Raw genomic sequence first — 72,089 nt, 5'->3', positions numbered from 1 at the left:
ATAGACATTGAAAAAACATTTGACCAAATCCAACATTCATTTCTGAGAAAGACTCTCAGCAAACTAGGAATAGAAAGTAACTTTCTCAACTTTTCAAAGGACATCTACCAAAAACTTACAGACAACAGTATACTTACTGGTAAAATACTGAATGCTTTCCCACTAACATTAGGCCCAGCACAAGGATGCTTGCTTTACCACCTCTACTCAACACTATAGAATAGAGTATTTTTCTATTTTATTCAAGGCAATAGGCAAGAAAAGGAATTAAATCATCCTTGTTGGGAAGGAAGAAGTAAAACTATCTTATTCATAGAGACATGATTGTCTAGGGACCTACAGAAAAATGTTATTAGAACTGATAAGTGAATTTAACAAGGTTGAAGGAAACAAGATCAATATACAATATACAGTCAATATACAAAAATCAATTGTGTATCTATATACTAGAAATGAACAATCTGAAGTTGAACTTAAAAACACCACCAACCATTAAAAAGAAAGAAAATCAAATAATACTTAAATAAACACCACCAAAAGAAAATTAAATAATACTTAAGGATAAATCTGACAAAAGATGGAAAATACCTGTACGCTGAAAACTACAAAATGATGTTTAGAGCAATTAAGGAATACCCTGAAGTAGAAGAATAAAACAAATGAATAACAATTACAGTATGCTCCAATTGTTATGAAATTATTTCTGTTTTATCAGTTAACCAATTGTGTGTTACATGCAAGAGAGATGGTAGGAAGGGCACAAAATGTTAGCTCTTTCTGGGTGGTTGGATTTGAGGTCTTTTGTTAATTTTTTTTTATTGTACTTTTCAGTGTTGTTTGCTTTTTAAAAACAAGCATGCATAATCTTTTAAAAGAAGGGTAATTTTGACTCCGTTGGTTAAGCATCTGCTTTCGGCTCAGGTCATGATCCCCGAGTCCTGGGATGAGCTCCACATAGAGCCCCACATCAGGCTTCCTGCTTGGCGGGGAGTCTGCTTCTGCCTCTGCCCCCCAACCTGCTCATGCTCTCTCTCTCTCTCTCAAATAAATGAATAAAATCTATAAAAAAAAAGAATGGTAATTTTTAATTAAAAAATTCTAAAAAAATTAAAGTTAGTGGAATAAATTAAAATAATTATAAACAATGACTCTATATATTTACTTTATATATGGTATATTTGAATTTAAATTATGCAAATACCTTTTTTATTTCTAAGAGATTTATGATGAGATATTATGGGGGTTATTTGCATTGCCTATGGTTAAAACGTAGCCCAATTTCACCTAAAGCTTTATCATTTTCTTTCTGTTACTCTATATTGTCTCTGCTGATTGTGAATCCAGTTGATTTTGAATACATAATTGTGTCTGCAAAGAGACTGAGTCAACTCAATCATTTCAACAAAGAAGGGAAAAATTAGCATTGATCATCAAATATGACAGAAATATAGCCCAATTATAAGATGGCACACTGGGAACTGGGAAGGGGAGTTGGGTTACAGATCTTCAAGTGCTTGCTAGGGTATGTGCATAATCCAGACTGAGAGCACATTGTGACGGTGAACATTGTGAAGTTAAAAAACAAAAGTTAGACAAGCTGATCAAAGATCAATGATTTTCTCTCCAACTGGGATAGGACCCAAGCCCCAGAAAAGTGAAGATTAACTAAATACATGGCAGAAGACCCATAGCTATCTACGATTATCAGGTGGCAATTGGGCAATTGCACACTGATCCAGCTTCTCCCCTTAGTTGAGCTCTTCTCTTTGGTCCTTTGTAAACATTTGGGATCTTAGTTAAATATTTCAGGCCCACTGAAAGTAAATGAATAGGCTAAGAACATCTGGCTTTGAAGTTTTTAAGTGTCAATTGGTATAGATATTTAGTATGACTGTTTCAAAATTAATGGGAATAAGTAGAATAGAAGATGACTCAGTCACTTGGACTTCCTTCAAGAGCTTATATTAGACAAAAGCAGAATGGAAAGCCTGGGTGGTAGTTACCAGTATCACACCTTTGGTGTCAGTAATGTATCACTGCAGTGCTAAAGCCAGCTAATTCATTCATTTCTGTACGTCTCTAGCTATCCATATGTAATGTACATCTACATCTGTATCTATACATCTCTGTATCTATCATCTATCTATCTATCTATCTATCTATCTATCTATCTATCTATCTATCATCTATCTATCCATATAACATTAAAGTCAATTTAGTAGAAAAGATTTGTCTCAGTAGTTGCTTGGTACCATGTGGATAAAACAACTGATTAATTGACTATTTCACTGTTCAGCCAGCATTTGAAGATACAGGAGAGAATTAGGAAAAGAGAAGGACCGACAGTTGGATAGACAGATAGTTAAAATTGTCTACTTACCTCTCTCAAGCAGCCCAAGATGTCTGGATAAATCTAGCAGCTCCATTTGGCTTTGGATAAAATAGCTGGAGCAAAGAAAGTGTTGTGCTGACCCAATCCTGCAAAGATTGTGTGTATAAAACTGGAGGAGAGAAAAAAATATTTAATTACTATGTTTTGTGTAGGTGGGGGTTCTTAGTTGCAAACAACTGAATTCACTGAAATCACTTTAATTCACTGAAGCTACATTAAGAAAACAAGGAATTTATTGAAGGGTTTTGAGTAACTCACAGAAGGTTCATTTGGTCGAAAAAGCCAGATTTTGAGGCTGTCCAGCCATGAGTAATGCCAACCACACTGAAGTAGCTCTTGTGAAATATGCCTACTCACTGTTAAGCAAACATGACTCAGCACTGAGCACTGTTACTCCAAAATAAAAAATATTCCTTGCCCCTGAATCAATATCCTTGCCCAACCACCACTTCATGATCGTTAGTTCTGAACCCAAGTCTGTCATGGCTGTTCTAATTGGCTGAAAGGCAGGTTAATCATTTATATACTAACTACAAGACATTCTGAGAATGTGAATTCTACATAGCTTCCACCTATGTAGAAAATTAACAAAATATGAGAAGGGTGCTCAAAAATGTTGGCAGCCAAAAATGACAAATGTTTACACCACTAATCACATTTTTCCAGGTGACTTCTGTTTCAAGAAGCTATTCAAAGTCATCTCCAGTCATCTATTCTTCTATGGAAGATATCAAATTATTTGGTAATGTCTATGAAGTGGTGGGAAAGTGTTGCTTATCTCATCTACTCTGCTGTTGGATTGGGAAAACACATATGAAGATCTTTCATCAGATCTCTCAAGAGTTTCTAAACAAGGTTGAACACATTTTCAGCAAATATGACAGATGAGTACATAACCAGGTGGTTCAGACCATGGAGAGAATCCAACTCACCTCCCTAGGGTATATACTCTACAGCTCCAGGTTAGAATTACTGTGTTTACTTTGACTTACACCTGAAATACTAAAGTGAGCTGGCTTTGTAAAGATAGGTAAAAGATGCTAATTTGCAAAGCCATTTTCAGTCATGCATACAATCCCCAGATTGAAGGTTTTATTCAGAAACACTTGAAGTTTTCAGTAACTCAGTAAGGTGAATGATAAATTTTCTTTGCCAGTGAGCATCAGTATGAGACCATGTTTTTACAGATCCTGCTCATCTCTTCACCCAGCTGAGGAAAAAATTCAAGAGGCCAGTAAGTTGTCCTTAATTGATTAACGATTGTAACAGCTTTGTTAAGTGTTCCTTTTAAATCTTCATTCATGTCTTGGGTGACAAAGGACTTCCTTGTACATTCAAAAAAGAACAGATTTTGCTTCTGGGACACATTTTTTAATACCTGGAACAAGTAATTTCTCATCTATATTATTTTCCTTATCTATGTTATTATATTGTCCATATGATTTTTCACTAAGTTATCAATATCATCTATTTTCAACTTCTCCTGTTATCATTTTATATAATCATAGTTTGTCAAAACAAAGTTGTTATATTGCTATTAACTGATATCCCAGCTTTATCTGGATTTCATGAGTTTTTCCACTAACACCCTTTTTCTGTTTCAGGATCCCATCTGGGATGTCACATCATATTTATACATCATGTTTCCTCTGATCTGTGACAATCTGTTAGTCTGTCCTTATTTTCATGATCTCGACGGTTACATGTTGTAGAATGTGCTTCATTTTGGGTTTGTTTGATATTTTCCTCATGATTAGACCAGAGTTGTGAGTTTTAGAAAGAATGCCACAGGGTGAGATGCCCTTGTCATCACATTATATCAGGAAGCATATGATATCAACATGACTCATCAGTGGTGGGGTTAAAATTGGTTAATTAGTTAAGGTAGTGTTTGTCAGTTTTCTCCATTGTACAGTGACTATTTTCTCCTTTCTTTTTTTTTTTTTTTAAAGATTTTATTTATTTATTTGACAGAGAGAGAGACAGCGAGAGAGGGAACACAAGCAGGGGGAGTGCGAGAGGGAGAAGCAGGCTTCCCACCAAGCAGGGAGCCTGATGTGGGGCTCGATCCCAGGATCCTGGGATCATGACCTGAGCCGAAGGCAAATGCTTAACCTACTGAGCCACCCAGGCACCCCTCTATTTTCTCCTTTCCAAATTCTACCCTTTGAAAGCAAGTACTAAGTCCAGCCTACTGCCATCTAGAGAGGATGTATGTATATATGTTATTTGGTAATTATAATTCGGAAATTTCTCTAGGGAAGATTTATCACCTCTCCCCCATTTATTTCTTTATTTATTAGGTTATCCATTTGTATCAATATGTTGTTGCTCAAATTATTCCTGCTTTGGCCTTGGGAGCTTTTTCAGGTTGGCTCCTATCTTCCTTTGACATGGTTCCACCATTTTGTTTTGTTTTGATTTGTTTTTTGGGGCACTCCCTCATTTTTTGGCACTAGACCCTGCTCCAAGCCCACCTTGTATTTTCCTTGACCCAGTCCTAGAATCAGCCATTTAGCTAAGGAGACCTGGTTCCTTTCACTGGAGACTGGTATTTAGAAATTAAGATATGGGGCACCTGGGTGGCTCAGTTGGTTAAGCGACTGCCTTCGGCTCAGGTCATGATCCTGGAGTCCTGGGATCGAGTCCCACGTCGGGCTCCCTGCTCAGCAGGGAGTCTGCTTCTCCCCCTGACCCTCCCCACTCTCATGCTCTCTCTATCTCATTCTCTCTCTCAAATAAATAAATAAATAAAATCTTTTAGAAACTAAGATATGGGTGCTGGGTGTATCAACCAATACATTTTTAAAACACACAGGACAAAGTTACACAAAATAAAATGTTTTCTTAGATTTTTTAAATTACACAAACATCAAGATAGCCAAGTTCAAAGTAATTTTGATTTCATCAGTTTGCATTGAATAACATCTTTTTGGTTGTACTTGGATAATAATCATTATTTATGTTTTCTGTGATGAATTGTTTTATTACCTAGAGAGCATAGGTTAATAGGACAGAAGGGGAAGAGTATGAGAATCCTGGGCCTCAGTGGGAGAGGAAGTGGAGTAACCAAGGCCCGTGGAGAAAAGGTATTTTCCATGGGGACAGCAGGGTTGACACTTAGAGCCTTCATGCATATTTCCTTTTTTAGATAGGGCTGGCCCTCATCACTGCTGTGGGAATATTTACAGGCAATTCTAGGCTTGCCCAGGGAAACTAATCAATTAAGGTTTTAGTTTTTAGTCTATATTAAATTATCAGTTATTTTTCATCAGGATCAGGTGTGTAAGACAAAGAATCAGTTTAATAGTAAAGAGCAAGTTATCCTCATTTTAGCTCTACTGTGAGTGTGTTCTTTGTCTTGAGCAAGTCTCTGAATCATCCAGCATGTCACAGTAGCATAATGTATCTGTTGGCCTATGACTTGGGAGACCACATTGCTTAGTGTCTAAGGGGACAAAGCAGGCTCTGCAACTTGCTAGGTGTGTGAACTTGGGCAAATTACTTCCCTTAAATCCCCAGATTCCCTACCTGTAAAAAAAGATCATGACAATATTTAACTTATAGAATTGTTTTGGGGATTAACTTAAAGAATGTTTATAAGTGCTTAGTAAAATATCAGGCACATAGTAAATACTCAATAAAACCAACTTTTATAGCTGTAATTATTGTAATTATTAAGGTTAAATGTATTTTTCTTTCTATTTTAGGGGTCTGCATGATATTATAAGGTATATCAGTTTGGTCTCCCGGGTTCCTGCCCTTTGTGCTTCCTAAGCAGATGTTAGAGAGTAGTGCTCACTCCCTCATGGGCAGATGAGGTGGAGACTCTGGACCTTTGGGTGGATTTTCTGATATCCTCTGCCCCTTTTTGTTGAGAGGAGCCACGAGTCCTCTAATAAGTCAAATATCAAACCTGAATTTTAGGCAGAAAATGTCTACTGACCCTTCATGATGAGTTACTTTGTATCCTTCAAAATATCATGTGGCTATACTTAAAAATTCAGTCCATTCTTCCACAGCAATAATGTCCAAAGATGGAGATGGGTGGGAGTTTTCTAGATGATTATTTTGAGCTGCTACAGTTCTAACGTTTATGATAGGTAAGGCTCTAAGGGTTTTCCTCTGTTATAGGATTGTAACTCACTATGGTAATAAACAAAAAGAAGTATCTATTGCTTTTTTTCCCATTGCGTCTAGAATGTTGGTGAGTTATTTTTGTCTCTTTATATGCTGTGGTGTATACAAGTGTAAGCATGGGTGTGTGTGTTTCTGTGTTTCAACATTTTATAGTCCACTCTTAAAACCTTTCCACTTTTTTTTTTTTTGCCTTAGGAAGATTGGCTGATATGGTAGGGGTGACAGGTCTGAGAGATATGCAATGTCCTCAGGTAGGTCTGCTCGGGCTGGCTCTTATCCACACTAAACATGCTTTAAATCCTGAGAGCAAATGAATTCATTGAGCGGCTATCCAATCCACATTCCATCTGAAAGTGTTTTACTTTAAAATGTTAGATTCAAAGAGACAACTGCACTCTGGCCTAGACAATGTCAAATAAATTACATGCTTGAACTTGCCGCTTGTCAACAGCTCATTTTGGTGTTGTACAAGCTCGGCTATGTAGTCTCGAGAGGAAACAAGCACTTCGAATCCATTCTTCACTTCTAGGAGGGCACTGTGGGTGTCCTTTGAGAAAACAAAGAAACACTGTTCCATTCGTTATCTTTCAGATTTTCTCTTTAATCTAGATGTAGGACGCCAGATTCTAGGAGGAAAATGGCTAGTTGCCTTCTAGGTTACTGACTGAAAGAAACATGTCCAAAGTCTACACCAAACTGGCTTAAATAGCCAAAACTAATATATGGTCTTAGAGGTCAGGAGAGTGGTGAGCCTTTGGGGGGCATAGACCAGAGCAGGACAGCAGTGGCCTTCTGTGCTGACACGGTTTGTTTCTGGACGTGTGTGTTCATTGTGTGTACGTGTTCATGTGAAAATTCATCAAGCTGTGGGCTAATTATTAGTGTGCTCTACTGTAGGTAAGTTCCACTTGATGAAAGAATTTACTTTTGTGGCACATCCAGCCAATGGAATATTGTTCAGCACTAAAAAGAAATGACCTGGGGCGCCTGGGTGGCTCAGTTGGTTAAGCGACTGCCTTCGGCTCAGGTCATGATCCTGGAGTCCCAGGATCGAGTCCCGCATCGGGCTCCCTGCTCGGCGGGGAGTCTGCTTCTCCCTCTGACCCTCCTCCCTCTCATGCTCTCTGTATCTCATTCTCTCTCTCGCAATAAATAAAATCTTAAAAAAAAAAAAGAAATAAAAAGAAATAAAAAGAAATGACCTATCAAGCCATGAAAAGCCATGGCAGAAACTTAAATGCGTGTTATTAAGGGAAAGAGGCCAACCTGAAAAGGCTATATGTTGTATGATTTTAGCTATATGACATTCTGGGAAAGGTCAAGAAAGCCCTGGAAGTCATAAAAAGATCAGTTGTTGCCAGGAGTGAGGGGGCAGGGAGGGATGAACAGGTAGAGCACAGAGGATTTTTAAGGCAGTGAAACTATTCTCTTTCACAGATACCGCAAGGGAGGATACGTTCATTATGCATTTGTCCAGAACCATAGGATGCACCTCCTCAGGAGTGAACCCTAATGCAAGCTGTGGACTTTGGGTGATAATGATGTGTCAGTGTAGGGTCATCTATCATGAAAGAAGTACCACTCCAGTGGGGGATGTTGACAATGGGGACGATTTGGAGGGGGCAGAGCATATGTGGGAAATCTCTGTACTTTCTATTCAAGTTTGCTGTGAACCTAAAGCTGCTCCAGATACAAAATCTATTTTTTTAATCATGCACACACACACACACACACGTTTTACTTTTAAAAGAGAGGCTTTCTTTTTTATCTTAAATAGAATTGCCTGCTCCCCATCTCCCAGACACCTAAGCCATGCTGTGCAAGTGTTGCTAGCGCAATGGGGACAGGGAGAAAAGAAGGGGCTCTTAAACCCAATCCTTTCCTCTTTTTGAAGGGCTGACCTGTTAGAAGTGAACAGACGTCCTTTAAAATAAGCATGATTTTACTATCGAATTACTTATGAATATTTATTGTTCAGAGCAGCAAGCAAAAGGTTGGGTCAAATTGACACATCTTGGTATGAATTCTTGGTGACAGAATCCCCATATTTTTGTTTGTTTTGTAACTATTTAACATCATTTTAAATTACCTGGAAGAGAAGGTAGACAGGGAAATCACCAGATAATGTACATGATCCTGAGCTCTTATGAGTAGTGAAATGCCAGGAAATTTTCAGACCTGTTTGTAAAAGCTGGTGGGGAAAATGAAGGAGATTTTACTGTGGGTGAATTTTGATGGAGGATGAGCCATGATGGAGCCATTAACTCTTTATTCATTCATTTAACATATAAAAATACACAGTATACGTCAATTGTTATAGAAAGTACTGGGATTCCTGGTCCACAGACTCGTAGTCTTTGGGGAAGGTGAGTCACCAGACCAATAATAGCAGTGGGTTATGATATGTGCTATGACAGGGCAGCGTGTCCTGAGAGCTCCTTGGGCCTCTGAACTAAGCTGGGAGCGAGGTCTTGAGAAGCCTGTTGGGGGTGATGGCACCTGACATGAGCCTTGGCCCAGAGAGAGATCTGAGGTTAATTGCAGACTGTTCCCTCAAAATACCAGAGCAGAGGCCAAGTGACTCTGTGGGCACACGGTCTATCAGAAAGCAGCAAGCCCTCAAAACCAGCAGAGTCCCCTGTGTGCCATTCCAGTCGGTTCAAGAAAGATATAGAAAAGTTGGAGACATTTCAGAGAAGAGGACTTCAAATAATAAAAAGATTAACTCCCTTTTGGGGACACTGCATATTTTAATGTATGAGTCAATCTCATGGACTCCATCTGTTGATATTTGACCCCTCCTCATCACTTCCTCCCAACCCCCCACCCCGATCACCAACTGTTGCTGCTTCAGTTACTGATGGGTAAACATCAGGCTAGTGGCAACTTTGTTTAAACAATGTTCTGGAAGAATCATTCATGGGTCAGGTCTTAGTGGCAAGACGGATGTCAATCTGCATGGTGAACAGAGGCTAAAATCTGAATTTTCAGGTTGGAGAACATATGTTTATTTAAATATTCCTTACATCTTGGGGCACCTGGGTGGCTCAATAGGTTAAGCATCTGCCTTCGGCTCAGGTCATGATCCCAGGGTCCTGGGATCGAGTCCCACGTCGGGCTCCCTGCTCGGTGGGAAGCCTGCTTCTCCCTCCCCCACTCCCCCTGCTTGTGTTCCCTCTCTCGCTGTGTCTCTCTCTCTGTCAAATAAATAAATAAAATCTTTAAAAATAAATAAATATACCTTACATCTTATGATGTTGTGATAGAATAAAAAGAAATTCAGACTGTTCTTAATCTGGAGTTTTTAAAAGGAAGATTTAAAGAGGTGATTTTGGTTAAATTTTATAAAAATCACGGAAAACCAAGTTAGCCTGTGTTTCCATGTTGCATGACTCCAGGGATGCTGAGCATCATTTACATTGTGATCAGTACTTCCTGGGCTCTGCAGTGTGGTAGCCGTGGAGATGGTGGACATTTGTGTCACTAATCTCAGAATCCGGGAACTGTGAGGCAACCGTTGAAGCTGAGAAAATATAAATTTAAGATAAATGAAATAATTTCTAACAGAGCTGATAAGAAAATCCTAGATCTCCATTTCTGAAAAAATTGCACAGACTGAAAATATAAATAGCACAAAATAAATAATGATTGCCTTGGAGGATAGCCCAAAGAATAAAATAAACACCCATGAGTCTACAATGATAATAATAAATGATGGTCTAGATAAATAAACGGGAAAGAAGAGACAAATCTTCCTTACAGAGGAATTCCAAGTACTATATGTTGATACTTTCCTCCTCCAGAAAGGGGGGCTTATTAATTCTGCTCGGAAGTGTGCCTTGAATAAGGATATTAGATATCTTTATTATTAAATAAAGAATAAAACATGACAGATGAAAAAGAGAAACTTTATAGTGGAGAAAGTTGGCAGACACAACCTTAACTAAGTGATCAAGGTCAACAGCACCAGTGATAAGCCATGTCCACATCATGCACCTCTAATATGATGTGATGAGATGGGCACCTTACCCTTTGGTACTCTTTCCAGAAACTCGTAACTCTAGTCTAAACATGAGAAAAACATCAGAGAAACCCAAACTGAGGGTCATTCTACAAAGTACCTGACCCGTATTCTTCAAAACTGTCAAAGTCATGGAAAACAGGCAAATCTGAGAGACTCACAGCTCAGAGGAGACTAAGAGTATATGACAACTTGGGACGCTCAGTTGGCTGAGTGCCTTCAGATCAGGTCATGATCCCAGGGTCCTGGGATCGAGTCCCATGTCAGGCCCCTTGCTCAGTGGAGCCGGCTTCTCCCTCTGCCTGCCACTCCCCAGCTTGTGCTCTCTCTCTGTGACAAATAAATAAATAAAATCTTAAAAAAAAAAAGAGTATATGACAACTAAATGCAATATGGTATCTCAAATGGCATCTTGGAACAGAAGAAGGGCATCAGTAGGAAAACCAGTGTAATACAAGTAAGTCTGGAGTTCAGATATCTGTTCTGTAGCAATGTTAATTTCTTAGTCTAGACAAATGTACTTTGGTTATATAAGATGTTAAAATTAAAGGAAGCTGAGTGATGGTCATATAGGCTGTACTATACCATCTTTACAACTATTCCATAAATCTAAAATTATTCCAAAATTAAAAGGATATTTAAAATATATAAATAGACTCTAGAAGTATTTAGTTAGGTTACTAAGTGATAGATCCACAATGTAACATCACAAGAAGCCGGAAGTAATTGATGCAAATTTTTTATCTTTGGGGTATTTACCAAGGATTGAAATCAGCCCAATCTATCACTTACTAACGTATGATCTTATACAATCTAACCTTCATTGTAAATGCGTGAGAGTGGGTTACTATGCTTCACAGAGAGCACATCATTTAAGTGGTTTTTGTTTTGTTTTGTTTTGTTTTTACCTCAAAGAGTGATTGAAGCAGAAATTTCAGTCACTGTGGTATAGCCAAAGGACAAAGATTGGGTGCAGGGACCAAATGTATATTTATGTGGCTTGGCTGAAGCCTGGATCGGAGAATAGAGAAGCAGAATGTTTAATGACAGCCGGAAGCCAGGGAGTGAGGAAGAGAACAGGGGGAGGAAGTGACTGGAAACATGAACAATTAGTGAACGGGACTCATCCAGAGCAGGCTTTCTCAACCTCAGCACTACTGATGTTTCCGGCTGGATAATTCTTTGTGGCGGGGGCTGTCTTGTGCATTGTAGCGGCATCCCTAACCTCTGCCCACTCACCCTCCAACTTGTGACAACCGGAAATGTCTCCAGATATTGCCAAATGTCCCCATGAGAAGCACTGGGTTAGAGGATCAGGCTGTTGTCACCATGGGTGTTTGTCTATTTGTTCTGTGGATAATGTGGAGGTAGTATCCTGACAAAATATCCTGCTCAGGCAGGTGTGTCTTGCCTCAGTAGTTTTAGTCCTATACCTTAGTTGATTGCTTGCATTCTTGTTTTTCTAGGTAGGACCAGTATAAAGAGCAGTGAGGTCTCCCGCCTTGAGCTTGCAGCTGCCGAGTAGTCACAGCACCTCTCGTTATTTTTCTCCTTGGAAGGGATAGCTCCTGGCTGCGCTGTGGGTGTGGTGGAGGATTGGAGACAAGTCCTGGCAAAGCAGGTCTTTACTTGGGGGTGAGGAGCTTCCTGAAAAGCATTTTCCGCGTCTTCAAGGAGGACAAACTGTAATCCGTTAGGTCCAGGAGGAAAATGCTCATATTTGCATCTAACGAGCAGATTTGGATTAGGTGATGGACCCATTTTAGGGAAATGCTTATCCTTTGACACTGTGATTATCATGCTCTCATGAATGAGGAAGTCACCCATGTGGAGGTCAGGATGGGACATTTAAATGGAGCCGTGGCCACAGGATCCCTCCAAGGGCTTTCTCTTGCAAGTTATCATCTTGTCTTCCTTTACCCCCGTCAATATCCAGAACACCTGTCTTGGCAGTGGAGTATGAAAAAGTAGCAGGACATTTGGAGATGTGGGGAAGAATTTTCAATTTATTCTGATTCTTAGCAGGTAAGAACTATGGTATCGCCTCCCCCCCCCCCAACTCCCACTGACCTCTGTCCACCTTTTATTCCTTTCTTCTTCCTGTTCCCTATCTCCTTTATTATTGTCATATTTTTTATTCAAGAGATAATGATTTTCTATTACATGCAGAACCTGTCAGACCAAGAAGGGACAGTACCTAAACATTCTGTGCTTCCCCCAGGCCACCTGGGCAGGTGGTAACAGCAGGAGAGGGAGTTGAGATGTGCAGAAGAGGTTGGTACCTGGACATGGGCAGAAACCCCAACCTCAGTTCTTCAGTCTGAATTGGGATCAAGAATCCAGCCCCCTCTTGGGAAAAGGACCTGACAGGGACCTCTCCTAAAATAACTGGGGCCCTAGGCAACTTAGCCATAAAAAGACTGAGAAGTACAAACCAGAACCCAGGGACCAGGCCTGGATGGGGCCAGTGCCCAGCTCCTCGCCCAGGGTGGGAGCACCCTGATCAGAGGTAAACGCCTGTCGTTTCTGCTACCGCTCATTAGCCACCGTTAAGGCTGATTCATACTGAGCTACGTCGGCTCCTGACCTATGCTCCCCTTCTTATGGTTCAGGAACAGGACTGGCCTCGAGCCTTCAGGAACGAAGCATTTGAGTAGAAGAGGAAAATAGTGTTGAACAAAATGGGAAAGAGAAAGAACACCGATGGCTTGTGATTCTCAAAACTCTGCTTTCTAGCTCACCTGTGCCCTTACATGTGATTACTGGATTATCCTGTGTGCGTGTGCGTGCCTGTGTGTGCGTGCATGAGTGTGAGAAGGAAGCGCTGGAGTGATTTGTTTTCCATTCTCTGGAGCAAGTGTCCTTGACTTGGGGTGCGTGTGGGCTTCAGGAAGTCTGTGACTCTCTAAAATGATAAGCACTAGTGAATTTTTTTTTTTCCCTTAGCAAGGAGGCCCTCCGTTTTCTTCAGATCCCCAGTGCGGTCTGTGACCTACGCGGCTAGAGAAGAGCCGTGGGGAGACAGTACTCTGGGAAGCTGATGTGTGACAGGGAGAGGCCTCTCTATTCATGTCGCTCTCTTCTTCACATTCCTCCTTTTTAAAAGCTCCCCTCCCCCCATGTGCTCCTGCGTGTGGGGATTCTCTCACAAATCCATTTTAGAACACAGGGGAGTATAAATCAGTAATAGAGAGTCTGATTTGATTTCGACAACATGGGGCACTGGCACACCATACCAGTGATGTTCATTTACCTTATCTTCATTCTCACAACTCTCCTAAGAGCTGATGGTTATTCTGGCAAAGACACTGAGACTCAGAGAGGTCAAGTGGCTTGCCCAAAGACACACAGCAAGTCAATATTGTGCCGAAATGCACACGCTTCCCTCTGATGCTGGGAAGAGCAGGTTGTCTTTCCACTGCCCCTGTAATCCTGCCAGGCTGGAGCAAGACCAAGGTCACGGTGCCCAGAGGCTTACCGGGTCTTTTAAACCAGATAGGTAACGTTTCATAATCACCAAAGACCCTGCATCTTACTATAGTTGCCTTTAATCTGGACAGAAACTGAGGCCAAAAAGAGCCATCGTCAGCAATGTCAAAAAGTGCAGCAGAATGGATTTCTCCATCTTTGTTTCTTTCTCCCGAGGCCTTTAACCAAATGACAATGATGGAGAACAGTTATTAAAAGTAAAAATCCAGTGTACAAAAATCTGTCTTGATAATCTCAGAGTTGACTGTCTTGCATCTCTTTGGGCTTTGCAGAGATCCAAACGGGCAGCCTACCCCGCTGGGAATTGAGGCCATTAATCAGATTATTCAAGGTGAAAAAACACTATTGCTTCTATTACCTGCAGACTCCAGGCATTTTGTTTTTCTTAAGAGAAGCTTTCTTTGGTCTGGCTTATCTGGCTAATCCCCTCTTTCTCAGCTTGGTTTTGCTTGGTGTCACTCTGATCATACAGGAGCTGATATTTTTGCAGCAAAACCATGTACAAATCTTGTGTGTGTGTCGGGGCGGGGGACAACAGCGCTATATAAAAAAAAAAAAAGCAATCTTCAGCCGGGCAAGGACTTCTGCGAAATAGGCTTCACATGCACAATTAGGGATTGCCCTGTTCGGCGCTCTCTCTCTCTCCCCGCCCCCCACCCCCCTCCTGTTTTTCTCCCTCCCACGTCTCATCTCTTTCTGCTGCTCAGGGCTTCGCAAAAGCCCCCACAGACATCTGAAGAGCGGCGCTATGTGCAGTGCAGCAAGTCCGCATTCTGCGAGGAGCTCGCAAGACGCACAATGCCCGGGCGGCGCAGCGAGCCACTTGTCAAGCCTGCCTCTCCGCCTTCCATCCTCGTTCCAGGAGCCTATTAAATTAATGAGAGAGAAGCCCGTGCTCCCGCGGCCGGCTCGTTATTGGTGTACCGCACCCTTGCTGTTAACAGTGTGCTTGTTTTCTCTCCTGGGACCTTTAATTTCCGCTTCTCAAATGAGCTGCGAAGCCGGGAGGCCTGGCGGCGTTGGTTCCCGGCACTCCGTGGTGCAGATAATGAGGGTGCTGATAGGGACCTAGGAGGCTGTCACAGCTCCAAGAGCAGCCAGGGTCTGATAAGGCTCTCCGCCGGTGGCGGGGGTCACCCCTCCAGGAACGGCTCCTCTTTATGTGTCATACAGCAGCTGTCTCCTAAATGGCTAATGGCGAAGCAAAGGGGAACCTTCGTGCCAGTAATCTTTGTCACTTAATAATTTTAAGGGCATCCGGCTTCCGCGTCCCCTGCAAGTTCTAATAAAAGCGCACTTGCCGATTTTACGCGGTTCGCGGCGGACTCGGTGTAAATGGAGGGATCCGTGGTGCTGCTCTGCGCAAATCTAGTTTAGTGTAATTTGAATAGCCAAGTAATTAAAATGTATTATAGGTAGAAGATGCCGGGATGGTGGACTGCCTGCATTTAAGAGGAAGATTTATTGGATTCGCAGCATCCACTGTGAACCTTCCACAACCACATTAGCTAACATCTGTTGGAAAATGTCGAGATGCAGGGCTGAAGACTTGCACGCAGAATGTATGCTTTCACGAGCTGGAACGACCCACCGGAAATGTGGGGCAGCACTTGCAAGTTAAATTAATTAGCAATGGGACCCGTGTCTGCACCGGCGCGGGCGAGCGTGCACGAGGGGTATGTGGGTGTGTGAAGGGGCATGTGTGTGTACTCGTAGGTACAGACAAACACACATCCTTTCTAATTAACATCCAACCCCTGCAGAGTGGGAACCGAAGTTGGATTGGTTTTAAGGAGCAAGGTAATAATAATGGGACAGTTAATACAAACAGTGTCTGTGCTGACACTGCCCCATTAGTATTTCCTGGCAGATTATTTTGTTTGCTTTGCCTAAGTGCACAAGATTATAGGAGGTGATTTAGTAGGCCAGGGCACTGGATTCTGAAGGCAAGCCAAACCAATTTCAATCACACCTACAACCAGACTGTTAATCTTTGGGGAGTTACTGCACCTGTGCTGGCAAAGGTTAAGAGGCGAGAGATTCTAGAAGGCACAGATAGAGCAAATTGTCCAGGGGAAGGGGTGGAGATAGAAGGGACCCATAACTCTCTTAGGGGATAAATCAAAGGACATTTCAAAATCTGAAAAATATGCTCATAGATAAGTGCTAGATATACCACCCAAACACACACAAAACTCGTTCCAAGAAAATATTGGTCAGGAGGCAGTCACGAGTGCTTGCTAACCAATGGACGATAGTCAAACGCACATGAAATATGTTTAAGCAACCCTACATATTTTTAGTCTTCTCTCTTCATCACTGAATGGCTTGGGCATATTGTCAACTGTGAGTCTCGCTGGGAGAAAAATAACTAGGTGGGGTGGGGAGCTGAGGTTCTGAATGACAGTTGACCCTTCCCCCTTCCCCCCTCACCCCTATCCTCCAAGTCACTATGCTCTCCTCCTCCTCCTAAACCTTTGGTCAAATACGAGCAACGCTAATGAGGAATTTCAGTGCTGTAATCCACTTCCCTCCAAGGGCTGATCTTCCCCTGCTGAACTCACTTCCTGGCTGCCCTTCCGCTCCCGGGGCATCAGGTATCGGGGTCCCCAGGTATAAATGTTTAAGTTTCCACCACAATCCGCAGTGCATCTCCAAGGATGCAGTGAGAGCTGGCTGTTTTGAATAAATATGTAGACTTTAAATAAGGTTTTTAAAAGCACCCTCTGGCTTGTGATGCCTGAGCCAAAAACAGGTATTGACACAAGGTTTGGAAACATTTGCTAACACCTGCAGTCAGGCTCCTCAGTCATGTGTCTCTCTGCAAGTAAGAGGAGAAAGGCAAGCACAACAGAGTCATCAAAAAATTAGACTGGCAATACAAAAATGAAAACAGTTGCTTTTGCCTAATATAATAATAATGCGATGGTCAACGTATATTCAGACAGGTAAAAATTTCTTTGGTAGTCATAGAAGATGACTATTCACCAAGAGCTCTTTGGGAATCCTTACAGATATAATTAATAAGCTCTACACAAAATCCAACCAAATTTCGCATTCATTAAGGTCCACTTAATATCGAACGTAATCGTTCAGGTCAGATCATCAGTTCATTGCCATTTCCATGGGAAGCCCTGTATTTGTGTTTTGAAAATCACAAATGGTTTTGGGGGAATGGTTTTTCTGAGGTGGAAGTTTGAAAGTCAATATTGTCAGTGTTAAAAAAAAAACAAACAAAAAACGGAGGGAAGCTAACATATGAAATGTCTGACTCCTTCCCTCATTTATTCAAACCAAAGGTTTTGCTTCACATAGAGCACAGAGGTAATGATTGTGCATCTGTTGCCATAATACAGTGAACTGGGAAGAACTAAGTACGTGCAATTCAATAAAGTATATTTAGCATATTTTCATTGCACCAAATATCAGCTGATCCACCTCTTATTAGTATAAATGGCATAGATTAGTGTCAGGCATTTTCAACAGTGAAGAAATTACAGGAGTCTGCAAGGCTCATTAGGCTCTGGCTGCATGTTAACGAGGGGCCAGGCCTTATTAATAAGAAGAGGAAAAGATAAAAACTCAGCTTCGAGGAAAATAAAGGAGCAGGACATGCCTTTAAAAATTCTCCAGCATTTAAAAGGGAAAGGCTGCAATGGGGCAATTCTTTTCCTTCCTGATTTCCTAGATATTTGTAAAGATGGGTATTTTCCCTTATTAAGTTACTATTTTTTTTTGCAATAGGTAAAAATATATAGATATATTGTTGCAGTGAATGTCAAATACGTACAGAAACTATGTTATTTTATGTATTTTATTTTATATTTTTTAGAAACGGTGTTATTTTAAATGGGATACAGTTGTCCACTTTTGCTTTTGGATAGCTGTTTAGAGTTGAGCTCAGGTTTCGCATTTCAATCTTGTCTTCCTTCTCCCACTCTGTTAATGAAGGTGGGAAATAACCTGCCCGCAACCTACAGAAATAAAAGGATCTGTGTCTCCTCCCAGCTTCCCCACCTCCTTGCATTACAAAATCTGAGCGGCAGTATTCAAAAAGCAATCCTTCCTTGGAAAGGAAAGAAGAGCCTTTCCATGGTGTTGCCATCCAAAGGGTGATAAGGACTTTCTGTCAACCCCAAGGTCATTGTGATGAATTCTGCTTGGGGAAAACCAGCTCTATGAGTAGCATTTTGCTTCAATTTTGAGAAATTCATCAATAAAGGCTGACTCCAGAGAACAGGTGAAATAAGACAACACACAGAAGAGTAGAAACGAGGGTCTTGGCTAGAGGCTGTGTTGATTCAGAACTGTGTCAAAAGGCAAAGAACGGAAAGCAAAGGAAAACCCTCGAGGCTCACTACACATGATGAGATGCTTTTGAGAAAAGGAGAGAGAAAAATAAGATATTTGTTACAGGGTTTTTAAAATGTGTATATATTTTATACACACATACACATATACACACATACACACCCTCACAATGGAGCAATTTTATTGCAAAGCTTTTTAAAAGCAACACAAGAATAAATGTAAATAATGGGTTTTTAATGCAAAAATGAAAACTGCTCACACTTTGCACTTCTGCAGAGTCTTTCAGCCTCGAATATTTCAATGTTCCTTTTAGGCTTAGTTGTTATAAAAAAGATAAGTTTTGCATTCAAGGGAAGATAACTGTGCTGAAGTAACAGTCTATTGTTACACAGTCAACAGTAATTAGAGTTTCCGGATGTTTTGAGTCACCCTGCATTATGTTTATGCTTCAAAATCACCTTTCTTTTCTACCCATTCCTCTCCACTCTGATTCATGTATTGATTTTTTTTTCCCCACTGTGTTCAAAATGGAAGTGAAATGATCCTAACTCTTGAGGTTAGTTTTTTTTTTTTTTAAAGATTTTATTTATTTATTTGAGAGAGAGAGAGCACATGAGAGGGGGGAGGGTCAGAGGGAGAAGCAGACCCCCCGCTGAGCAGGGAGCCCGATGCGGGACTCGATCCCGGGACTCCAGGATCATGACCTGAGCCAAAGGCAGTCGCTTAACCAACTGAGCTACCCAGGCGCCCGAGGTTAGTTTTGAACCAACATCACCACTAGCAGGTTTATAGTTCCAAAACACTGCAGTTTTCAGTGGATGACAGTTGCAAAGCGAGAGGGACCCTTCTCGACACAGGCCTATTCTGTGAATGTGGCATATATGCATCGTGCACAATGATACGGAAATGCTGGGATTCTGGGGTGTAGCATAGTGGGTATTCAGGGCCCTCTAAATTCCGTCTGAAATTGTTCAGATGCTTGAAGCTGTGGTCATTGTCATCTTGGTCTGCCTTATTTTTTTTTTAAAGCTTCTCTTCTCTACTTCACCTAGCCTATTTTCATAGACCAAGAATCGACTGCAAATTATTACATATCTGCCATATGTTTAGAAATATTTCCCTTTAATAAAATTCTGTGCAGATACAAAATTATAACTTCACATATTTGACTACAAGCTTCTATAAACACTGGTTTTTAGGCACTGGGTAAGAATTTTCTGAAATAGTAAAATCAAACTTCTGGGAAGATGACATTTTTTTCTAATAAGAATTACATGAATGTGTCCATTCTAACTCTATCAGCTTCATCAAGGCAACCTCTGTGAAATAATGCCACAAAGTTTCTCACAGAGTCGATGTGAAGGAAGCAATTGTTTCTCTTTTCTTTCTACTCTTCACTACGGAGACACAAATATTTTCTGACCATCATCTTTCAAAGCAGGTTTTACTGATAGAATTGGAACCCAGCTCGTGGAAACTTTGAAAAGCTCAAACCTCCAAAATCCCCATCATGAAAGATCATGTGTATTACTTGATTTTCTAAAGTGACAAGACGTATATTAAAAAAATATTTCTCTTATTGTTACATTTCAGGCACGTTTACTGTTAGCTGCTTGGCTTCATTATGTATCATAGTCTGAATCTACAAATCAAGTATAATTAGACTTAGCGAACTGATTGGATTTCTAATTAAGCTACATTGGAAACAATGCACAATCAGTAAATACTCTGACTAGGTACATTTTAAAGAGCAACTCTTGGGCTTTTTGCTGATGACTAGACACCAGTGTCATTAAATTTGTTGGTGGCAAGCAAATTTTAAAGCTAAAATAGAGGCAATTAGTAAAGATCTTGAAATATTTAATCACGTTTGTCCAATTAGTGTGCAATTAGGCAGTGGTGTGGGGTGGGACAGGCATTCTGCTTCACTGCTTGGTGCAGAAGGATCCCTTTGAAATTTTGCTGTTTAGTTTATTGATATATAAAAAGGAAGTTATGGTTGTAATTTCCAATTTAAAAAAAATACTGTGCAGATGGTCTGACTATATATTTAACAATGTTAAACAAATCCAAACAAGGGAAGCATGTTACCTGAAATTACACAGCTGTGATCTGTGAATAAGCTCTGGATCATGGTAGATTACAGCTGTGCTTATCTCGATCATTGAAACCGCCAGGCATTTTATACTGGAGAAATCAGGAACCTGATAAGCTCATCCAACAGGTCTTAAAATGATTGGCAGCTCCTTTCTTGACCAAATGTGCCCTCCCTGGTGGTTCGCTCAGTTCCTCTGAGTTCCAGTGGTTTAAATTTTATGCAGAGGGCGAGACGGAAAGAGATCCTGCAGGAAACTGATTTGGTAAGGATCGATAAGCTGAACAGCAACGTTACCTGGTATTCTCATTGCAAACCGACTGCTCCTGTCTATGTAGCTATATCCTGGGGACAGAACAAGGTCAGTGGGAGGTTTGGCGCGCCCAGTGCAAAAGGAAGCAGGAATGTCTCTTATATTTTAAACACTTAATTTGCATCGCCCTGCCACAGAATAGAGAACCACTCTCTTTAGCTTTGCTGGAAAGCAAAGGCTATGTTCCTCACTTTTTTTTCTGGATCATCTTTGGAAAACAATACTTCTATTTTAAGAGAAGGGCTGTGGAGGGGCCACGGGGCCCTGTGTGTCTCAGGCAGCAGTCAGACCCAGGGTTGAATGACCTCAAAGATACCTGGGAAGTGTCATTCCTCGGAGTTGTCAGATGAAACAATGAGGTAATGGTAAGAGATTTTTTATGTACTGAGGTACATAAACATTGGTGGGGATGGAGAGGAAGGGGCTTGGGGGAGTCAGAAGATGGACTAGGAAGAACTTTCTACATACCCCGGTGTTCTGTGGAACTTGTTTGGGTCAGAGGAATGTCTCCCATTTTCTTCTGAGGTATTGACGTCATGCTCAGATTTAACAATCCAAACATCATCTTAATTGGGAAAGGAAAAAATTCTCATAAATAAATAAACTTGTTTTTCTAGACCCTGGCAACCCAATATATTGAAATATGTTGAATTCGGGAATCTAAGAAGGGGCTTAGGGATGTAGATCCATTTCTCCTAGGTGCACCGACATTTCACGTTACCAGATGTAAGTACGTTCTGTTTGGCTAACTTGGAAACCAGTGAGAAGACAATCCCCTGGGTATCCACAGATGTAAAAAAGGGTTCAAAAGAAAAGTGGAATAAAAAATGTCCTTGAGAAAATGACAGGTGAATTCATGTGGAGGATGGGATTAGCGCACACAGGAATACAAGACCTTGTAATAGGCTTATTGGGAATTTAGTTTAGGGAGGCCTTTATCATATTTATTTACATATCTCCCTTCTCTCCCTAATTTTGAAGGTGTCTTTGTCTGCCTAACTTTCTGGAAGCAGGTTACAATTATCCTAAGTCAAAGCCAGCTATTTTGAAACCTTTGAGTATAATTAAATTTTATATTGAGATTTAATTAAATTCTTAATTAAATTCTATATTTAGAATTTTCATAAATTTGTAATTCTAAATGTAGTGAATTTTAAATGAAAAAAAAAAAAACAACTCAGAACATTAGTGAAGATGTTCGCCATGGATTACATCTGTACCTCGCACTTACCCCGGCAGGAACGGGATTCTAGAGTGAGGCTGTTAGCTCCTGTGGGTCGCTGCTGGTGGGTCTGGAAGTACGGCGTGCCTGCCATCCAAGCTGCTAAGGGAGGGGAGATTCTCTTGATTTTTTTTTTTTTTTACAAGGATGTGGCAGTATGGTCCATGAATGAGTTTGAGAAGTCAAATAATTTCCTGTTTGGCACAATCCTTCTTTGTTTGGTGGTCTTTCTACAGTAGTCCTCTGACTCCCCTCAGGGTCCCTATGTCTCTGTGCTTTTTCTGCCTTCTCTGCGCGCCACCCCCCCCCCCCCATTCTCCTCCCAGAAAGCCTTCAGGGTAGGCTTAACCAAACTTAGCAAATAAAAATATAGGCTGCCCAGTTAATTTTGAGTTTTGCTTAAGCAGTGAATAACGTTTTAGTATAACAAGCGTGTCTATTACACGAATATACTTACACCAAAAATTATTTGTTGTTTATCGGAAATTCAAATTTAACTGGTGTCCTGTATTCAATCTGGCACCCTCCTTCTGGAGCACGGTCACACTTAGGTATACATAATTGAGAAAAGCCTCATCTTTCACCCAAGGGCATGTGTATTTTTGTTATCAGTTAGGAATTTAGGTGAGAAGTAGGGAGCCTAATGTTGAAATTTCAGGCATCCATTAAGGCACTGGTTCTCGATCTTAGCTGCATATTATAATCACCTGGGGAGCTTTTAAAATCACAATGGCCAGGCCAAAACCCAGACTAATTAAATCAAAATCTCTGAGGGTGGGATCCAGGCATCAGTATTGTTTAAAGCTCCCTAGTGATTCCAAAGTACAGCCAAGATTATAAACCACTGAGCTAAGGAAGGGTTCTCAACCATGGCTGCACATCAGAACCACCTAGAGAATTAAAAAAAAAAAAAAGTACTCATGTCTGGACCCCAACCCCAGAGGTTCTGACTTAATTGGTCTGGGTGGGAGTCTGGCATCCATAATTTTTAAACCTCCCTGGGTGATAGAGAACCACTGAGTTAGAAGATGTGCAAAAGTGTGTCTTGAGGAGCAGTGGGTCATCCCAACACTCGGTAAATCACACAGGGGTGCTACTGTGCCCACATAGAAAGCTATCCGCGATGCTTGGTTTCTATGAAAAAAGGGTCCATCTTCCCCCTCCATGGCATCAAATTTGTCTATTGCTCGATATAAATCAGGGTTTTATATTTCAGCGACACTTAGGATGCCCCTGACAGTTGCCTTGAGGGGAAGAAATCAGATGTGACTGTGCAGTATTGAAAGCATTTTTTTTATTTTTATTTATTTTTATTTTTTTAAGATTTTATTTATTTATTTGACAGGGAGAGACATAGAGAGAGAGGGAACACAAGGAGGGGGAGTGGGAGAGGGAGAAGCAGGCTTCTCGCTGAGCAGGGAGCCCGACGCGGGGCTCGATCCCAGGACCCCGGGATCATGACCTGAGCCGAAGGCAGACGCTTAACGACTGAGCCACCCAGGTCCCCCGAAAGCATTTTTTTTAAAAAAAGGAGTAAATTAAACTATATCCTGCTGAGCCAGAATGGTAGATCAGGGGGTTGCCGTGAAAGAAATGATTATCAGGAGATCTGGAAAACCAAGGGGAGAAAGAGGCTAAAAAAATTGGTCAAAGGAGAGAAAAATTCCACAAAAAGATTGAGCGGGATGGGAATGAAACTATTAAGAAGCAACCAATGAACCAAATTAAGCTTAGCTTGGGAGAAGGGATTTTTTTTTTTTTTTTTTTTTGGCCACAAACCAAAACAAAACTTAAGAATTTGATATGTCTGAGTGACAAGCGGTAACTGGGAGGGACTAGCACGTCTGAGCAAAGTTGGCTGAAATCAAACTGACAAATGCTGTTGAGTAAACCAACAATGGACAGTTGATAGATATCAGCTCTGTCTCATTCGTGACCCACATTGTTACCCAATGTGGCCTTACAGCAAGACCTATTTGTTTATTTGTCATAGATTGTGTGGTCCAGAAAATGAGAACCTCTTAAAATATTAGCCCTGAGGAGAGAGTGACTAAGCTAAGAACGGTTTTGGCAGAGGTCATATGCTGGGGAGAACATAGAGCAGGTGCCAAAGCTCCGTAGGAAGAAGAGTAGGAGCAGATTCGCAGCTGGGCTAGAGTCAGGGTCTGATAGAAAATAGGAGATGCTGAGCCCCTCCGTGTGCATGCGTGTGCATATGTGTTGAGGATGATCCCAGGTGAGGGGCAGCAGGAGTTGAGAAGTAGGTAAAACAAGAAAAACTTGGAAATACACGCTAAAATTACAGAGGAAGTGGCTGGACAGCTTTCTGCTGAGTCAGAGCCTCCTTCCAGGACCCTGTGACCCTCCTCTGACAGCGTCGTACTGTGGCCTGATCCAGACTTGGATCTGCAGGTGCACCAGCCTCGGGCAGAGTCTGTAGGGACTGAGGCCACCTTGCCCAGGGCCACTGCAGAAGGAGCAGCCCCCAGGCCCATGTTTTGCACCAGGTGACCCCACACTGCCCATCTCACAGCTGATTGGGATAGGAGAGGGTATCCTACTATAAGACAGAAAGCCCTTGGGCTGGCCCCTACCTATAACTCTGTTCAGAAAAAGAGAAACAGAGCCCATCAGATTTCTCTCTTATAACAAATATATTCAGATGGTGGGAAGGGGGTGCTCAGGGTAAAGCAGGGGCAAGAGAGGCCATGGTGGGTTGTGTTTGGGGGGGGGGTTGGAAACCTCGATGACACAAAGGCAGCTGATGATTGAAAATAAAATGACGGAGATGTGCCAAGAAACGAGGAGACATGGAAAGAAAAGAGATAATGCTGACTTTGAGAGGGAGCGTAGCTGATCCCTGGAGCTGTTAATTTCTAGAGTTTTGCAGTTTGTGGTCCGGTTCCAGCCTGTGAGGATCCTTACAACAACACTCTGTCCCCTTTTCTTGTATTCTGAATGGATCTCTGTTGCCCTAACCACAAGCATCCAACGAAAACAGAAGGGCACAAAGCGGTCTGTGGTTCCCAGTGGGACAGGCTCCTAGTAAATGGACACTTGAGAAAAATCCCCCCTCTTCTCAACACCATTAGTGGGTCACCATAGTGACAGGTCTGGAGTGCCATAGCAGTGCTCTGGGCATCTTCTTGGTGCTGTTTGTTCTCTGGTTCTTTGGAGTCTCCCCCCGCCCCACACTAGCCTCCTGGCTTGTGAATATTCTACCAGCTGTCCCAGCTTTCCAACTATAGGTTGCTGTAATTTATAATCTCGCAATAATATTTTAAGCCATTGTTAATTTCAGCCCCAGTCCCAAGTAGAACACCTATCCAGATGCTCTTGAGCAGTGACTCAAATCATTGCAGAGCTAACGCTTGGGTTTCCAGGAGAAAAGAAGTTCATGTCACCTTGGGCTTACCCTTTCTGTGCCTCACATTCCTTATCTGTAAAATGGTGATCATAACCATAACTATGAAGAATTAAATGAATTCACGCATGTGAAGCATTTAGAAGAGTATCCAGCGAATATTAAACCCTTAACACACAGGAGCGATTGTGTTGCCTGCCCCCCTCTACTCTCAGGGACTTCCGTTCTTTTCGTAAAGGCACCCACCCACCCCCCTAACTTGGATCCCTGTTAGAGGTGACGGTGTCCCTTTATGGGACCTGACACCCTCATTATGCTGAGTGCCTTCTCCTTCCATTGCCAAACTTATTTTGTATATGTCTGGAAGGCACTTCATGTGCTTTTGCAGAGGAGTCCATTTTATCTTTGATTTTCTGGAAACGATACCCCACATTTGTTGACCAACCCATTTGGAATTCCAATGAGAGGGAGTTCAGGCTACTCAAAGTAGGATTATTTTAGGCAATTCTACCCTTGAGATGATCATAGACCCTCCCTTCCCCCATTTCACCTAATGGTAGACCATAAAGCATGGCCATTGTGTCAACATCGTAGCTCAGAATGAAGTGATGCTGATCCGTGTATCCTCTGGTTACTATCTGGGCTGCTAAAAAGAGCAAAAAGCTAAACATAAAATGACTAACCATGACTGATTAACATCAATGAAATAATAATGACCATTTACTATATATAACCCCCAAAACAAGGCATCCTGCTGACTGCTTTATACAAATTATTTCCTTTAGTCCTTCCACAAGTCTTTGAGGTACATATTTTCAATTTTATTTTTATTGATGGGGAAGCTAAGGCCTCAAGAGGTTCACCGACGTTTCCAAACTGAACAGTGAACAAGTGACAAAGCCAGGATCGGAACCCAGGTCTGTGTGCCTGGGAAGCCCAAGCTCTTGACTTCTGCACTGCATGGGACAGGAGAACCCAAACAGCAACTACTTGGTGGCTGTGTAGAATCTCCAGCTTACATGTGTGTGAGCCCCATTCTGAGGATCTTAGAAACCACCACAAAGAGAAAAACAGACTTTAGGAATAAACGGAGGTATGCGGAGCTCATTTGCACCTTCTTTTTTATGTCCCATTTTTAAGGATGGTGATAAACCATCAGGCAGTCTCCTTTTTTGGACAATCTGATTCTAAGCTAAGACATTATGTATATGTTTGGGAAATCCGAAAGGTTAGAGCAGAGATTTAAAAAACAAAGCAGGCCATTGATAAAATATATATATATACTTAGACACATTGCAAATGAATTTTATTTGGTTTTGAGAATTCTCTGTGAATTTCCAGAGACCCCTTTAAGTCAATGATGGTCCTCTGGAGGGTCGTGAAAGCAGGCAGGGAATCTCTTGTCTCTGCTCCCCCCACCCCTGCCCCAGTTGGTACCCCTGCTCTTGCTACACACTTTCGAGAGGGAGGGAGTGATCACATGCAGCTTAAATTTTGTTTGCAAGAGTATAGAAGAAGGAGAGGGAGATAGCTTTTTTTTTTTTTTCTAAAAGAGTGATTCTTGACATAGCTCTGTGGCTTAGTCGCCATGCTTAGTGAGATGTTCCCAGGGGACTGAACAGGGTACCCATAAGGATCGTAGTTTTCGCTGGTCCAAAACTTTTTGGTGGGGAGACTGTACGTCAAACTCTGTCCCTCCTACAGTCAGAACCGTTGCCTGCCAATCTGTCCAGCTGGTGCAGGGCTCGGCTATTTTGATATAAAAAAGGAGAGAAGATGCCTTTCTCCCTTTGCCCTCCCCTCCTCCTCCTTCCCCCCATATTGTACAAAACCATGTGGATTTGCTGAACAGGTCTGTAAAATTAATTATACTGTGAGTGCTTGGTAACCAATGAATTGTAAATTGTGCATTATTAAAACAGCATCAGAGCTCTGAGTGATCTATTATTCTTCGGGGAATGAACAAAGATAAGAGCTTTATGTGCTTTAGAGGTCTTTCTTGCCACCATGCAGCAGGCATGGAGAGGAAATATCAAGTAGCTTTGCGTTTTGTTTTGTTTTTCTGCAAGTTGAATTAAATAGAAAGAGTATCTTTTTTCCCCCCTCTCTTATTAAATTGTTACATGTGCCCTCCCAGTTCTGGGTGTAGCATCTAATATGGTAGTGGTCACGGGGTAAATGCTCTTCTGCAGTGATGGTGATAATGTGCATCCATATATGCTCATACACAAACACGGGGCCGTGTCAACCTAATGTGAGCAGGAGATGGATTGGATGACATGGCATCATAATCAAATAAATTGTGTTGATGTAGTGCTTCTCCACAGCGGCTCAGGAAGAATTCAGAGTAAACAGTAGGCCACATACAACATATCGGCTGAGGATGTGTCAGGGGTCTCTTGGCTTCAGCTGGAAAAAAAAAATCTGGAAGAAACGGTTTTTCTTGTCTCTTCCTTCTAGACACAACAGAATCACCCTTGGGGTTTGCTTGTGAGCCTCTCTTTTTACCAAACGATCTCCCCCATGCAGAATTTCTCCGTAGCTTCCTACCTGCCACGATGATTCCTTCCAGGCACTCTGCACAGTTCTCCATGGAAACTTTCTCTTTCCATAATTGACCAAGCCTGCCGTCCCTGGGAATGTAAGTGCCTGCCAGCCATGCATCACTATCCTTACAAGCAGCCATTCTAGCTAAGAGAATTAGGAACAGGTATGAGGCAAACCACACGTCATTACACACACACACACACACACACACACACACACACACACACCCTCTGCCCGCCTCCAAACATAAACGTTTATAAACCCACCATTTCGGGAGGGAATAGGATGCCTCCGAACTAGGCTGCCCCTGAATGCTGCGAAGGACCAGCATTCAGGTAATTTGTGGGGCACAGTGCAAAAACACAACGTGGGCCCCTTGATTCAACAACTGTGAAGAATTTCAAGACTGTGATAGCAGAGCATTTTCCTGAGTACAGGCCCCATACAACAGCGCAGGTCGCACACCCAGGAAGCCGACCCTCCACCAGAGGGACATTTGCCCAACGGTTGGGGGGGGGTGGGGGAGGCTTCTGTATTTTTGGTGCATTTTCATCTTCGAGTGGCTAAACTGGGCCATCAGATACTTACAGCATTTCTTCTGCCCGGGAAAAGACAGTGAGTCCTACCCCCTCTTTTCCCCACTAGGAGCCGTGGAGGGATGACGTCTCTGCGTCTCAACTTCCTGCAAAGCCTTTGGATTTCTCTGTGACCCTGCCACCTCTGGGAGGACCTCCAGCACTCACTGTCGTCCTCAAAGGACAGATGCGTGTAGCTGGGCAGGCCTACGGAATGTCTTCTTCCAGATTCTTGATCACCAAAATTGTACGCATGCCATTTCAGGGACTGAATAGACCACCCAGGAGGGGGCACTGGTCTGGGTGATAAATTTGGTTAAGATAGGAAAATGAAAAAACCCAAAACACAACAGCCTGTCTTGTAACTCAGGTACGGCTTTGTTGTTGTGGGAAATGGGTTTTTGCTTTGGCCCCTAGAAGAACACCAGCAGAGAGATTGTATTCATTAGGGGTGGGGAGGTTGAAGTACTATTCTAACAGCTCCAGACTAGCCTTTGCTGGACATCAGAACACTGGGCCAGAAGATTCCACCTGCCCCAGGACAGGGAGAAGAGGCTCCTTCAGGCGGCGGACCCTGTTGACGAGTGCAGTGTGCCCTAAAATTCAAAAGAGGGCAGCAGATAACTGAAACAGCTTGTCGCACCAGGAAGGCATGCAACCTGAGGAACGTCAGCAGGAAAATTTGCTGCTTTATCAAAATTCGCGTCATGCAAGGGTTAGCCATGCCAGAAATGTTTCCAGCACCGTGTGCTTAATGTAAAAGCAGATATTTGATTAATGGACTCCGATGAGCTTTGGTGCTGGTGAGGGCAAGCGTAGGCCTAGTGCCCACCTCAGCAGCCTCTGCCACGGATTTAGGGCTGTAAAAATCTGTAATGGCAATGTCCGGAGGTCAGGGCCCCAGGATGAGAGAAATGGCCACGCCCTGTGAGGTGGAGAGACCACCTGTGTGCTTGGTGCTTTGCTGTCCGTGCTTTTCCTGATTCTCTGAAATGAGCAGGACCCTCCCCACACAAGCATGTGCGGTCACTTCTGAACTGGTAAATTCCACAGAGTGTGAGACTCGCAGGAGGTGGGAGAAGGCAATTCTCTTTGACGTTGCTAGGGCTTCCAGAAGACAGAAAGTTCGTCATAGGGAGGACAGGCCCACTCTGGACCCCAGTCTGGAGATCGGGCTTTCGGAGAGGCTGGGGGCACATGGAATGGAAAAGAGGAGAAAATTGCTGAAGGGAAAGAGGGCTGAAGTTCTCAGTTGAAATCACAGTCTTCAACTCAATCCTGCAGAATGCAAGTAGTAGGATTTCATCCCTGGGATCACGCAGTGGACTGTTCACGATCCTATTTCCTAAAAAAAAGAGGGGTGATCCGGTGTCGATCCCAAACACAGCTTCACAGAGAAGTTCTCCTGTGTCTTTTGGCAGGGAGTAACAGTGAACAAAAAGGAAATCTTATTTTTAAAATAAACCCTGAAATGAGATTGCAAGGCTTCTGAGATCTATGAGAGTCTTCTTTTATTTGACCTGGTTTTAAGTAATTATTTCCACCCTTGATTTTTTTTTTTTTAAGCGTTTAAAAATCATTTCAATCTACCAGGAGGGCACCAAACTGCATCAGGAATCTGGAAGATGTTGCCTCTGAAAAGTTAAACTCTGTTTATTTTTAGCATGTTTGTGATTTCTAGAAAGAATTGAAGATTTTTTTTTTTTACTCCATCAACAAGTTAGACTGCTCAAATTGTGAAGAGTTTCCATTAAGACTTGAGAAAATGCACATTATCTTTTTTTTTCACCTAAAAATTAACAGCTGGTTGCATACCTGATGCCAAACAAAGGGTTTCTGAGAAACATGCCCTAAAACTTTGGGCTGATTTAATATTAAATAATTACTACGGAGCTGAGAAAATCAGCCCCTTTATAGATGCTGGTGAACAGAGGATTCTCTTTATATGTATAATAATAAAAACCAGACTTGGCAAGATGCACAGGTCTGCAGTGATTGTGCATTTCTTTGTATTCCCTAAAATAAATGAGGCAGGAGGTGATTTTTTACTGGTGTTTCACATGTCATGAATTTAGAACTGCAAATTGACGAACAAATTCAGAAGGTCCCCAGTGTCCTGCAGGATCACTAAGGACTTACGGGGCTTTTGTAGGTATCCTTGGAGCCTGCTTGTAGAATAGTCTAGAATGATCACGAGACCTTTCACTTGAAAATAACTCTAGACGAAAAGATGCATTTCTCTTTTCTAGAGCATCATCTCTAGAGCTTAAAAAAACAAAAACAAAAAAGTTTTGTTCTCTTAGGAATATAGCCCTCTTGGGAATGACTTCAGTCCTCAAATTACAAATGCAAAAAAACAAAAGGCTGTGTTTACAGATTTTTTTAAAGAGGAAACTGATCTGCAAGAAAGAAAAAAAAATACAAAATACATGCGTCGGGATAAATGGGAGCCTGATAATATAAATAACTGTATTCTCAATTGAACTTAATAAAGTTAAGGAGACAATTTGGAAGACCTGAGTTTTGCTGGCAGCTCTGTCCCTACCTCAGGTCTTTTTACAAAAGGCACATTTTTACATTTCTGAGCCTCAGTTTCCTTAGCAGTAAAATGAGGGTATTTGATTTCACTTCAAAATTCTTATTTTATGATTCACTGAAGTGTTGCAATTGACAACAACAAACTCCCAAACATTGGTCTCTCTACCTTGTAGAATTCCTCTTGGCTTTATTGACGACAGAACATAGCTACCAGAAATTATGTTAAACATATATTATAAAGGGCATATTTTGTTAAGCCATGCAGAAATGCACAAATTTTATGCTCTTTTCAACCTTAGTCTGTCTCTCACATACGACTTGGGATGCCGTGTACTGTGCCGTGTGTGATGTCTTTGGTTTCAAAATTGTTTCTCTCCTGGGAGAGTATTACGAGGATCCCGGATTACTTAGCCCTGAGTATGGGAGTAGGTAGGGTTCCTCCCCTGACTCCATCCTCAGCATCTGTCTCCATCCTGCAGCACTTAGCTATGCATTAGAACATAGACCAAAAAGCAAACAAGCATTGCACCTGACCATGTTAACAGAAAAATCAACAGCTATCAAGGCCCCCTGCTTTAATTTCCCATAATCATCTATTTTCTTCTGCCTTCTGGCCCCTGCAGTTCCTTCTTGCTCCTCAGACTCCCATCTTCCCTCAAACCGTTCATCTTCTATTAACATTTATGTCATTTATGTCTTCTGCAGGCAGAGTACCTCTGGTTTATTCTAGAGAGAAACAAATGACACAGAAGGTTGAAAATCGGGGTCTCCCAGACATGTTGGTGCATTTACGGAATTCTTTGTCCTCCACACTGAGGACCCAGGTGCACGTACACCCCTTGCTCCTTCATCCCTGTGAACCCCATTCTCATACCGTTAGAGGGAACCCATATATTTAGATCTTACAAGATGAGTAGGGGCAGGAATGAGTAAAGGAACTAAATAATACTGAATGAATGGCTCCTATACCTCCCACTGCATTAAGAGCTTTGCACGCATGATTCGCATAAAGACTCCTCTTGCTAAGTATTGTGACCCGTTATAAAAGGAAGTTTAAATGAGGCTCAGAGAGGCAAAGTACCTTCCCCAAGGGCACAAGGTAAGTGGCAGAGCTCAGAATCAAATTCCACAGATTTACTGATGTTTCCTTTTCTAGAGTTCTTATTCAATTTCTGAAGAACTGAAGCTATTCTTTCCACTCCTTTTAAATTCATAAAAAAATCATATCCAGTTTTACCAAGGAGAAAACTATTACATGAAATTAAGGCACAGTTGTACTCTATCCCAATTTTACACACTCATGGTATTTTAACATTTAATAAGCATTAAGGAGGACAGCTCAAAAGCAGGGACAATAGTTGGTGCAAGACTGGACTATTTTTCTATACCATGTTATAGGTCATCCTTTAGGATCATATGATACACTGGGGGAAATGAATTATTCTTTTCTGATTTTGTTTATCCGGAAGACTCTTTTTTTTTTTTTAAGATTTTATTTATTTATTTGACAGAGAGAGACACAGCGAGAGAGGGAACACAAGCAGGGGGAGTGGGAGAGGGAGAAGCAGGTTTCCCGCGGAGCAGGGAGCCCGATGAGGGGCTCGATCCCAGGACTCTGGGATCATGACCTGAGCCAAAGGCAGACACTTAACGACTGAGCCACCCAGGCGCCCCTCCAGAAAACTCTCTTGACCATTAAAATAATATTGCTCAGGGTGGCTCAGTCGGTTAAGTGCCTGCCTTTGGCTCAGGTCATGACCCCAGGGTCCTGGGATCAAGCCCCGCATCGCATCGGGCTCCCTGCTCAGTGGGAAGTCTGCTCCCTCTCATCTGCCTGCCACTCCCTCTGCTTGTGCTTTTTATCAAATAAATAAATAAAATCTTTAAAAAATAAATAAAATAAGATAAAACATTATTGCTCATTGCTTCCTGCACAGGCAGACCTTCTCCAGATATTTTCTAGGCCATCACATAGATGTAATGAGAGGACGTAATGATTTAGAAGGACACAGAAGAGGGTAGAAAACATCCCCCTTCTTTTGCGCCTTTCTTCAGAAAATTTAAGGTTTAGCACGATAGGTAAAGCCAAGGTTATGGTGAATATTTTGACTCAAAGAAAGACCTGGACTGAGAGGGTGGAGGCCTCAGCATCTTGATGGCAGACAAGTCTCAGGGACCACGCCACAGTCTTGTGTTTCAAGCAGCTCCCTCCTAGGCATCCCCTACCAGTACCGACTTCCTTTCTCCCACTGGATATTTTTGCCATAACCTTCTGTTGATATTATATTGACCTCTCCTCTTCACTTGGTCAGAGCTCCTGCAACATTGGAAGGCGATGTCAAAAAGCAGGAGAAATACACCACGTGTGGCCTTGTAACAACAGCAGTCCAAGCCTCTGTAACGTCGGATTATCTTACAACACTGTTTCTCAAAGTGGGGTTCCTGGGAGACTTGCCTCAGATTTGCCAGGAAAAAGCTAAAATGCAGATGCTTGCATCCTACCCTCCACCTGCTCAATCAGAATCTCAGTGGTAAGAGGAGGGATGGGTGGAAGTCAGGAATCGAAAATTAAAAAAAAAAAAATCTCTCGAGATAATGGTTCTATATCTCCAAATTATAACCAGTGTTATATAAAATATTTTCATCTATGTTACTTTCATTGTCTTTCAGGAGCCCTCTGTGTGTTCAGTAATTATTAATACACAGTCATTTTAGGGATGAGGCCATTGGAACTTGGAGAAGTGACTTGCCTGGGTGGACACAGCAGGCTGTGGAGCTCGGAGCCCGTCCTCACTCGGCACTGTCTCCTTAGAACGCGGGGAGCTCTGCTCTCACAGATGTGGGAGAATAACACAGGGTTGAAATTCTTTCATGCTTTTGGTGCTGGATCTAAACATTCATCACCAGACTCAAAGTCACATAGATTTTCTCCTATGTTTTCCTTTAGAAGTTTTACACTTTTGAACTTACATTTGGGTCTAAGATCCATTCTGAGTCAATCTCTTTGAAAGGTTCAAGGTCTTGGTCAAAGTTAAGATTTTGCGTGTAGACATCTAATCATTCCAGCATCTTCTGTAGAAAAGACTATCCCTTCTCCATGGAATGGCCTGAGCCCCTTTGTCAACATACTTTGAAATACTTGATACTTGTTATAAAAGTACATTACCAGGGCGCCTGGGGGGCGCAGTCAGTGAAGTGTCTGCCTTCGGCTCAGGTCAGGATCTCCAGGTGCTGGGATCGAGTCCCGTGTCCGGCTCCCCGCTTAGCAGGGAATCTGCTTCTCCCTTTCCTCTCCCTTTGCCCTCCCCCCATGCTTGTGTGCATGCGTGTGCTCTCTCTCTCTCTCTCAAGTAAATAAATAAAGTCTTAAAAAATAAAAAATACATTACCTCTGTTTTTTTTATTTTAAAAGGCAGCCAGATTGGTGCTATATTTAATAGTTACCTGCTTAAGATTTGAACCGCAGCTTCTTAGGACAGAACACGAGCAAGTTGTAGTTTAGAATATAGACTGAGATAAACCACCTAAGTAAGAGAAAACTGGAATAGAATCCATCAATATTGAGTTTGTGGCCGTGGATTAGAGAGAGAGAAATCAGGTTCTAGGTCTGACTCTACCACTCCACCTTTCAGGCTTCTGTCTTCTTCCCTGGAAAATGAGACACATGTTAACCAGATGTATTCCAGGTGACTAATCATCCGATTCTACTTCCAGGGCCCCAGATCACAGGAGTGGAAATGAAACTTTCGTCCCTAGAAGATTTTCCCATTCGTGCGGCAAGCCTCGCCCTTTCAGAACTGACTCATGAGGATTCATTGCATTTACTGCGGCTGATCTATCCCATGCCTCTTCCCTGGGCTAAGAGAACAGAGACCTAAGGCACATCTGCGGAGACCTGATCATACAATCTTCCTGAGTGCCCCCTGCCCGCTGCTTCCACTGCAGACCCATCCCAGCCTATACCCAAGGAGTCATCCTCCTTGCCCCATGTTTTCATCTCTGGCACTGAGGGGTCTTTGTTGACTCACCCCAACGTGGGTCAGTCATATTTCTTTCTTCGGGATACAGGATTGCTCTGCCTCTCTCCTCTCCTTCTCAGTCTCTCCTTCCAACTCTCTTGGCCCAAGGCTGACCACAGTCCCTCATGCTCAAGAACACACAGCTTATCTATTTTTCATGTTTAAGGCAGCCAAAGCCTTTTAAAAGATAATGAAAACCCCTCAACCGCAATTTTGAGTTGCAAAGAATTTGCTAGATTTGCTGGCGCAGAGAATTATAGGAATGTTCTTCTGGTACTTTGTGGTCTGGAATTCCTGGAGGGTCAGGGATCTACAGGGAACACAGACATGTGAAAATAATTACGCTATAGTGTGTGTGTTGGGGGGGTGGCTGTTTTGGGGGTGAGGAAGAGAAGCATCATATAATTTTTGCAGAAATGGTGACAGTCGAAGGATGGTGAGGAGTTTAACAGCAACCCAGACTGAGAGTGGGGGCTCAAGGGATCCAGGCAGGGGTAACACCATTTGCAAAGGAAGGGAAGCATGAAAGAGCACATCATTTTGGACGTGGACAGATTAGCCCTTACCCACAGATGGGCAAGTTAGCCGGTTTGGCTGGCTGGGCAGGTGCCCCTCCCCCAAGCCCCCATCCCGTGTTCCATGTATACCCTTCCTGAGTCTGGTTCTCTCTTCTTAACTCTCAGGAAATCAATCTTACACTGTCAAGACTAGGGAGATAAGCATGCTTTGCTGTGTAGCATGTATAGGAGAAAACCTTAGTTATGGCGGAGGCATAGAAGGTGTGCTTGAGGACAGCCAGAAGTGGAGGAGAGAAAGGACAGCTGGGCATGACATTGGAAGATCCTTACATCCAGGGCCTGGGGCAGGAAGAGGACCTTGCTTAGCCCCAGGTTCTTTTTGCATCTTACGGCGCGGCTCCGAGGAGGAGGCCACGTGCCAGGTGTGACTACGGGGATCTGAAGGGAGCATGGGGCTTGCTGTTGCTCATCCAGCATCGGCAGTGACTCCTGGGAACTTAATTGGCTGGCACCTTGGTCTTGGACTTCCTAGCCTCCGGAACTGTGAGAAATAAATATTTGTTGTTTAAGCCACCAGGTTTAGGGCTGACTGAGACAATAAGGAATGTGGAAAGAGTGGCAGGTTTTGGGGGGACACCATAAAAGCTTGTTTCAAATCTACTGTTCTTCAGTTGTAGAGAGGACCAGAAGGGAGTTAGATATAATGGTCTGAAGCTCAGCTGAGACTCGGTGTAGATAAAAGGTCAGGAAGGAATAACCGAGGGCACTCCCAAGAGACTCCCTTTGGGGGACATTCTTTATGCAAGTCCACAAATACTTTGCCAGGCCCCAGTTAGGCCCTGAAAGACAGGCAAATAAGAATCCCACAGAGCCTTCTACTTCAAGGAGTCTACCTAGTTTTAAGTACAGCCATGGACTCAGGTTCGGCATCTATGAAAAGTGTTTCTTAGAATTCTTGCTGAAATAAGGTGTCAAATTCATGTCTACAAGTTTAGGTCTGTTTCCTGGGCTTTCTGTGATTTGGACATAGAGGTACGTCCCTCTTTTTTTTTCTTTCTTTCTTTTTTTCTTCAGATTACTTATGAATTTCAACCCAATTCTAGGATATGATAAACATGACATTTGATTTACTTGTTATTTTCCGTCCTGCTTTAAGCTTAAACATAATAGGATTGACTTATAGCTGTCCAAAAAAATGAGGAGTGTATTTTTATGGAACTCTTCAATCTTAGGAATTAAAGTGGAGAGAAAATGGACGAAGGTTAACACGGTTTACTTATTTTTTTAAAGTGCAACTCCTTTTTGAAATACAGTTTTCTGTATGTTCATTAACTATTTTTAGGGAAACACACACACAGATATAAACACAACTAGAGTCTCTCAATTGACTGCCACAGTTTATGGAAGAAATAGTAAATGTTTAAGAAAATGCTTAAAATATTTAAGAAAACATTAAAAAAATTTAAGCAAATATTTAAATAAAATTTAAGAAACATTCTAAAATATGAATTTTCAGGAGAACTGTATGTGGACTCCAATATTTCCATTGGAAATTAAACTTCACAATAAGGGAAAATTTCACAGTGTGAACTGAATACACACACTTAAAGTGCTAATATACACTTTATATCATAAAAAATTGAGAAACCTTAATTTAAAGCATATAAAGATGTTTAGTTTCACCAGGAATTTACCTATTTTGCCAATCAATGCTTATGGAATTAATCCCTTAGAAAATTCCTTTCTAAAGTATGAGATTTCTTATTGGGAAAAAAATTCAGAATCAAGTGGATTGGCATAGAAAATTGGTCTTGCATCTCTTTATTTAAACATTTTAAGCTCAATTTTTCTTTAGTTACATTTTAGCTACTCGAATACAGGTAACACGTTTTGTTCTTTCCACAGAAACTGGTGTGTTTACTTTTATGGACTCAGAGGGGCTTTTCAAATTAACTTCAAATTTTTACAGCCCTTTTTTTCATATCCCATGTGTGAATTTACTGTGTAGGCTTATGAATGATGGAACTGCCTTCAGTAGCCTACTAGCGAATTGCTTTGCTTAGGTGAGTGTAGAAAACCTTTGGCAGTGTGGCTCAGGCCTGAGCTTTAGCACGTAGAGCAAGCCAGGATCCGAAGGCACTTAAACATGACACACACTTTTAAAAATCCACTGAAAATTTGAGAGCATTATCAATGAAGTAGATATGACTGCAGTTTGTCTCCCTTGAACAAATTAGTTCTCTTTTAAAGTATCGACTGGGTCAGTGCTCAAGGTAGAACTAGGTAACATTACAATCCTAACACCTTTTGGGCAATGGTTCTTCTAATTAATATAATTAATATTTTAGCAAAACATCATGGGTTGTAATTGAAAGAAATCATCTGGGTCTGAAGAATGCCTACTGAGGGCAGCCCTGTTAAGATGAACTCAGAGGTGTGTAGATTAATTTCCTGGACTTGCAAAGCAGGAAAGGGAAGGTTTTCCTTCCTTATAAGCCTGGAGGGTTTGGTGTTTGGCCCTGTTGAGACCCAAGGGCTATCTGGGCTGATTAACATATATGCAATTAAAGTGCACCAGCTAGAAAGGCAGAATCAGTTTTATTTGGCTCTGTACTACTATGAATAATTTCTTTCTCTCTACATTATTTACCTTCTGTGTACGCGTGCTTGTGGGAGGTGGTCTGGTTTCCCTGGACATCCTCCTCCTACCTTGTTTAGGATTATTGCTTCCTATCCTGGCAGACGGCAAAGAGTAGACAAGCTTTGCCTAGCATTCAAACTAGATTTTTCTTTCCGTTCATATCACCATTTTTAAGCCACATTTTTCATCACAGGGTAAGAAACACTGTAAATAATTGAGGTGATCCATCAAGAGACCCATTCTTGATAATGAAAAATTGCATAACTCAGTAGAAGTCAATTAAAACCCACAAACTTCAGACCTCTTTGCTCAGTGAAGATTTATTTTTAAAGGAGGCATTTAATACGATAGATTATGGGGGTCAAAAATTTTTAAAGTTCTAAAAATTCAGTTAGAACTTGACAATCAACATAAGATTTATACAGTATCATAGTATCATAGTTCTTTGAAACTAAAAGGTTTTTGTTTTTTATTCCTTTAACATAAAACGTCTGAGATGTACAGGATTTTATAACCAAAATTAGAAATGACATCCTACTGTGGGATACCTTTTTTTTTTCCTTTGAAGTTTTTAAATGCTTCATACTCTCTGCTTGTCCCTATACAATGAAAAGTAGGTAAACTAAGAGAGAAGACAGGACATCTCATCTGTTAAACCAAAGGTCTGAATAATCAGGACTAGATAAATGACTCGAAATGTTTTTGTTGTCTGGTTGCTTGGTTAGATCACAGCCAATATGATAGAATGTAGTATCTTATACAACTTTATATAATTAAAAAAAAAATAGTGGCAGTGTCTTTAAAGATACCCAAACTATGCAAGTGTCCAAGGGGAAAATGCCAAGTCTCTAAAAGGCAACATCCCTAACACTTTTCTTCCCTTTCGGTGGTTTTTCATGCCCCAAATCTAAAATTAACTAAGGAGCAACATCTATCTGCAGAAACAAAAATATTTAACCTTTTGTTTTAAGGTCCGTCACCTCCCACTCTATATTTAAACGGCACCTAACAGCTTAGGTAGGATTTGGCAGTCAGGCCTGGTGGATGCCTAAGTCCAACCAACAGTACACATGTGACTTGCTTCCTACTGAAATTAAACTGCCAAGGAAAAAGAAGGAATTGTCCCCTTTATTTAATAACAAAGAACACTATCGTTCGAATTCTTCAGATTTGGAATTCCGGCAGTGTTTTTCTGTTTTCCTCTTGATGTGTGATGAGAATGAATAATATCAAAAATAAAAATAAGCCTCATCTAAACAAGCAGTCCTTTGACTTTATAAGGCTCAACATCAAATATATCAAATTCTAAAAATACCAAAGACCAGTGAAATGTCAAAGCTGGGAGGATAACATGCTGGGGATAGGACAGATTCTTAAGCCTTTTGATTTATTGGAACCTACTAGTATTAACTTTGTTATGTTCATAGTTGCCACTTAAGTGGCCTATTAGGGACCACGAGATTTCATATTCATATAAATATTTGACTCTGACCTCATAAAAAGTCCCTTGGGTCTATAATACTTTTATTCTTGTATAATCGGAAACAAATCCTTTCCTTTTAAAAATCAAACAGACCACGTTACACACACAGTTGACTAACTATTTACAAAGCACCCAATTAAATCCTACTTAATTCTCTCTCACTCTAAAAATTCCATCTAACTTGGTGTGCAAAGTACTGATCACATTAAATGCATAATGTTCACAGGCCCTAATGGTCCTATCCAACCTAGAAAATATTGACTTCGTTAAAGAGAAAAGAAAATCTTAAAAAATAAGTAAAGGGTTTTGAAGAAACGAGACCAGAAATCACAGTACAAGACAGATAAATCTACTTTAATATTCACATGTAAAAGTTACACATCACAAGAGATTGGACAGTAGTTTAGCAGTAACTAACATAGCTATAGTGAAAATCATTTTTATAAAAAAATAATCTAGATGCGGTCATCAGAATTTTTGGTCTACTTAAGTTAATGTTTGAAGATCGACTTTTATCCCTGCTTGAAGGATTTGCCATTATGCCTTGTTTTTTTCTCCCACTGTTGCCTATTAATATTCTTTGGAGGAAGGAAAGCAGAAAGTGTTCATTTCCAAGAGTTTGTCCTTTGGTAGCAAGCAGAGAACATTTTTCATTTCTATGATTTAAATAATCTGTACAGACATGAAACGTAGCGACATTAAGCTTTAGTGTAAAATGAAGAATGATAAGCATTTTTTTCACTTTCATAAAACAGCAGATTTCATAAACTCCTTAAGGATCCAAGCATTTCCCCATCCCATATGCAAAACCATTCAGAATCCATTTTGACCTCAGTTAAAAAACAAAAAAGCAAACACTTACTCTTTATATATTACACTATCAAACCCTGTACTTAAAAACTGATAAAGTATATTTCTAACATGTATGTTTCAAATACAAAGATTTCAATCTAGGTTAAAGAAAACACATTTGAACGGACTCAGAACAAGTTTATTTTGTGATTAAACATCTCATGCAGTCATGCAGGACTACTAGCTATAACTATTACTTCCAAGTCTACACGACACTGCATAAAACAAAAACAAATTAAAAGCTAGGCCTAACAGAAAAGACATTCAGGATATCAAGAGCTCTGCAATGGAGCTGAAAAATAATTTTCCAAAAGAAATATTCCCATAGATTAAAAAAAAACACACACATAATATTTACAAAAAAATATTTAATTAAAAATATCTTATAATTACAGTAGTCTATTAAAGCATATACTTTCTCACACTTATAGAACATCTCTATATATACATGGTATGAAATGTCACTCAGTTATCTATACAATATGTAACATTCTTGCAGGGAAAAGAAAGTTCCCTGCCCCGTTATAATCATCTATTTTAAACAATAGATGTCAAAAAAAAAAAATATCTACAATGCTTTTATATTAGTAAAGCTTCAAAACAAAAATTGAGCTCCTTGGTCACGAAGTAGGCTTCTAAAGTTGATTTACTCTTGATCTTCTATTTATCAGTCCTGTCACACTTAAGCTTAAAAGTTTAACTGCACCTCCAAAAACACAGAAATGTACATTTCACAGCGGTTATAAATGAAGAGACAAAAGAGAATACATATGCAGAATGTTTATGAACGTGCAAAAAAAAAAAAAAAGGATGAAAGTTGTGTTTTTCTTTTCCCTCTCTCTCTCTCTCTTGGAATGACGAATGAATCGTTTCTAGGATTTGCTGATATTTTTTTTCCCCTCCTTTCCTCGGGTGGCTTTTTCTCTAACTTCTGCTCTTTCCCCCTCCCTTTCTAGTGCTCCTGGCTCGGGCTCAGGCGGCCGCACACCTGTGGAAGAGGAATGAATAGAGGGGGTGTGTGAACCTTCCCGCTGCAGACTAACTGGCGCCACCGACCAAACTCAAGACATGCTTGATCAACAACCCAAAACAAACCACCAGGTCAGACAACACCCGCAGCCCGCAGCCGGCCAGGAGGGCGGCAGGCAGCTGCTGGCCCCCGGGAAGCCCGGATTGGGGATCCACTCCCAGGCCCTGCCCGCATCCCACTTTGTGAGTGTCAGACAGCGTGGGGGGGAGGGTGGGGGGGGGGTGCGCATCGGGCAGTTTCCACGCCCGCCAGGGTGCCCCCCTCGGCGGGGAGGAAGGCAGTTAGAGCCCGCTGGTCGTGGGAGAGGCACGGGGGTGGCGTGGCGGGGACGACGGGGACAGGAGCTGCTGACCCGTCTCCATTTAGAGTGGACCCCCAATTACCGAAGCCAAGTACGGTGGCACGGACGGGGGTTGTCCCCTTCACTGGGATTCGCCCTCAGAAATGCTTAGGAGCACAGAACACTGCGGTGCCTGGCACCGGAAGCCCCTGGGGACGGGCGTCACCGGAGCGGGGAAACGCGCGCTCACCTGGACAGCGCGGCTCAGCGGCACAGAATGCTGTCGCCCTGCTTGTTCACCGCGCCGGCCTGGAACAGCAACGGAACACCAAGGCGAAGGTTAGCAGGCACAAACGTCGCACTCGGCACGGCCCTGGATTCGTTCTCGGAAACCAGGCAGGCACGCCGGCACCCCCGCCCCCGCCTGCAGCCCTGGGGGACTCCCCCAGCCCCACCCCAGGCGCAGGCTGGACTTGACAGCCCAGGATGCGCAGAGCCCCAGCCCCCCCGGCGCGTTCACCCGGACCTGCGCTCGCCGCGCGGAGCCCGCCGCTGGTGGCCCCGGGCGCCCGGAGGAGGGAGGGGGGTGCTGTCATTTCCCCGCCGCCCCTGCCCGTTGGAAGGGGAGCGCCCGCGTCCGGCCCCCCCGCCCCCGCCGCGTCCGCTCCGGGCCGGCGTCTGGCCCCTCTCACCGGGTCGGTGTTGAGCGCCGTGAGCGGGGTCCGCGGCGGCGCTGCCGGGCAGGTCCCGGCCGGGTGGTGCGGTGGCGCCGGCGGTGGCGGCTGCCTCAGCAGAGCCGGGTGCGTCTCCAGCGCCAGCTGCAGGTCCAGGATGTAGTCGATAACGTGCTGCAGGATCTCCACTTTGCTGACTTTCTTGTTGGGCGGGATGGTGGGCACCAGCCTCCGCAGGCGGCTGTAGCAGTCGTTCATATCGCACTGCAGGCACAGCGCCGGCTCGTCGGCCGCCGCCTCCGCCGCCTTGCAGCGCGCTGCCGCCGCCGCGGCCGCCGCGGCCGCCGAGCCACCCAGGCTGTGGCCGTGCTCGGCCAGGCAGCGCAGAGCCAGCTCCCCACCGCCGCAGCCCGACGGCGCCTTGCGGCCCGAGGGGCGCACCGGGCTCACCGCCTTCATCGCGCGCGCCCTGCGCCCTGCGCCCTGCGCCCTGCGCGAGCGGACCCGCTGGGGCGAGCGAGGGAGGCAGGCAGGCAAGCTCCGGGCCCCCGCCCGCGGCCGGCTCCGCTCCCCTTGCCTTCGCGCCCGGCGCGCTCGGTCCGCGCTCGGGGCACCGCGAAGCTCCCGGCGATCCCGCGCCCAAGAATTGACGGCAGGGTCGCTCCGGGTTTTGCGAGGGGATCTCTGCTCAGTGGGCGACACTCGGCCGGGACCAAAAGGCAAGAAAAATCAAGCGCAGCGGAAGGAGGGCAGCCCGCCGGGTTCCCTCGTCACTCCCTTCGGAGCTCCGACTACAGCCCGGCCGCCGCCGCCGCCGCCGCCGCCGCGCTCCCCTGCCCGGAGGCTTCCCCACCGCCAGACAGACTCTCAAGCGCGCCTCCTCTACGCTCTCGCCCCGCCAGCCGCGCAGCTGTATTTATAGAGCCGCGCGCCCCGGGGGCGGGGCCAGCACGCTGGCGGGGTCGCCGCGCGAGCCGAGCGGAGCCGGGCTGGGCGCGCGGGCGGGTGCGCGGAGGGAGGCGGCGAGGGCGGAGGCTCCGGGCGGCGCTGGGGGGCGGGGAGCCGGGCAACCCGAGCGGCCGGGTGGGCGGGGGGTCGGGAGTGGCCAGCCAATCGGGCGGACGGAGCCGCCTCAGGGAAGGACGCTCGGGCCAATGGGAAGGGCACTCCATTCCGTCAACGCCGTGGGTCGGGGTTCTGAGAAGGGAGAGCCGAGGGGGAGTCGGGCCAGGCTGGTGCGTGCCCTAGGGAGGGGGAAAGAGAGGGAGAAGTTCCTGCGAAGCACTGCGGGAATGTGCGGCTGGAATTCACTGTCCCCCGGCTTAGGCTGCTGAGGGGGCGCTGGGCCCTGCTCGAGGATCCTCGCGCGGCGACCGGGGACCCTCCGCCACCCATCACTCCAGCCCTGGGATTCCAGTGCCTTAAGAAGGACGCTGTTCAAGAAGGCACGTTCGTTCTCTTCTGTATTTTCCCTCTCCGTTTCATTACTCGCCTTTTCACAATCCCCGAAACCATAATGATGGAACGGAATGGAATGTGCAGCCGTTCCGTTTTCTTTTTTTTAAAAAAGGTTAAAGCTTAGCAAAAAAAAAAAAAAAAAAAAAAAAGGAAAAGAGTGCCGAACGCAGATATTTGGTGAAGGGACATACAAATCAAAACGTTGTAGGATTTTTCTTTCACCCATCTAGATGCACAAGTGGGCTCAAGAAATGCAATTTCCTCAAAGCATTAAATGAGGGCACGTAAATATTAAAAATGCATGGGCACGGAGTATTTAAAATTCCACCATGACATATAATATTAATCCGTTTTATGTAAAATTCATACCTGTGACTTGATGTAGGCCCTTAACGCACCGCCTCACGTGTTAAGCGTACCCCGCTTTAAATAAGATGCTAAGAATGGCCAGTCTCCTTTTGCAGCAAAGCATTAAAATTCACACTTCCAGTTCCTGGAGTCCTGCTTGGGCCACACCCTGCAGAAAAGTCTGTTCATTAAGGACGTTTCTGAGGTTACTAATAGGAAAGCTGTCCTGGAAGGGTTCAAACAACATTGCACAATGAACTTTGATAGGACCCTGTGTGTACTCTTCAAGGAAAAATTGAGCCCTTTGGTTGAGAAATGAGCATTAAGACTCTCTGGTCATTGAGGATATAAATTTTGAGTGCCTTCGCCCTGCAAACCTCCCACCTTTAGACAAGCTAAGAGAGGAGTTAACTCAGGAATTTTCTTTTGTGTACCTGATATAGATTGGTGCCTTCATTTTTATAGATCATTAAGAGAAAGAGATGTGGACCTCACCTCTTCCTGTTTACCCTCTTCAAGGAAGCTCTCCCTCCCTGCCCAGAACTGAAATACCTGCATCAGGCAGGTAGGTACTTTGTTTAGCCACGTGGGTATTTTATAACTATTAAACTACTAGCTCCCCAGAGCACATTCCTTTTTCCTGATGAAATGAGGAGTAACGATGTAATGCTGGTTTCACAGGAAGATGCAACATCCCTCCTCTCCCCTAATACTTACACATTACTATCTCTACTAATTGTTTGGGAACGAGGGACATTCTCACTTACTTACATGCATACTTAGGTGGTCTACATACACACTTATCAAGAAAAGGAGAATTGTAGGGCGCCTGGGTGGCTCAGTTGGTTAAGCGACTGCCTTCGGCTCAGGTCATGATCCTGGAGTCCCGGGATCGAGTCCCGCATCGGGCTCCCTGCTCGGCAGGGAGCCTGCTTCTGCCTCTGACCCTCCCCCCTCTCATGTGCTCTCTCTCTCTCATTCTCTCTCTCAAATAAATAAATAAAATCTTAAAAAAAAAAAAAAGAAAAAGAAAAAAAAGAAAAGGAGAATTGTAAAACCTCCAAGGAGACTTTCTTCTAACTACAGGCGTAGTTTTATATATTCTGTATATATTCTTAAATTAGAATGAATAAACACAGAGAATATTTTCGTTTTAGAGACAAAGGTGGGCCAAGGGGCACTCGAGGGCATTAAGCTACTACCGTGGAGCTTGTCATATCATCACAGATGGTAATAATAAGTGGAGATATGTACAGATGTTTCTGTTCCATTGATTTTTTTTCTTTGTTAGAGTTTAAAAGCTGCTTCAACATTTAAAACCTAAGATTATTCTCTGGCAAAATTGAACAATGCTACTATACCTGGGGCACACTCATTTCAAAACTTTACAGGTCCTGAGTTGATTCGATTTGAAATGTAAGTTTTAAATACGTGACACAAAGGAACAAACCTATCCATCTTGTTGGACTTTGCTAAATCTCAGAGAGCCGTACCCTGGGTGTGACAAGTGCCAAATGCCAGAGTTTCAGGTTTTGTTGGAGTTGCTCTGTGTGACTGGCTCAAAGTCAGAATAGCTGGGTTACTGTGGAGCCTAAGTTCAAAGGAATGTACCCTGGCCACATGATCAAGAACACCCAGGAAAAATGTGATCCCCCAAATCCTGCCAGGTTGGAAGACATTAATCAGTTAAAAGCTAGGAAAACATTATAGGATGGAAATAAAGTATCAAATCCTGTGCTTTTCGGCCTCCGAAACCTGAGAGCACCAGGGGCTAACCAATGTGTATGTTTTTGATTCTTAGACACAGTCACTTGCATGACGTCAAAGCTGAAGTCATAAAAGACTCCCAGCACTGATCGTTCAAACCGGAGTTTACTCAGCAATGACTAGATTTTGGGAAAACCTTGCAAGCTACATGATCTGTAATGCAAAGGAGAGGGAAACTCAGTTTCCCACGACTCTTCCTTTTACATCAAAATGCTTCGCTGGCACTTGTAAAAGTAAGATGGGCTAGCTAGCCAAAAGCCCTTTGCCATGAAAGTGCTAGAGGCTCCCAAAATGTTCCTTAGAGGGACCCTGGGATGAAATAGTCTTGGGAAAATTGCCAGGGAGCCCTGGTGCCCAGAGTCATGTGTACACCCTCCCTCCAGACAAAGAGTTCTGCAGCCCTTTCTTGGGATGCTTTCTAGATGCTAATCAGAGCCTTGCTGAACTGCAACACCCAGGCTCTTAGAATTCACAAGCACCCTGTGTTTACATGAAGCAAGGGTATCCAAGCATATTGTGCTATTCAGTCCAAATGCCTTTTTAGGACTTGATACTTCTTTCCCCATGGCTTGCAGGGAAGCAGTGGGTGGGCTCAGACAGATAAACAGGAGCATTCCCATGCCTTGGTGCCTCTCTAGATGTAAATGGTCACTGGAAGGAGGCACATGCATTCTTTCCAGGCACAAGGAACCAGTATGCACTCTGTTGCAGGAGCGTCCCTTGCTCCAAAAGAGTACATTGGGCAATGTGGCAGTTCATGCTCAAGGCTGCTTTATCTGGCACTGAGTGTTACAGACTTACTTGTGCTACCCATGGATTGCTGATACCAGTCCCGGAAGCACTGATAACCTTTTTGATTTGCCCAGTCTTGGGAAAGCCTTATAAGAAGGAGACGTTATATATTGAACATAGCCAAGCAGACGTGGCCAGCAAAAATGCCTACTTCAGGAATTTTGAAAGGTAAATCTGTTGAAATAAGAAGGAGCTGATGTGAAGAAGGAAGAGGTGTCCTTTGTTTTTACCTTAGGAGAGTAAGAGTGTAAGGCTTTTTTTTTTTTTTTAATGATTCTATTTGTTTATTAGAGAGAGAGAGAGCACACGAGCGGGGTGAGGGGCAGTGGTAGAAGGAGAAGCAGCCTCCCTGCTGAGAAGCACCCCCCCCCCCCCGCGCCAACATGGGACTTGACCGCAGGACCCTGGGATCATGACCCAGCCAAAGGCAGATGCTTAACCGACTGAGCCACCCAGGCACCCCAAGAATGTGGGCTTAAAAGTCAGAACGCCTCTGGGTGGCTCAGTCGGTTAGGCGTCTGCCTTTGGCTCAGGTCATGAACCCAGGGTCCTGGGATTGAGCCCCACGTTGGGCTCCCTGCTCAGTGGGGAGTCTGCTTCTCCTTCTCCCGCTGCCCCTCCCCCTGCTCATGCTCTCTCTCTCTCTCTCTCTCCCTCACTCTAATAAATAAATAAAATCTTTTTTTTTTTTTTTTAAGTCAGAATGCCTGGGCTCCAATTTTGGCTCCTTGGTTTAGTAATTTTATATCATTAAGCTGGATTTTTAAATTCCTCTGCCTTTCTTACATGAAATGAGGATAGAAATTATATCTGCTTTATAATGTGTTCATATATATATTTAAACTTATATAAAATTCTTAGAACAGTATCTGGCACTTAATGAGTGTTAAACTTTATTATTATTTTTGGCACATATTATTTCTCAGTCTGTGGCTTGTCTTCTCATTCACTTAACAATCTAGGAGAGCACAAGTTTTTAATTTTGATGATGTTCATTTTATCAATTTGTTCTTTAATGGAGCATGCTTTTGGTATATCTAAGAAATCTTTGCATAACCCAAGGTAATGAAAGTTTTCTCCTGTGTTTTCTTCTAGACATTTTATAATTTTTAGGCTGGGTTGGTTTTATGGGCACACAACGTATGCAAGCCAAACAGGGTCCCAAGCTTAGAAGGGTCTCGTTGGTTTAATGCTCTGATGTTACTATCTTGAAATTCTCAGTAATTTTTGACAAGAGGGCCCATGTTTTCATTTTGCACTGGGCCCACAAATTATGTAGCCAGTTCTGGCTTTAGGTTTTAGGTTTAGGTCTGTGATCCGTTTTGTGGTTATTTTGTATGTGGGTCAAGATATGAATTGAAGTTTCTATTTTTTGCATACGCATGTCTGATAGTTCCATCACCCTCTGTTGAAAAGACTCCTTTTTCCATTGGACTGGCTTTGCACCTTTGTCAAAAATTGGTTGTGTATATATGTATGGTTCTATTTCTGGCCTCTGAATTTTGTTTCATGGGTCTATTTGTCTGTTTTTACACCATACTGTCTTGATTACTATAGCTTTAGAGTAAGTCTTGAAATCAGGTAGTATTGATTGACTGATCCTCCAGCTTTGTTGTTCTTCATTACAAAGTTGCTTGGCTATTCTGGATATATGTTGCATTTCCATATGGATGTTAAAAGCAGTTTGTGAATGTCTTCAAAAAAGGGCCTGTATCCAAAATATATCAAGAGCATCTACCAAGAACATAAAAGATCTCTCAAACTCAATAAGAAAAGAACAAACAACCCAATTAAAATGTGGACAAAAGATCTGACCAGACAGTCCACTAAATAAAATATACAAGTGACAAATAAGCACAGGAAAGATGCTCAATATCACTCGTCATTTGGGGTATAAGTACACTTCAAAGCTACTATGAGATATCACTACACACCTGTCAGAACAGCTAAAATTAAAAAGACTAACCACACTAAATATTGGTGAGGATGCACAATACCTGGAGCTCTCCACACTGCTGGTGGGAATGTAAATTGAGAAAAACCGCTTTGGAAAACAGTTTGGCAGTTTCTTAAAACGTTAAACATACGCACGCCACATAGCATACCATAATTCTACTGCTAGGCATCTATCCAAGAGGAGTAAAATAATATATCCAAGGGCCATGAGGGGACACAAGAATGACAGGTACATTTACTATCAGTATTATGGTAATGGTAATGTCAAAATGTATCAAGTTGTGCAATATATATATCTATATATAGGTATATATATATAGTATATCACTTTATATGGTATGACAATTATATCTCCATAAAGATTTTAAAAAGTATTAATTTTTAGAATTAATATTTCGATCTCAGAAGAGCTTCTTCCATGAATCCACCAGTTTGTTCTTTAACTTCTGTAGATGGGTATTTTATCATCTCTCTCTCTCTCTCTCTCTCTTAAACTCTGTATCATAGTGCTATCCGTCAGGGATTATAGCATTAGCTGAATGCTGGTGAGATGCCCTCCAAAGAAGACATGAGACATGTATGCTTGAATATGTCAGCTGTCATGGGGATCCATTAACATAGTCAATCACCTGCTAGAAATGGGCTTTGCTAAAACCACATCCACTCCTCCCTGTTTTGTGTTGTTCTAATGTGACATGGATTTGAGGCTCTGAGGAGGACTCAACCTGATTATTGGAAATACTCTTCCCTTGTGCAGAATGAAAGCTATGCTCTGGACTCTCATCTCAGTGCTTCACCCCAGCTGCAGCATCTGCTGCCTCAGGTACCCCACATTAACAGCTGCCTGGGGGCACACACACACTGGATGGGGACGATAAGAAGCTCCATCATTCTATATTCAGGATGACTTGCCATTTCCCCTCTTTACCCTTTCTGTCTCAAGAAAATAAACAATCTAACAGGATTAAATGCATTCACTTCCAGAACAGGGAGTAAAAAATCCCAGCTGGTATCCTAGTTTTGCCTCTAAAATCCTATGGCTCAGTCTGTAGCCTCAGCTTCTTCATCTGGCAAGAGGAGGGATTTATGAGGATGGAGTGAGGAGTAGCTGCATTGAACACCCTAGGAGAAGGGCAGTAAGTAAACAATAGGAGGCAGTAGACTTGCGTATAAAAGATACTCAATGTCCCCTGAAGTCTGCACCATTATTGAAAGGGGCTTGTAATAGGTCAATGGTTATAAAGATGCCAAAGAAAACAAGTTATTGTGTTAGCTCATCATTATCCATTAGAGGAGAAATTCAAGACAAGAATATATGCATGTATGTGTGTACTATTTAAAATTCATCCTAATAGGGGCGCCTGGGTGGCTCAGTCAGTTAAGCATCCGACTCTTGATTTCGGCTCAGGTCATGACCTCCAGGATCAGGAGATCTAGCCCTGCCTTTGACTCCATGCTCAGCGGGGAGTCTACTTGAGATTCTCCCTCTCCCTCTTCCTTTGCCCCTTTCCCTGCTCTGCTCTCTCTCTCTCTCTCAAATAGATAAAATCTACAAAAACTTTCGTCCTAATAATTACTGATTTGTATCTGCTGCATCCTTTCTTTGAGCAGGCAATACCACAAGTAAAGTCACTGCTAAGATCTCTTCTAGTCACAGCACAAACTGGTGCTAACCTTCCACTGATGAAAGATTTCAGCTACATTTCCCTTTCTTGTACGGTGAATGCAAAATAATCCCCCAGTCTAGAAAAAGCACAATGAGATGTGTTTTAACTACTTAAACTAAAGAGCTAACTAAACAGTAATTTGTTTCATATCTTGGATCTGAATGCTGGACGTGAGCTGGTCACACAGTAAATCTGCCTTTGCTGAGAACTTTCCCCTTTTGTTGGTATCTAGGTCATGGTTCCTAAGAATGGATACAATGTTCAAGAAATGGTTGCAATTTTTTCCCTGAAGAGGAATTTTTGAGACCTTTTTTGCAGATCTCACACAGTTGTCATTGTCGTTGGATGGCTCATGATGTCCGTGAACTGTGTACCTGCAGTGCAAGATGGCCCTGGAAAGTAGATGAACAGCATGAAAACCCACTTGTATGAGAAATAATTAAACTCCTACATTTTTCTACTAGCAAAACACATGCAACAAAACACTAAAGGAATTCAAGATGCAGGATTAAAGGAAAAAGGGACTGAGTTAACTCTGAGCTTTATCAACATTGGTGATTGTATGTGAAAATTGTCCAGTTTAAATAAAACCATCCCTTTGGGAGGGATTATAGTTACTACTTTTCCTTGAATAGAATTAAATGATATTTCTAATCTTTAAAGACTAAAATCTTGGATGGAATATATTTTCTTAAAAGTCTATTTGACAGAATAATCTAAAACTTTGATAAAACATTAGATAATACTACTTGGTCTAAGGGAACCCTATTTACCATGTTCAAAACAACTTGTTCATTAGGTCAACATCAATGTATGATTCTCTTTGTTTGCATTATGTTCTAAAAATGGCCAAGACACATTATAAGGGAAAATAAGACAATTCCTGTGACATTGTAAACATGCTACATATATTGTCTTTGAGGCTTTGGGGAATAATTAGGTTGGAATTTTAGGATATCCAAGTAACTTGTTAAAAATGCTTTAACATTGGTCATCAACCTATTGTGCTGTCTTTATCAGGAATCTACAACTTGTACTACATAAAATGAGTTTGCCCTTTAGCAGATTATTAAGTGGGCAAGTCTGGCACCTTCCCACATTGTCCATCAACAGTCTTCCCAGAGCCGCCGACTCTTGATCTCTGGTGAACACAGTTGGAAGACTCATAAAGCTTTCTTTTTATCCAACTTCTAGGAAAAGCATCCTAATATTCCAAAGAGATATATGCTTAAAATTTCTACATTATGAATTATATAAAACCGATCTTTTCAGCCTTACTTTTAAGGCTCTCTGTCAACTGATCCTTCTCCAAAACGGTTTCGATTCAAGTCAACTCGAGTCAAGCCTACAACATATGTATTGTACATTTGTTATATGACAAGACTGCATTCAAGAAAAGTTAAATCTCTTGCCCCCATGGAACTTACTGTTGAGATGATGGCTTACACAAATTAAAAATTCATTAATGAAATACAATGCATTCTGTGCCATAATACAGGCATGTATGGGCTACTGTGGAGGCAAAAACCAAAGCCTGGGTCAAAGGAAGCTTGAAAGAGGAAGAGTGACTTGAGCTCGATCCTGAAAGATGACTTTTTCAGTGGTGAAGGCTTTCCAGGTAGTGGCAATGGCAGGAGCAGAAGCTCGGAGGAGTGAAAAGCAAGGGTCTCCCTTGTCATTCTTCCTGCCTCAGTCCAAACACTCAACATCCATTGCTTTACATTTGACTAGTACTTTTATTCCTCATCTCATCATACTCTTCCCTTCAAAACCATTTTTCACTTTCTTTTCTCCCAATCTGCAACCACCAGTTCCTTCAAAAACCATGGCTTCTGCATCCACGAAGCTATTGATCATGAATTCCCTTGCTATCATTATTTACAAGTCACTTTATTGACTTTCCATTTTATAATGAAGGATATAAAAATTGCAAGGTAATTGAGAAACTACAGAAAAACATAAAGATGAAAATAACCCACACCTAGAAATAACCACACCGTGAATATAGATATTATTTCTCGAGCAAAGATTTTTGACATGCAATGCATACTTCTTGGAAACCTAATTTTCACTTTATATGGCATGGATACATTTTCCTATCAATAGTTACTTGTCTTTGTCATCATTTTTATGGTTGCATGGTAGTCTATTATGTGGACATGCCATAACTCATTTAACAAACTATTATAAATATTTGTATTGTTTCCAACTTTTGGCTGTGTAGTCTCATCACATCTGATGCACTTCTTTTAACTCAGTATTACACAGTGGTTTGCATTTGTTGGCATGCTACTGCGCAGTTCTCTTCAAGCTGTGTCGGGATGGATCTTCAACTACCAAAACATCTTAAGGCAAGGCCAGTTCTTTTTGTTACTTTTTATGGCTTAATAAGGAGATTTATTGGGAAGTGCTCAAGTGGCTACTCAGGTGGCTCGGCACCATCTCTCAGGATGACATCCTAATGAAGAGCTGTTCAGAGGTGACCTGCAGATTTCCCACATATTCAGAGAGTGGTTGGCTTGTTGAAATGAGAAGAGGAAGTGTTGGAGCCAAGTAATGGTGGATCCACTGGAGCAGCTGACATCCCAGGAAGGTTCTGGTCTACTTAACAAAAAAAGCTCTAGAAAAGTTGCTAAGACTTTAAATTATGAATTTGCTGGAGATTTCTCAAGGGAGGGAAATGGTGGAAAGGAGATATCATGGGATAGAAAGCAGAGCATGTGGGTTGCATGAGTGAGCCCCGGAACTGTTATGGGTACCATGAGTAGGATCATGTCAGTACTTCTGCTACTGTTGGTTCTCTCTCTACTAAGGGTTCATTTCTAGGCTGAGCCTCTCAGTCCTTTCTTTCAATTCATTATTTTCTTGCTCAATCATCTCCTACAACCTGAATTTAAATGCAGTTGCAAACAATTTTGACAATGAAGTTTATGTCCTCTCTGCACACCAACTAATCATTATATTCACCCACATTGGCCCAAACCCTTTTATTCCTGGAGGCCAAACCAGTTTTCTTTTGAATTCCGTAGTCACCACCCTACTGTAATCCAATAGCAAATGATAAACTGCCTGTCCTATTGGTTAAAATGTAAACGAGGAATAAGTAAGTAGAGAAGACAATTTTTATCAAGTTTCTTTTTGGAAATTCAGGTATTCATTCATTTTATTGAACAACCAAGCACAGAACTATGTAAGTCAAGTAGGTATAAAGGTCCCCTTCAACGATATGAGTTTAGAAATGCCTATTATAACAATGTCACTAATATAATCATTTATTTGGGCAAAATTGTCTTGGGATAGAAATGTCTTTAGTATAAGGATGATTCTTTATTGTCTCAATTGTAATATGATTAATGTTTAACATGTTGATGAGACAGCAGTTTTATAATCTGGGTGGTCAGAAATCCATTATTTAATTTCTGAAAGGACATGAAATCACAAAAGCAAAGCACTCTTTTTCATCCTGTCATAGTATATTTGCTGAGCCACCAGGTTCCCGATGCATCTTTATATCTGTCCTGCTGAACTGAGGAAGTGTGGTTATCATTTCACTAAAATGGTGGTGCTAAGGTCTTTACTGCAGGCGTAACAAGAGATCTCTTCCTTCCTTCTGCCTTGGGTAACCTAAAAAAATAGAGTGTTATCTGTTCTAGGTCTTGATCAAACTTAGACTTGTTTCAAAAAATGTGAAGAAGTGTTGGCCACAGCTCTATCTCCAGATTTTAGAGGTGAGTAGGCAAGTGGAGCAGGTATGAGAGCCAGCTCCAAAGACCATTCCTAAATAGACCATCAACTTGCTTATGGGATCGTATATGGCAGAGGAGGGAAACTGGCTGAAGGTCTCCCTGTTAGTTCTCATTCCCTTGTTATGAATAAAAATCACACATCTAAATCAATATGGCTTTTCCTCTTGGATATGTAATTTTTATATTTCTACCAATGATTGTAACATGCTAACTAAGGGCTACTTATAATCAGCAGAAGAATTTGGATTAGTGATTGGGAAGTATCTGGACACTAATAGAGCAAATAATACCTCAGATCAAACTTTTCAGAGATCACATAGAAAAGAAAATGTGAGGGGTGGGGCAAGAATCCAGGTCTGACATTTAGGAAAGTAAATACAAAAAGGCAAAAAACATTAGAGATGGTATTTTGAATGAATGAGCTATTTTAATGAGAGTTGCTAGAATGTGATACAAATATTTACTAGGTAAACCCGTAGAATTTTCCCTGTATTCACATATTTAAAGCAGAATAAAATGATTTGGGTGGAAGGTTGGAGTGGAAATTATCTAGGTCCCTTCCAAATGTAAATTTCTGTGATTTCATGACATTCTTCTGTCACTGTGCATGCTATTCCTTCTTAATTTGCAATCTCCAATTAGCTTTGCAATTATAGTTTTAGTAAAATGCTTCACTGGTCTTCACTTTCTAATGCCTAACACCGCTTTAGTACAGACAGCAAAGAGCTAAACAGGTACCTTGGTGATGAAGGTACTTGACCTATGTCAATAATAGAAATATTTCATCTTGCAAGAGATTCAGCACTTATTTGAAAGCATCCTGTTTGCTTTGTGCAAGCCTTGTACATTACCATGTAGCACAAGAGTCTCATCTGTAATGTGGAAGACATTTATATTCATGTAGTGGCTGCATTTTTGAAATACAAAGTATGAATCTTTATTATCAGTTCTGATTTCCATAAGTCATCCAAGAAAACTAGTCTCATTACTCCATAGTCCAATTGCACAGATAAATCCTGGTTATCTTCCACATTTTTATTGACTTTTTTTTCAGGAAGTAGAGTGTCTATATAGTTGGAAAGGATTTGCAACAACTCACCTCATATACAACAACACATCGTTGGACTCATCTTCTAATTAAAGCAGGGAAATCATAGCCAGTTTCCCTATAAATGATGTCACCTGGAGTTCACAATTTAGGGCACTGCATGCATTCACTCTTTCATCTCTTCAAATACCAAAGGCACTTAAACCTGGGGAGGCTTGAATCCATTGTATTATCATTCATTCAATATCTACCAATTTGTATTAGGTCCTTCTATTTCTTCTGGAGATTTAAATCTTTTTAATCATAATATGTATTTTATTCTGATCAGTAAGTTCTAGAGAATTATACTCTACAAATATGGGTTACTTTAAGGATGTGGTAAGATCAATCTCTTTTTCACTATCTTAAAAATCACTGGCAAAAGTGATGGCATCGATGAAACAGTAGGGTTGAAAGATTAATGCTGGTTCCCAAATGGTGCGCATAATGATCTCCTGCATCCTTGTTTTATATCCAGATATCTGAGAACCACCCCTTACCTCATTCTGCTTCAGGTGGTTCAAATGTGGTGATTCAAGGACCACATTTCGAAAAATAACTGGTCTAGTCAACATGAGTAGAATAATAAATTAAAAAAAAACCAAACACTGTAGGGGCGCCTGGGTGGCTTAGTCGTTAAGCCTCTGCCTTCGGCTCAGGTCATGATCCCAGGGTCCTGGGATTGAGCCCCGCATCGGGCTCCCTGCTCAGCAGAAGCCTGCTTCTCCCTCTCCCACTCCCCCTGCTTGTGTTCCCTCTCTCGCTGTGTCTCTCTGTCAAATAAACAAATAAAATCTTTAAAAAAAACAAAAACAAAACAAACACTGTACATATGAGATATCCTCGAGCCTGTAGGGTAAAGGTAGGTAATTCAAGACAGAATTTTTCGAAAGTTAGATGTGCAGAAATGAATGGAAATGAATTGGGGAGGGAACAAAGTAGAGACAGAGGTCGATGATGTGACAGCACATGGTAGCTACCATCTATTGAACTGTGACTACACACTAGGCACTCTGAGATGCCTTCACATATAGATATATAATTCTCAGCATCCTCAGAGGTATCCCAAAATGAAGGACTGAGTGAAATTAGTTAGCAGTTGCAATCAACAGAGTAAATGTAGATTAACAACTTTAAAAGAGCAAAAGAAAAAAAGGTGAATCGGGCAAAAAGATTAATAATCTGTATCTATAACTATGTCAATATCCTATCTACTCATTTTCAGAGGTCTGAACACGAATCGTGTCAATATTAGTATTCCTGTGCATGCTGCATTTTCAAATTTAGAACTAAGCCAGGCATTAACCATGGGAGAGAAACTGTCAAAAAATAAATACAAAAAAACCAAGATGAGCAGGGTAAACTGGTTCTCCAAATATAGGCTCTTAGGAGTGAAAGGAGGAGTAGCATTTCCCCAGCCAAGTTTCACTTTGGAGGAGAACTCCCAGTCCAGAGTAACCACCATCGCAGCTTTGGTATTACTGTTGATTATAGCCAGCAAAAGGGAGGGTGGAGCCCTTTTCCTGACAATGAAAACGCTTCACAGAGTTTGGTGAGAAAAACATGAGCTCACTCCCTAAAGTATCTCAAAATTCAACAGAATTAGAAGTCATGAAAAACATATTACTAACTCTAGTATTTATCTTAAAACAGAAGTTACCTATAACAATATCCTTTTATAAAGCAGAACCATGTGACTTATATAATTAATAAGTTAACTGAAGATAGAATCAAAGGGCACAAAGTTTCAGTTATGCAAGATGAATAAATTCTAGAGATTTACAGATAGTAGTAAAGCATAGTGCCTATAGTTAACACTATACTGTATAATTAAAAATTTACTTAGTAAATGTTACATTAAGTATTCTTATCACACACACATAATAGTAATAAAAAAATAATCAAGAGGACAGGAGGAAACTTGGGGGTGATACATATATTTATGGGGTAGATAGTGATGATGGTTGCATGGATGTATAGTTATCACCAAACTCATCAAGTTGTTATACATTAAATATGTACAGCAAAAAAGAAAAACATCAGCTAATGGGGGGGATGTGTGATTTACAATCTGCAAGATATTCTGAAAAACCCATGCCTTTGCTTCCCAGCTCTGGAGACGTGGTAAGACCTCCACCCTAACCCGCAGTCCTGGCTATACCTGGCTTATACAATGGATAAGATAGGCTTATCTCATCCTAGTTTCCCCGTCTGTCAGTGCGATGAGAGGCTAGAACTGCTGGATCCGTAAGGTTCTGTGCAACTCCAGTACTCTATCCTTGTGATTAATTCATTAATCTGTTCGTTTGGGGTGTTGTTTTCAAAAAGAGTTAGGCTGTGAGCCATCGTGATTTACCTTCCTGAAGAATAATAGCAAGGCTGGTTTTTAAGCAATGGTCAGTGGAGAGCCCAAGGCAGCCGTGTTCACACCATTCTCTAGAACAAAAGGACAGAGGTAGGCAGGAGGCTACTTTAATAATCCAGGCTTTGACTCAGCTGATTCAGCAGAAGTGGTGAGAAGTAATTAGATATATTTTGAAACTATGGCCTATGGAATAAATGTGGATTGTCAGAAGAAAGAGAAGTGAAAAACTTCTGTAATTTTTTATCTCAACAAGTGGAAGGACAGAGTTGACATTTATTGGTGGAGAACTGCGTGTGGAGCTGGGTTGGGGCAAGAAGAGTTTAGTTCCACCCATATGAAATTGAAATGCCTGCTAAACATCCAAATTGCGATTCTGATTAGGTAACTGAATATCTAAATCTGGAGTTCAAGGGAGATGTTTGTGCTGGTGATACACATTTGGGAGTGATCATCTCCACAGGAAGGGTGTGTAAACCACGAGACTGGATACCATCATCTAGGGAGAGAGTGTCACTAGAGGGGAGGGTCCAGGGATCATGTTTTTGTATCACTTCAGTGCTCAAAGGTTGGGGAGATGAGGAAGAAGCAGAAAATAGTGCGAGGAGGATGACCAGTGAAAATATGGAAGCCAAGGGAAGAAATAGCTTCAAAGGGCAGGGAGCGCCTTAGGCAGGTTAATACGGTACAAGCTGGAAGAAACCTCACCAGGGAAAAAACCCACTAGGAATGGGAGCTGCTTTATCTACCTCATCTTCCAGTTTATCTTTTGTACCCTGGGACAGCAAGCACAGGAAAAAAGGAAGACTTTTTAATTTGATGTATTCAGACAGAGACATATCTGTTTGCATTAAAAAAAAAAAAAAAAATCTCCTGCTTCTAAATGTAGTATGCAAGGGGACCGACCGTGTACTAACTTCTTCCAAGGAGAAATTTTGTTTTTCTGTGTTTTGATGGAGTTGATGCAACTATCCAAAGAGCCTACTTTCCAACTGGAAGAAGGCATCGTAGAAGGATTTTTTTTAATCTCGAAGAAAAAGAATTCCCTCTTGTTCTTATTCATCATTACAAGGATTTCCTTGTAAATAGGATACATGAAATGAGTGTATGAGCTCTAAGAGAGTGACTGTTGATTAAAGGATACCTGGTAGGCATACCCACAGATCTCCGAGCACCGTCTGCAGCCAGCCCACATTGACCCCGAGATCTGTCATTTAGAACACCTTTTATCTGTCACTCTCCTTTCACCCCTGACTAGCCCCATCAGGTGTCTGCCAGGTGGTCCATGAGGTCACTTGTATTTTTACAATTCCCCAACTACCAGCAGGAAACAGCTCTGACTGCCACCCGGAAGCTCTGGGTGATGGGTCTGGTCTCCTCACTTGCCCATCTGCTTTGTAGGGGTCAAACGAAATTCTTCCCATTTAAGTCTTTCCCTCTTGTCCCTCCTTTATTTGATCCTTTTTGCCTGTGGATTTCAGAATCACATTTATGAACATGGTATTTTCTCATATTCTTGGAGAGAAGGCTTCTTCTTGGTGGCTTTGGGGAGAAGAGGCCCCTTTACTGGCCTGTGATCTTTGAAAGAATGAATCATTTACTAACTTTATCATTAGACTTAGATTTTCTACAATGCAGATTATGCAGCTAGTTTTGCTAATTATCTGAGTTGTCAAGTCACTGGATGTTTAAAATTCTTGGTCATCAGTTATGCAGATCGTATTTGTATAGGAACAAACCATGGGAGTAACCTGGTTAAAAGGTGCTTCCTGCTGCAGGGCGCCTGGGTGGCTCAGTTGGTTAAGCGACTGCCTTCGGCTCAGGTCATGATCCTGGAGTCCCGGGATCGAGTCCCGCATCGGGCTCCTTGCTCATCGAGGAGTCTGCTTCTCCCTCTGACCCTCTCCCTCTCATGCTCGCTCTCTCTCTCAAATAAATAAATAAAATCTTAAAAAAAAAAAAAGTGCTTCCTGCTATAGTAAGTTGTGTACTGTTTACCTGACGTTACCTAGAAACATCTGCTTATCATAACATAATTTAGCATTTCATTCTGTTTCCATAGTCACCTTAAATGCCATATAATGACAATGCACCAAATGTTTCCTTTTCCTCTTATTTATCAAATTAAGTACTCATTTTTAACAATAAAAACTAAATAATTTTTTGTCTTTTCCTCTTATTTATCAAATTAAGTACTCATTTTTAACAATAAAAACTAAATAATTTTTTGTCTTTACTTCCTGAATTTTTCACAACATGAATTCCACAACATGAAACATGAATTACTGTTACCAAAAAAGAAAAAAAAGGAAAAAAGAGAAATGCACTACCAAAGAATTTCTACTGTAAATGTTTTTATTTTTTGCTATTCTTTATTTAGTGTTATTATTGAAAGAGCATGGATTACTTCCCAGTGACATTTCTAGCTTAATGAGGGATCCTTGGAGTATCAGTTCTAGGTGAAGACAATAAGCATAAAAAATAAGATACATGTGAATTTTCCCTGAAATACAAATACAGTAGGTGATGTGAATTAAGGAATGCACTTGCTGTGATGAGTACCGGTGTTGTATGGAGTGTTGAATCACTGAATTATACACCTGAAACTAATATCACACTATATATCCACTAACTGAAATTTAAATAAAAAATACAAACAAACCAGCAAAACCAAAACAACAAAACCAACCAACCAAACAAATAAAAAAACAAATACAAATCTAAAAGCCAGTCAGTCTGGAAGGCAAAGAGAGGCACGGAAGGATGTTTATAAAGGAAGTCATCAATACCCTGCATTTTTCAGGTGCCTAAGACCGATCAGCCTGTAGGATTACCCCATGGTCAATCTTCCAGTGAATTTGATTTCTCTATATGCTCTGAACATAATTCTTCTCACACCAACTTTTTTTTTTAAAAAAATGAACTTTTTACTTGGAATAGTTTTAGGTGTACAGAAAACTCCCAAAGATAGAACAGAGGGTCCCTGTGCAACCTTTGCTGTTTCCCCAGGGGATAGCATCTTATAAAACTATGGTACATTTGTGATGAATAAGAACTTAACCTTGTTTTACTATTAACTACAGACTTCATTTGGAGTCCACTAGGTTTTTCAGTAATGTTCTTTTCCTTTTCCAGGATCCAATCCAAGATACTAAACGGTCTCTAAAACTCCCAACTGTTGAGGAAAATTAGGACCAGAGTTAGAGCTATTAAGACCTTAGACCTAAGGGATAGTAACTGAGATTTGGAATGAGGAAGAGTAAATAGAAATAGCACAGATGTAAGCCTTGGAGAAACCTTGACTTTAAGGATGTAACCATCATTATGTTTTATTTCAAGCCATTTATGTTTGTGATGTTGCTGTCAGTCATCTCGTATTTTCCTTTATTATCAGAATATAACAAGGGTTCTTTTAAGTCAAAATATTGAAAAATCTGTTTACCATGAAACACTATGGATTTAAGTGAAGGACAGTATCTCAGAGATGTAGTAGTATCATCTAAAGGAAAATGTGGTATATAATACTCTGGGATATATTTACCTTCATACATAGATAGTACCTGGTGTATTTCATCTCCTTCCAATTTATCCATTCTCCCTTGACCTAGCTACAGGAAACATCACAATGTTTCTTTGATTCATTCATTCACCCCCAACAGATATTGGGAACCTCTCTGTGCTAAGCCCTGGGCTGAGCTATATAGACCTCTGAGTCTTTTAAATGAACCCAGGTAAGATAATCAGGCTTCACAGCACAGTGGGCAGGTGCTAATAGAGGTATTCCTAGAATACTGTGCAAGAAAGCATGGAAGCCATGATGAGACAAAGGAAACTCATGCAGATGACATGGAAGCATGAGGTAGCATGGTCTTTTGAGTGTTCATGGCCTGCCTGGAACACATGGTGGGAGCTGGGACTGGATGTATGGGAGAGGGCTCAAAATGACAAAGGCCTTGGTTGTCAGCTGAGGGGTCTGAATTAATCATGAAGAGGATGGGAAACCAATGATCTGATTTTGCTTTGGAAAGGTCAGTCTAGAGAACAGAATGCTAGAGGAAAGAATTTGAGGCAGGGAAACCAGAGGGAGCTTTGGAGGAGGATGGTTTACGCAAGAAACCATAAAGACCTCCTTCCTCTTCTCTACCTGACTAACACCTAAATCATCATTTTAATGGCAGGTTGAAACGCTACTTCTTCTGAAAAGCCTTGTTTTTTTTGTTTGTTTTGTTTTGTTTTTTCCTACTCTTCAGACATACCTAATCACTCCCATAGCTATTTGTTTATAACTCCATTATCATAGTCACTCTGGAGGGTTGCAAAAATTGTTTTCTGTGTCTGTCTTCCCATTACAATGAACTTCTCTGGCCCGGGGCCTGTGTCTTATTCATCTTGGCACCTTCAGCATTTAGCACGGTGTCTGGCACAGGGTGTCTGTTCAAATATATTTGATGGATACGAGACAGAATGAATATTTGCTAGCCATGGATAGAATGCATGAGAAAGTTGACCTTTCCCCCGAAACCAAGCATTCACATCACCCAAATTAATTTTTGCAAAATTCAATGCACAAACAATTAGTTCAACTGAGGGAACAAGGAAATGAGACTCAATTAAAGAAGAAATTGTAAGTCTTTAAGCAATTGATATGGATTAGAATTGCTTGGTGATGATTGAGATAATCAAAATTTGAGAGTTAGCAAGTAAGAGAGATGTTTATGGATGCAAACTTGTTGCAGAATACATTATAAAAATGATGTTGTGTGATTACCTCAACCATAGTCTGTGGACAGAAATTTCTTTAATTCTGAGGGTTATCAATGGGAGTAAACAAATCTGTTGCTGCTGGGTGCTAATTTTCTGGGAAAAGAACTTGATTTAGCCTTTTTGGATCCCTGTTGCAAATTTATAAATAGTCGCTGGAACCAGGGGTCACAAAAGCAAGTGTCATTAGGGGACAGGCAAGTAGCAGAAATGAACAAAGGTGACTGGTGTAATAAACTAGGATGTTGGAAAGCCTTGTGAAATAGAATCATGCCTGATCCATCTCAAGGTGACAGCCCTTACCCCAATCAACAGATTGCTAACATGCAGGAAATTGGGGTCAGTTTGCTATAACTTTTTTTTTATGAGAAGTCAAATATCTCAATTTTTAATGGAAACTGTATTTTTATATTGGCGATAAATAATTAAAAAAACCCCACAATCAATACTGTATTTAAAACCACTTCCAGGAATGACAGACCAGGTTGTTTTGGACCTACTTTCCCACCAAGAGCAGCTAGAAAAGCTGGACTAAGTAATACAAAAATAAAAAATCTAAAATCATTGCAGAACCAGCAAGGCATGAAGAATTGTAAGGTCAAGATCTGACAGAGGATGAAAGTCCTTAGAGGTGAACCTGATATTTGGGTCTACTTTTCCCTAAAGGTGATTTTGAAATCTGTGGCTGAGAGGATGCAATCTGAGAAAGCTTTAGACAGATTCATGGAAGTGGGAGACCAAAAATTAGAGGTCATTGTTTGCCAAGAAGGAGGGATCTTGGTGAATACCTCAGGAAGTCAATTTGGACCCGGAAAGGCTATCCCTAGAAACAACAGTGAGCTGGAAATAGATCAATTCTCAGAGGAATATGCACATTCTCTCTGGAGGAATATAGCAGCATTAAGAGTCTCTCTACAAATTTCACATACAGTGCCTTGTAACCAGGTAAACAGGAGACAAGATGTCACCAAAATCCAGAAGAAAATAGACTAGAGAAACAGACCCACAGGTGATCCACATAATGGGGTTTTCATACACAGACATTAAAACAACCACCACTCATATTTTTTTTAAAGATTTTATTTATTTATTTGACAGAGAGAAACACAGCGAGAGAGGGAACACAAGCAGGGGGAGTGCGAGAGGGAGAAGCAGGCTTCCCGCTGAGCAGGGAGCCCGATGTGGGGCTCGATCCCAGGACCCTGGGATCATGACCTGAGCCGAAGGCATGATGCTTAACGACTGAGCCATCCAGGTGCCTCCAACCACTCATATTTTAAGAAGTTAAAAGACAAGATGAAAAATATCTACAGAAGACTGGAAACAATAATAGTGAACCACAAGAAATTTACAGAATTAAAACTATCTGAGCCATAAAAATAGATACAGGAAATCAGATTTTGAGTAATGCTCTGAACATTCTGGGTGTAGCCACTACACGCATAATGGTACCAGACTGCCCTGGCTTATGGTATATAGCAGGAAGCATTTGGCAAAAGTAATGAAATCTTTATGGACCAGAAAGGATAGCAAAGATTTTAGATCAAAAAAGATGAGGGAATTGATACAGTTCAATTAGCTTCAATAATGAGTTTAGACTTTCAATAGTCCTAACAAATATGAATGAATTTTACCAAAATCTCCAATCTAAAATCATACCTGAAACATTCTGACAGGGAAATGCAGAGGGATGGTATAGTAGGTTCCATAATCTATGGAATCAAATAGATCTAGGTTTGACACTGGGGTCTACTTCTTACTGGACTGGGGAGGGGTGACCTTGGACCAGTTACTAAACTCTCTGAATGTCACAGTCCTCATTTCTAAAATATGGGTAATTATTAATTTGTTGAAGTTGGTAAGAACATTAGAAAATGCATTAAAAAATTCCCAAACACAGTAGGCCCATAGAGTAGGCATGATATTTCACTCATAGAGTTGTTGGTACAGGTAAGGACTCCACCCACTCTTCTTTCCTCTCCATCCTTTTCCATCTCTATACGACCTAGAGCTCTTTCCACTCGGTTGCCTCTAATCACATGCATTCTTCACTCTCTCCTTTTACTCATTCCTCTTAGTGATTTTAAGAGAGAAATGGAGAATTCATCCCATGTGATTAATTAGCACATCTATCTCAGGTAATTAATTAGCATCTTCTGAGATTAATATAGTTTAATATATTACCTGGAATATATTTTAATCTATACCTGGAAGCAAGTATATTTTGAAACATCATTGATTTACATTTATTCTGAGAGTACCAAAAAATGACCTTTTTGCTTTTCTCACAGAATATCAAAAATATCCGTATGGGTTGTCTGTTCAAACTAAAAATCTATTTTTTTTTTTTTACTTGCCAAGGAGAGAGGGTTACAGCTTTATATTTGTGTGGTTGATAGCCTCCGTTGTGATAAGCAAGACAGCTTAGCTGAGTCCTGAGTCATCAGCAAGACCCCAACTGTTTCAGTAAATGCACAGAACTCTGGCAGAAAAAACACTTTTGAATTTTTTATCTGAAACCTTTATTTTTTGGCCATCTTTCCTCTCTTCTACACCTTCTTTTAAGTGTAAATGTCTACCATATTGCCATATTGAAAGACAAATATCATGAGATATGCAAAATTTAAAAATACAATGTCTATATTCCAAATTATTTTGAAATATCCCTCATAGAAGAAATGCTATTTGTGATAAGTATCATTTGCCAAGAGATTTTCACTAAACTAAAAAAACATACAAGAGAACAATTTCTATATCAAAAATATATGAGCACTTTCTATTTTCACTGTATGTACTTCAAATATTAGTACTTAGGAGAATTTTAATATGTTTGCTTCCTTTTATATGAAAAAGAAATTGAACCTTCATTCTTTACTTAAAACTATTTAGATATTTTATACCTGATCTCTATGTAGTTTCTGCCTCAATTTTAACATCTCATTATTATAAGGATGGTTTTCCTCCAGGTGAACATTGGAAAAATGGTAACATTCTTAAAGAATGGAGTTTGATTTTTTTTTTTTCTGCACTAAGATAATAGTTTGTCTTATAACATTCTTTCTAAATGTCAGGGCAAACTCTGTTGAACTGGGTAGCCCTACAAAATTGTTTTATCAACTTAAGCAAACAAAATATATTTTATAGTTTTATGTATCAGCAGAAGAAAAACATTCTCTTTGCTACCCTTTGCTACTTCCTTATTGGAAAGAAATTTTAACTCAACAGCTGTGCATTGACTAAATATTAAAACCAGGTACTGGGGTGGGGGTGGGGGGTGCCTGGGTAGCTTAGTTGGTTAAGCATCTGACTGACTCTTGATCTCAGCTCAGGTCATGATCCTAGGGTCCTGGGATGGAGCTCACGTCTGGCTCCCCACTCAGCAGGGAGTCTGCTTGTCCCTCTGCCCCTCCCCTTGCTCGTGTTCTCTCTCTCTCAAATAAATAAAAATCTTTCAAAATAAATAAATCAATAAAACCAGGCACTGGGGATATCAGCATGAATTGGTCCTGCACATATAGAATTCATGGCTGCAGGTGTTTTGGGTTCTTCCAGTGTCCTGGGAGTTTTGAAGGAGACATTTTGACAGGTTAGGGTTTTTTGGTTTTTTATGTGTTTCCTTTTTCTTCTTCTTCTCCTCCTCCTCCCCCTTCTCTTTTTCCTCCTCTTTCTCCTCCTTGTTTCTTCTTCATAAACTTCCGTTTTTAGAACACTTTTAGATTTGCAGAGACATTGGATAATATAATACAGAGATTCCATACACCCCACATACTGTTTCCTGTTGTTAACATCTTACTTTAGTAAGATATATAGAGAATTGTAATTAATGAACCAATCCTGATCATTATTCTTAACAAAAGTCTACACTTTATTCACACTTACTTAGTTTTCATCTAATACCCTGATTCTGTCCCAGGGTCCCACCCAGATTACCATATTACCTTTAGTGGCCATGTCAGGTGACACGTTCTCAGACACTTCTTGTGTTCAATGATCTTCGATAGTTTTGAGGAGTAGTTTGTTTATGCGTGGGGGGAAAAAAGACTTAATCCTAGGTTGAGGATCACACCCCCTGATTATTTGTCTAGTAGAGGCAAGACTCCCATTCAACTAGATGGTTCCCCGGTGGGGGCTGTGCAGAGTCAGTTCATTACGGCTCCTGTGCATGTCCACCGCGCCCCTCCTGGGGCTCTTCCCCCAGCCCACTCACTGGGCACCTCCCTGCCGTGGCTGTGACCCCTCTCCTGACTCTGGGCAGTAATGTTTAGCCTCTGAAAACCTTTTCCAATCTAGCTCAGTCTCTCCAGATTCCAAATATTTCTTTATGACTAAAACCCTAGTCATTTCTTTTAAGTAGCAATGACGTCCAGATTTTTATCAGCAGAAATCTTGTCCCTCCTTATTGAAGGGCAGAAAGAGCAGAGTATTCAAAAACCACAGTTGCTGGAATCTGCCTCCTGGACAGGAGAGGGGGTGTTCGTATTTCATCCTTCCAGAACTCCTAACAATTTCTAATGCAGCAAAGAAAAGACAAAACGGTTGAGAATGAATGTTCCTACTCTGCCAGACATAATCCCAATAGTAGAGTTAGCAATGTTAACATAGAGTGTGTGCAAGATGCTGGAGGAGGGAGACACTAAATCTATTGCTTAGGAAGAAGAAGAAGGGGAAGAAAGGGATCAGCAGAGACTATAAGGCTTCTCACAGGTGATAGCTGAACCAAGTCTTGGAAAACATGTGGTGGGCAGTGCCAGCATCCCAGATAGAAAAATAGCCTGAACAAAGAAAGACATGGGGGCATGGAATTGTAACATGGTATATTTAAGGAACTGCCAATAATTAGAAAGTGGTGCAGTGTAGTAGAGAGAATATCAGGGAGCGGTAAGAGATGAGATTGGAAAGGTAAGCAGAAATCGGACAGATTGGAAAGGGTGTCTTATGCCACTCTAAGGTCCAAGAATGCTGTTGAATGCTGTGACATTAGCTCACCTTGGTGGCAGAGCAGTGAGGTTTAAGACCTGGATTGGAAAGGGTTAGGATAAGAAGGTCAGGAGTTAGTGCACTCAGGCAAGAGATCTATCCACTTGGTAAAATGGTAAAAGAGCCCATTTTAAAGTCTTGACTTAAAAAGTTCTTCACTTGCTGAGACTGTGGGTTGATTAGAAGTTGGCAGTGCCAGATTTAAAACTAGGTTTATGAGACATTGAAACTTTGGCTGCCTGCAGAGATGCTTTGGTCAGAGAGAAGTCCAGGAGGCTATTTGCCCTCTAGTGGCAACCACAGAGCATTTTCTACTTTGCTAGCAGTTGGACTAGAATATACAGTAGAGAACAGATCTGCTTGGGAAGCTAGCACTCGTTCTACTTCATGAAGCTATTTGAATTAGTTCCTAGACTTGAATATCTAGCTTAATACATAAACTTAATAGGAGTTAGTTGAAAGAAAAAAAAGATGATGGTTTAATAATAAAAAATCTATCATATATATTGCTGGGTTTTATCATTCTCATTGAAAGTAATTTTCAATATTATATTTAATAGGTAAGAATGTAGCATTGTATCACAAATGATATCTTTACCTCAAATTTTTAAGTGTAATTTATTTATTTTTAATGTACAACATAAGATACGTGGAGGTAGATAAATTTCCCTGTGTATCCAAGAATCTATTTTAGACTGATCTGTTCACTTTGACTTTATTCTCGCAGCTAGAGAACTTTGGCCACCCAATTTAGCCTTATAGAATTTCCAGTTCATTTTGTTTCCTTTTTTTTCACATAAATTGTTTATATCTTTTTTAAAGATTTTATTTATTTATTTGAGAGACAGAGAGAATGAGAGAGAGAGAACACCTGAGAGGGGATAGGGTCAGAGGACGAAGCAGACTCCCTGCCGAGCAGGAAGCCCGATGCGGGACTCGATCCAGGGACTCCAGGGTCGTGACCTGAGCCGAAGGCAGTCGCTTAACCAACTGAGCCACCCAGGCGCCCAAATTGTTTATATCTAATTGAGAAAACTTTGGTATCAGTTTTTTTTAATACCAGTTTTTAATCTTTAAAATGTTCAGTCTGCGAAGTAATGTTTTCTCCTGCCTTTGCTAAAGGCACTTCGCAGAAACATCTCATTATTTATTTATAAGGGTAAGTCTTCAGAATAAGGTAACATTATCACTGGCTTACTATTGCCTCCACACACATGAATACATTCATAATTGATGGGTTGGTCTATACTAGTACTACAGCTAGAACAAACCTCAGGTCAGATCTCTGGGAGAGCAACTCATGTCATTATTTTTGTTAAGGAATACATAAGGGGCATACGTTTAAAATTATCTGAAAGGAGATGTGTGTGTTGACTGGTAGGGGGAAGAGAACTGGTGTGGGAAAGCAAAAGGAGGCACACAAGTCTAGAAGAATATTTTGAACCATGCCTCGCAAAGGAAGTGATTTGTGTTTTCTTTCTCAGTTGTCTCTCTTGTGGGGGCGGGTTAATGATTGACCACTATGTTAGCCTTTTATTCTTTCTTCCCTTTCTTGCTTTTCTTTTTTCTTTTTTTGCTGGCAGTTAGGCCCTCAAAGAAACTGGAAGTCTTTGAGAAATAGTAGGTTGAAACTGCTGTGGGAAATTCTGGCCAGATGAACATCCAATAGACAGGTGAGGTTTTCCCTGGAATGCTTCTGCCCAGGCTCCCTTCTCTTGGAGCTGAAATTATCTCATTAGGGAGTTCTCCACCATACAATGGATTACTAATAATGAGAAGGTAGAGTCACTGACATAGAAAGATATTCACCTGTGTGGCTAACGGGGGTGGGGTGGGGCGGGGTGGGGGAAGCAGGCACAAAGTACATGCATGGTATAATGCCATTTTTTTTGTAAAAAAAGAAAACTAATATGTGTATATGCGTGTATATATTTATGTATAGAAAACCGACTGGATTTGCTCTAAATGTTAATAAGCATTGTCTCAGGTTTATGGGACAGTAGATGATCTTAGTCCCCCTTTGCTCCCTTTTCTAGTTATCTGTACTTAAAAAAAATTTTTTTTTAAAAAGGATACAAAAATTTTCTTAAAACAGAAAAGATAGTTACATTGTAGGCATAAAACATTTGTTAAGTACTCATAGTTAATGTACTCATATTTATGGTTGATTTGGGTTTTAAACATTACTTAAAATCCTTAGGAACTAGAAAAAGATAAAGGTGAATACTATTCTGATTTTGGAGTGGCATGGGCTTTTTTATGTGTTAAAGCAAACAAACAAAAACCATAAAAGATCGATTGATTTTATCACATGATTTTTAAAGCCTCTATAGGTTTTTAAGTGGAAATGCTGTTTAAATAAGGATTAAAGACACATATCAAACTCAGATAAAATATTTACAATATACAAAATCAATTAAAAATGCTTAGCACAGCACCTAAACAAGGTAAGGGGGTAATAAATATAAGCTATTATTTATATTAAGAAATATAAGCTGGGCGCCTGGGTGGCTCAGTCGTTAAGCATCTGCCTTCGGCTCAGGTCATGATCCCAGGGTCCTGGGATCGAGTCCCACATCGGGCTCCCTGCTCGGCAGGAAGCCTGCTTCTCGCTCTTCCACTCCCCCTGCTTGTGTTCCTGCTCTCGCTATCTCTCTCTCTGTCAAATAAATAAATAAAATCTTTAAAAAAAAAAAAAAAGAAAGAAATATAAGCTATTTATAGCAAATCAACAAGAAAAATAGAAATTCTTCAAAATTGGACAAACTAAATGAACAAACAAGTCCCTGATCATGCGATGGCTAATAAACTTAAGAAATCAAGGTCAAACTAATAGCTATAGAAATGCATATTAATGTATATATATAATTAAATGGTATACCATATTATTTTTATATATATATATTTATACAAATGCACACCATTCTTACCTATCAAGTGAACGAAGATTTATTTTAAAAAAGATGAAAAATAGTTTCTAGTGCAGGCAAGATTTCAGAGTGAGAAAATAAAGTGGTACAAGATGATTTGTCAGTAAGTATCAAAAACCTTAAATATATTTATACCTCTTTCAACCTAGCAATCTCATGCCTATGAATTTATCTTAAGGAAACACTTGGGAATGTTAACATGTACTCTTTAAAGACCTAGTGATTTCACTTAGGAATTTACCCTACAAATAAACTCGCACAGGGGTGCCTGGGTGGCTCAGTCAGTTTAACATTTGACTCTTGATCGCAGCTCAGGTCATGGTTCCAGGTCATGAAATCGAGCTCCAATTTGGGCTCTATGCTGGGCCTGGAACCTCCTTGGGGTTCTCTCTCTCCCTCTCCCTCTACCCCTCCCACTTGCTCTCTCTCGCTAAAAAAACAAAACAAAACAAAAACAAATAAACTCATACGTGTAAAATGACACAGATACAGGGTTATTTATGTAGCTTTGTAATAAAAGAATAAACTAGGTCACTGTCAATGCAGTAGGATAAATTATGGTACTTCCAGACAACAGAATATTATGGAGGAAGAACAAAATGAAAAAGAATATGGTTGATATAAAAAGAACTCCCCCACCAGTACTTTTAAATTTAAGAAGATACAGGGGTGCCTGGGTGGCTCAGTCGTTAAGTGTCTGCCTTCGGCTCAGGTCATGGTCCCAGGGTGCTGGGATCGAGCCCCGCATTGGGCTCCCTGCTCAACGGGAAACCTGCTTCTCCCCCTCCCACTCACCCTGCTTGTCTTCCTGCTCTCGTTCTCTCTCTCTCAATCAAATAAATAAATAAAATCTTTTTTAAAAAATTTAAAAAGATAGAGAACAGTGTAAAAAAAGGAGAAAATATGAATATATTTGCATCTGCTTATACTCCCATTAAAATACTCTGGAAGGATATCTCAAAAATTAATAATAGTGACTTTTGTGGGGTATAATTGGGAAATTAGGCAAATGTAGGAAAAGAATGAGAGAGAATATTCTCTATAATTTGGTTTTTGAAAGAATTTCATAAAGTACTCATAAAATGGAACTGTAAGATCCTGTGGAAAAGCCAAGGACCTGTTAAGGGTCCAAACTGAATAAAGAGAATATCTGAAATTAACTGTGCTTATCTGTTCCTTTTTGAGTGCATGGAAAATGCTTTTCCTTCTTTGCATCCTCAGGCCTGAAAAAGTACCTGATGCATAGTAGGTACTCAGTTAATTTTAGAAGAATAAATGAGTCACTGAAGGTTTAAAAGTTAAGTTAGTCATCAAGGAAAAAGCCACAAGAACGTCTCACTTTCACAATATTTTTTTTTTCGGCAAAAAGTAAAATCATTTTTGAGAGAAGACTCAAAAGTTCCAAGGGTCGAACTAGTGATTTTAAGTACTTACCTCTTTCATCAGCTCTAATCCTAAAGATTAATCCTAAAGATTAATCCTGTTAATGTAGATTATTAAAGCAATGGTAAAATCAAATAAAATGGCTACAAGGCAAGGCACTGTCACATTATGGTACCATATAGGTTCATAAACTGGGTCTATCATTTCCATCCAATAATATGCCAAATCACTTTTCCTTTTCTTGCCAATGAGAAGTATCAGGATATGCTCACAACTAAGTCATGACAGTTAAGGAGGGGTAGAAGACATTGAGCTTAGAGAATATGCTATAAAACCTCAAAACCCACCACA

The 72,089-nt window shown here is 41.3% G+C and overlaps 1 protein-coding gene and 1 long non-coding RNA gene across 2 annotated transcripts; one reads left to right on the top strand and one right to left on the bottom strand.

Moving 5' to 3' along the window:
* Positions 1-39,995: 39,995 nt before the first annotated feature.
* On the bottom strand, positions 39,996-43,422 carry ID4 (inhibitor of DNA binding 4, HLH protein). Its single transcript, XM_034985754.1, has 3 exons — positions 42,523-43,422; positions 42,081-42,139; positions 39,996-41,508 (listed from the first exon to the last, which is right to left on the bottom strand). The coding sequence occupies exons 1-2, from the start codon at positions 42,961-42,963 to the stop codon at positions 42,095-42,097; spliced, it is 486 nt and encodes a 161-aa protein (XP_034841645.1). The 5' UTR covers positions 42,964-43,422; the 3' UTR covers positions 39,996-41,508; positions 42,081-42,094.
* A 1,357-nt stretch (positions 43,423-44,779) lies between these two features.
* LOC117997454 lies at positions 44,780-52,007 on the top strand. The gene is made up of 2 exons (XR_004675822.1): positions 44,780-44,875; positions 50,725-52,007. It is a non-coding gene; the product is annotated as an uncharacterized LOC117997454 (long non-coding RNA).
* The last annotated feature ends 20,082 nt before the right edge of the window (positions 52,008-72,089 follow it).

Source organism: Mirounga leonina, unplaced genomic scaffold (assembly GCF_011800145.1).
Source record: "Mirounga leonina isolate KUSES-001 unplaced genomic scaffold, KU_Mleo_1.0 Mir_366, whole genome shotgun sequence".
Taxonomy (NCBI): domain Eukaryota; kingdom Metazoa; phylum Chordata; class Mammalia; order Carnivora; family Phocidae; genus Mirounga; species Mirounga leonina.
Note: the sequence above shows the minus strand (reverse complement) of the source record. Positions and strands in the feature narration are given on the sequence as shown.

Excerpts from the sequence above, each read along its gene's own strand:
- ID4 (XM_034985754.1), bottom strand. The coding sequence starts at position 42,963 with ATGAAGGCGGTGAGCCCGGTGCGCCCCTCGGGCCGCAAGGCGCCGTCG. Across the intron at positions 42,140-42,522 it reads CGGCGCTCAACACCGACCCG|GCCGGCGCGGTGAACAAGCA; the intron begins GTGAGAGGGGCC and ends TTGCTGTTCCAG.